Source organism: Argiope bruennichi, chromosome 9 (assembly GCF_947563725.1).
Source record: "Argiope bruennichi chromosome 9, qqArgBrue1.1, whole genome shotgun sequence".
In the NCBI taxonomy this organism is placed as follows: domain Eukaryota; kingdom Metazoa; phylum Arthropoda; class Arachnida; order Araneae; family Araneidae; genus Argiope; species Argiope bruennichi.
In genome coordinates this window covers 46,289,504-46,361,592 of record NC_079159.1, presented here as the reverse complement: position 1 = coordinate 46,361,592, position 72,089 = coordinate 46,289,504, and positions in this window count along the sequence as shown.

Genomic DNA, 72,089 nt, shown 5'->3' with positions numbered 1-72,089 from the left:
CAGAGTATAAATCTCAAGCATTTACACTCGGAAGGAAATGAAAGTTTAGTATAGAATAAATCATTCTTCAATTGAAATCATTTTTTGATCAAATATAATTTACTTCAAAAAATGTTCTTTTATGAAAATGGACTTGATTTTAGAAGGCTACAAAATGCTTTCTTTGTTATATCCTTAGCAAATTTATTAAGTAATGAAAAAAATGATGAAAAGAATATAAATTTCATGAAAAAAATATAAATGTGATGCTTTTTTTTTATATATATCCTATAATTTCAATTGGTTTCAAGTAATTTATATCTCATTCAGTAAAGAAGACAGTTGGAATCCAAGGAGATGTTCGCCTTTTCTCAAAATTAGTTACAAACTTTTAAATGTAAATAATTTCCTGGCTGATCAAAAAAGCCACAATAAACATATTAAAATATTTGCTTTAGTAAGCAAAGAAGGTGATAGTTACAAAAGGAAGTGCATGCAGTCATGCCTGTTAGAGGCCATATACAACAGTTCTCGACTTTATTTTTTGTGGTATAAATATACAAAAGTATTTTTTAATAACTTTGAAAAATTGTATTTCATAACAATTTCAAGGAACAAAAATTCTTGTTTTCTTGGAAATCCATTATGTTAACAATTAGAGTTTTTGATTTAATATTTATCCTTTAATATATAAACTTTAATATAATCCTGAAGCAATATTTATTTTCATATTTTTTCTTAAGGATCTCACTGAAAGCATGTTTTACATTTTTAGTTGTTATTTCCTAATATATTACTGAACGAAGCACAATATTAGCAAAATTTTTCCTTTTCTTGCAAAAAGTAGATACCAGTTAATTTTTTTTTTTAAAGAAATTAAAATAGTGAGCAAATACAATGGTTAAAACAATAACATGTATACTGAAATAACAATTAGAAAACGCATGTTTCCAATGAGTTTCTTGAATTAGTAGTCTAACTATAGTATTCGTATATTAATATCATTTCTTAATTATACCAAAAATGCAATGGCGAAATATGTTATTTTGTTATAGTTATTTTATTGTAAGGAAATCAGAACAATATTTTCATTCATTAAGGTAATCAATTTTTTAAAATAGTAACAAGTGAAACTAAGTAATTAGAGGGTAACCTATGTAAAACACAAAATATTTTAAGTATTGTGGTTCGATGCTAACACAGACAGAAGTAATAAAAATAAACACATCTTCTTATATAGAAACAAAAGAAATATGTATCATATTAGTGAGCAAAGTACATCAAGAAAGAACAAAAATTCTTTCTAGATCGAGCATTCAAATTTCTATCTATTTCCATAGTTAAAATCTTTTATTTAAGAGATATATAGAATTTTTAAATGAATTTACATGAATTTTTCCAGGACCATAGTAAAATATTTTAGATTCTTATCATAATTAGCCAAGCCTAAATGTAAATACGTAATTATTTGATTGTATAAAGTTAAAAGAAAATAAAAGAAATGTCGGATTATATATCTAAGTGATGAGCAATAGAAATCATTCAGAATTCTTTATATATTTAACATATTTGATAGAAGTGACTAATTAAAAACACTATCATAAATTATGCATTTTATTCCAAATAATACTTATTTTTAAAGCTCTCTCTGTTTCACTGTTTCAGAAAACAAAGTGAGTAACATAATGCGAAAATGGATGGCCAATTTTTAAATAAAAAAAACAATAATAAAATATATTGTTTTTACACTTTTTTAACCCTTAAGAGCTTTATAGAAATGTAACTACATGAAATACATGAGCGTAATTATGCAATATGTAAAAAAATGTAATTAAATTTTGTTTGCCAATTTTAATTAATTCGAACATCATATTTAAGTAAATGTGAAGATTTGATGTTATTTGGCTCCCTAATTTTTATATTATTCGACAAAGAAACTAGATACGAACAAAGGCAATGATGTTAATTAATGTGTCCATTTTACAAAAAAAAGTATTTGATTTTCTAGGACAAGCGTTCTCAAATATTTAAAGTGCTTTTCAAAGTAGTTTTTATCCCAATTTTTTCACATTTTATCTTCTTCAAAAAAGTATTTGAAAATCTCAATTTTTTCTGCATAAAAGGTTTGAAGTATTTTATTTTATTTCTAACTCTAATTTTTCTTTCTGAACTGAAGATGTATCAAATCTTCAATATCCAAAATCTCAGAAAAATAAACTAATAAAGTCAAAATTGACTCACTAAACAATAGAAAAATACTGTTGTCGTATTTTAGTAAACATATTCATTTATTATTCGTATTTTTTTATTTATGCATCGTCATTTCTTTTGTGTATTTTTATTTGGTTGATTTAAATTTTTGTACAATTTTAATTACCTTCACTTTCATAAACAAATATTTGAATCTGATTTCCTAAATGTGAGTAGAACATTTATAATTCCTGAATTACCTTCCTCAAATAAAAAAACATGCTTAAATGCATATTTAAATCTGAATTATTTACTTGAATCATTTATTTTTATTTATGTACGCATTCATTTATTATTATTATTTTTTATTATTATTTTTTTTATTATTATTATATTTATTATTTATCTTCAAATTATTTTCAAAATTATTTTTATAATCCTCTATATTCGTATTTTTGTTTCTTACTTCATTTATGCCTCATTTATTTCTTATTTACTTTTTACTTTATTTCTTTCTGATTTACTCTTAATTTATTTATATCTTATTTACTTTTGGTTTTATTTATTTCTTATTTTTTTAATATTTATTGTACTTTCTTTTTTATTAATTATTTTTACTCTGTTTTATTTAGGAAGGGAGATGACGATTTAGTAGAATTTTTCGAATATAGGATTTATATGTTTCTTGCAGTTTTAGTGGCATTTTTAGCAAAGAGTCTTGTGTAAATTCTTTACAACTTAGTATCAGCAAAATAATAATAATAATAAATGTTTCGTATAGTTATTCATTATTATTTTGTAGAAATAATTATATATATGTACGCGACATTCAATTTTAATTTAAAACTGTAAATAATGAAAATCTATCTACATGTAATGGAACTTCAATACTAATATTATAAATGGAAGATTTCAAGCATATAAAATAAAAAAAAAATTCTGCTATTTTTTTATTAATAATCAAGTGTATTTTTATAAACATTCATATAGCAGATATTTGATAGAAATATTTTTAATTTCAAGTGTTTCAAGTCGTTTCAGGTAGAAAAAGAAATACAGTGTGGAATTTCAAATACTTTTTTAAATGAATTGCAGAGAATGATGCAAAAATCTGAAATATTTAATTCAGCATGAGGCCATTATAAAAAGCTTACTATTCATGTGATTGTGCTAGCAACTTCTTATGTACTAGCAATTTCTCAAAATATAAAACCAACTTGACTCATGAATTTTCTGAATGAAGCAGTAAGCCTAAATCATTATTTAGGAAGGGAGACGATGACTTAGTAGAATTTTTATAATATTGGATTTATTCGAAGTTTACTGTAGTTTTAGTGGTAATTTTAGCAAAGAGTCTTGTGCAAATTCTTTACTACTTAGTATCAGTAAGATAATAATAATAATAATGCGTTCCTCAGAAATTTAGCAAAAGGCCATTATAAAATGCTTACTATTCATGTGCTTGTGATAGCAACTTCTCATGTGTTTGCAGCTTCTCAAAATATGAAATAAACTTGGCTCATGAATTTCTTAATGAAGCAATGAACTTTAATCATTGCATGTATAATGACACAGAATCATTATATGTAATTTAAATCTGGAGGGTATGATATCATATAGTTGGTATCCTATTTAATGTAAGATTCAGAGAATATTTCACATGAATTGGTATTACATCATAAAGGAAAATATATTAAATTAAATGCCTAAATTGGAGTTTGTGATGAAATTAAATGGAATTATATTTTATACACATTTATAATTTAACTACTTTGCCTTGTTCTCAATTTTATTTGTTTCTGATTTTTAACAATATTAAAGATTTAATTAAATTTTCATTTCATAAACTAAACACATATTAGATCGTTCTCGAAAACTCCTAAACCTTAGAAAATACATATTTACTTTTGTATTAGTAATTTGCAATTAATTTGAAACAAGATAGCAATTTAGGTTGATAGTCAGAGATATTATTGAAACATTTTGGAAATGTTCAATTTTCATTTCGGAAAAAAATAGATAGAACTTTACAAAGAAAAGTAATCGCTCAGAAATTTAAATTTAATAGAAACGTATGAACACATATAAATGAAATATTCAATTTTATGAAAAATATTTAAACTAGATATGCTTTTCAGAAGAGGCATTGAGATCATATCAAATCAAGTAAATTCCATGCCAAAAAACTGAAATGTTGGAACAGACTGTAAATATAATTTTCTGTCTGAAATAAGTATAAAAATTTCAAGCCGAAATCGTTTTTAATGTATGTCAGTTAGGAAAAAAAAAATGAGTAAAAAATTATGCTTTAGAGAGTTAAGAATGAGGAAAGAATGAGAAAATATGCACAATGAATAGAGTCTGGAGGAATGATAATTCTTGAGTGAGTTTCTACTTCTTGCAAGCAATTATTTAAAATAAATATCCATTGATAAGTAAAGAGTTTATTATATACAAACCTGATTTCTTATGCCAATATATAAATCAAACAACTATATACTAACAGTGAAATTTTGTTTTGATAACCAGTTTCATATGGAAAGAAAGTATGTATTCTATTATATTATTTTGTAAATTCTAGTTTCTTCCTAAGAATATTCTTTCAGTTTATGGTTTCACTTGAATAATGCAATATTAATTTCCTAAGTTTCTTCAACTAAGTCACTGAAAACATACCTTATCATTTAACATATATTATTTTCTAAACAAGACATTGACCCATTTTATTAATTTCCAGTAATCATTAAACTTTTGTTAAATAATAACAATGTGCTAAAGTGAAAAAAGACATTTAAAAAAAATTAGGAATCAAATATGATAAAAATACCTTGAATTTTTTCCCACTTTATTAATTTCAATATTTATATATTTTGTAAGAAATAATTAGACATATGAGTTAGTTTTTGTAAGTGTTTTTCTAATTGTAAAAAAAAATTATATTTTTAGAAAAATTTCTGATAATTAAATAAATGCTTTAATTCCAGTAAAAATAACTAGCATTTATAATGAAATTTAGCGGGAAGGGTTATTCTTTTCTCATAAGGGAAAGAACAAATGAAAATAAGAAATATAAAATTATATTTGATTTGGTTTTGGAAGCTATTTAACATATTTTTGAAAAGACTTCAGATTACATGTATGATACAAAATATAAATATGCAAAGAGTATTCAGGGAAAGGACTTTCATGAAGAAAATTTGCCTATCCATAGATATATGAAATAAATATATGCGAAACAAATATACAATAATTTGTTACTTTACTACTGACATGGATGTTATAATCAAGAATGGTAATAGCGGTTTTACACTAAGTAACAAACCTTCATAAATGCTCTTATGAATTTATAATTGAATTGATCCAAAACAAATTTGTTTAAGGTGGAAGAAAGCAATTTATTTATGTACTCAAAATATTTCTTCCTTCAACCTGAAAAATGTTTTATCAATGTTGAAGATGAGTAGATAATATTCAATGAACATTTCTGAAAGTGTTGACTGGTTTTAGCTGCAATATTGAAGAAAAAAAAAGTGTATATATATATATATATATATATGGATGAATAATTTCACTGTTAACACGATATATATATATATATATATATATATATACAATTTTAGAAAATAATTTCACTGTTAACACGAAATTGTATTTTTCAACATTTCTCTGGACTGTTTTCACACCATAAGAAGCCTAAAATAAGTTATAAGGATATAATGACATTCTTAAAAGCAAGTTTGTGTCTTATTTTGAGCCTTACCAGAAGGTTTCTAAGAGCGAAACATTGTATTGAAGATGTTATTTATTTGCTAAGAGTATAATACTACCACGTTAAATTAAACGTTAGCTAAGTGATATTTCTTGTTTCACGAGAAATGAATACAGCTGCAGCCCACACATTTCTCCAGGGATATCTTCCAAAATTTAAATAGTTACAACAATGTTGCATCCTGCACAATACAGAGTTTGATTTCAAGAATTTTCTGGTCAAAATGTGCTCTAAAATATTGTGGATGAATAATTTACTGATGAATTCAACATTGTACAGTAAATTTCATAAATCATGCTAAAAATCTACCCGTTGCATCTCTGACCTCGCATATAACCTCGTCCATTATAACCTTATTTTCTTATTTCTAATGTAATATATGAGGAGGATTCTGACATTAATTTGTTCCTCAGTGTTTCATGCTTATATTGATAATTAGTAAAAATTGTGTATGAAAAAGGAAAAAAAAATCAGCAATCAAAACCCTTTAGCTTTGAAATGTGTCTTCAAACACATTTCATATCTTAATTTAATGTTTTCATCCATACATTTTATAAACAAAAAAAAATTTATTAAATTAACAACAACAAAAAAAGTAAAAACAAAAAAATTTACTAAATTCATTGAAATTATATAATTGAATAAGAAGAAATAGCTTTATTTCTATGCTTAAGAAATAGAAGAAAACCAAACAAAGAATTTTTCATATTATGAAGGAAACATTAAGCAAACATGAAGCGCCATAGTAATATTGAAGAATATTTTTGAAGATTATGCATTAAAACGTTTTTAAATAATTCTTAAAGTTCTGGATAATGTCGTTAAACTATTTCTATTGCCCCAAGCTACAATTTATTTTATAATTTGAGGCACTAAATAGCAGACCCATTTAAAAACTGACATTTGTATTTTAAAGTGAGGTAAAAATATTATTCTTCCCAATAATAGTTTCAAAATTTATAACCAAAATTTACCTAAATATTCTTTATAATTTAATTATTTGAAACTCTTAAGCCAATTCTAGAGAAAGTTCACTCAATCTTGCAGTTTTCCAACTTCGAAAGATATGCAAGAAACAACAACAACATACATACAAACACTAATTCTCCATCAGCATTTGTTGATATTTATTTAAAAATAATAATTAATTCACTGCATGAAGAAGAAATGAATTGTTAATTTATGAATATTGTATGCAAATATATTCTCATAGAAAGATTTATTTTCCAATGAAAGCACAAATTAATATGATACCATTAATTTTCAAAGAAATCTTTGAAAAAATTTAGAGCGGTTCGATATTTTATCCATAATTATTTATGTAAGAATGTAGATATTCAATTATAAAAATAATTCTATTCATCTCTACATTCGCTTCTTAAATATAGTATTTTTTTAGATATTTTAGAATTAAACAAACTATGAAAATGTAAATAATGTATCTTTCTACATTCTTATAGAAACAATTTCGGCGAGACATTATTTACAGTTTCACAGTTTGTTTAATTCTATAATAACTTCAAAAATACACAATTATTAGAATTATTTCTACAGTGCGCGAAAAAAGTATAAGGACAACATGTAATTGCATGAAAATATGCTTTATTTCCATTTCATCTAAATTAACTTTTTATATTTCTTACTTCTGCTGCATAATTTTGTGATAACACTTATACCACATAAAAAACATAATTTAGCTTCAAAATATTGATTTTACAAAATTTAACATTAAAGGAAATACGGAAAAAATTATAAGGACATGTTGTAAAATACTTAAAAAAATGTTTCAATAATCAAGAAAACTATCTTTTTTTTCAATCACTTGAATAAGCCGAGAGGTCTTAGATCCTGAAAGATCTTTTAAAATGTCCAGATATATTTTTTCCCAAGCTTCTTTGATAGCGACGACAAGATCTTGTGTACATTGATACTGTGTGCCGTTTTTATAAACTTCTCGGGCTAGAAGTCCCCATAAGTTTTCGATTAGATTAAGATCGGGACTTCTCGCCGGCCAATCAAGTAAATTTACAGAATTAGTTCCAAACCAGAGTTTAGCACTCGTAGAAACGTGTATCGAAGCATTATCCTGCTGAAAAATATAGTCCCCTGAAGTAATTAGTGGCACTACAGGTAACAAACTTTCTCCTAACATATCAACATACCTGTCCGAATTCATTTTACGGTTGATAAATACAAATGGAGTGGTTCCATTTGCCGCAAAAGCGCCCCATACCATAACCGAGCCACCACCATATTGACGTCTGCAAAACACTTCCTTGGTCTTTCGCAGATCATACCAAAAATAACGAAACCCATCCGGTCCATCAAGATTGAGCTTTTTTTCGTCCGAAAAAATTACATCAACCCACTTTTGACCAAGAGAAATGTATTTTTTGGCAAAGTAAACTCTTCTTTTCTTATGATGATTTGTAAGAGGGGGGCGTGACACTAATTTCCCATAAGAAACTTAAGAATGTTTACTCAAAACATTTTGAACAGTCCTTGTTGAGCATGGTAAAGTCAAATTTTGTCTAACTTCATTTGCGGTTTCTCTTTTCTCGCAAGCTCTCCTTACAATCATTCTTTTTTTGTCGACGAGTGAGAATTTCTGATCTCCCAGTTCGTTTTTTCATACCATCCATCCCAGGATTTTTTAGAAAATTATAAACCACCGTTTTAGATCTCTTGATTATTTTTGAAATTTCCCATCCACTTAATCCACATTCTCGAAAAGCAACAATTTTTTCTTTTTCAGAGTCAGGAAGTTGAGTTCCTTTGGACGTCATTTAAAAAATCACACTGAAAGTCGCCGAGTGGGAAATTCTTTTCGCAAATGAATCTTTTAACTCGGAATTGTCATTTTATGCTTTCAAATATGCAAATTTTTAAATAATTACTGGAGAAAAAGCATTGTCCTTATATTTTTTTCCGTTTTCATTTAGGTTTAAAAATTAAAATTTAAATTTTAGCAGATTTAAATTTCAAAATTTTAATTACTTTACGCATAAAATATTTTAGTTTTACTTCTATTTTTGCTGCAAAAATTTGCATACGATTCTGTAAACAAGGCTTCTAGATTTGGCGATTTTTCGCGTGTCCTTATAATTTTTTCGGGCACTGTATTGTTGAATATTCAAAAACAAGAACTTTAATAATATTCCTCTTTGAAATGTATTCATGTATTACACATTACAGAAAACATGTATCTTTATTTAAAGAAAATGAAACATTCATATATATATATATATATATATATATATATATATATATATATATATATATATATATCTTAGAGTATACGACTTAGAGAATACGATGAATAAAAAAATAAAAAGTTATGAAATTTATAAATTGTAAAAGTGACAAAAATTCAATTTTATAAATCGTATCATAGACCGAATACATACAGTACTATCATATGTAAACAGTAATCATGGCCAGAACAACTAATATAGGGAGAACTTCTGGCTGTTTTTTTAAGTAGCATTACTCAATTGATGAAAAAATCTTTATGAATCTTTACAGACACCGAAGATCTTGTTTTGGAAGGTATATGGATTTCTGACAGAAACTTCAGTTTCTTTCTGTCAATCAGTGTTTATTTCAAGTGTTTTAAGATATATCAGACTTGATATATAATCATTGAGTGATCATTTCCATCAACATATTAACTTTTCACATCAAAGCATATATACAGGCACCTTTAAGACAGAAATTGATAGCTTCTATACAAACTGAATAATAGTTCTTTTTATGCACTCATTTTCAGAAAATCGTGCAAATTGAAACGATAATTACAAGATGAACTTCTTTTAAAATAATCATTCCATAAAGGCTATTCTGTATTGTAATCAAGCTTTCATGATTGCAATATGATGTAGAAAGAAAAGAAATTTGAATCTCAGAAAATTTAAAGGAATTAATGGTGCACGCAATTTAATTTACTACTTTATATGGAATGCAGTTTTGCGATGAATAGTAACGAATAATCTTATTAAATCGTACTGAAATAAATTCTACTTAATAAGCACACAATCTCGTTATCTTTTTAGAACAAGTATATTTATATGATGTTTTTACAATGCTATTCAATATTTTCGGAATTGAACAATACTATAAAAATTGTGTAAGAATATTCCTGAGGAGTTTGTCCTACTCATATACTAGCTTATTATTTCAAATACTAGCTATTTTGAAACCAGTACGTTTTAAAAATGAAATATCAGATTATTAAAAAAATACTAAGAATTGAGGTCCTTTATTAAGTGAAATATTTTGGTGTAAGAGGCCCTGTTTTAATTATTCGCTTTTTTATACTTAAACATTTAATATCAAACCTGTACAATGATTAAAAAATAAACCTTACGTATCAATGTAATTTCTTTAATTTAATTTGGTCGGGCTTCGTATTAATATAAGTTTAAAGGTCTGATGTATAATCCACCATAATTTTTTAAACCACTTTCTGTTGTAAAATTAAACAATGTTCATCTCTTCCAAAAAGAAAACGTTATTAATTACCATGATAATATTACAAAACTAAAATCTGAAAAAAGGTATTCTTTTCGCTTAAATATTTAATGCTTTTTCAAAGCTTGCAGTTTTACTAAGTTTTTTTAATCGTCTTGTTCCTTAAGAAAGGTGCTCAAACTTCACATTTTTTTGGAAAAAGTCTGAGTTTGCTTATTTTTTTGGTAATCATCCATTTTGTTTTAAAAATGTTAGAAGAGTTAAGTAAAAGTAAACGAAGGTAAAAGATTAATTCGCTAACATTTATGTTCACCCAGTGGAAACTTTAATTTACTGAAAGTTTTGCTTAGTATTTTTTTTCTAAAATTTTAAATAATTTAATAAAATATATTGTGTTTGTGTTGTTTTTATATCAAAGGATGGATTCCTCTTTGTTTTCTTACTTTCTGTATTTCTTCTCTTTGATAAATGGATGCACATACATATCTGGCTTGCAATAATAAGTTACATTGGAACATGCAATGTACTTAAATTGAGATATCTGAAATTGCGACTGCTATCTACTTTGATTTGATTGCATTTCAATATTATTTAATAGAATTTAATGTATTTTATTAATAAATTTATTTAATAATTTTACTAGAACTCATCCTCTAAATTGACTCATCTTACAAAATGTACCCTGAAAGCAATCCTTTTTGTAATTGTTCAATTTATCTTTTTCATTGAATTAATGCTTTTTCTAATACTCATTCAATTTTTAAATGAATAAATTCATGTTACTCTGGTTATTTTCCAATATTCTTTTTTTCTAACAAAATTCGTCATTTTTTAAATATAAAATAACGAAAGAAAATAAAATTTTTTTGCTGTTTTCTAATATTTGAAAGCTAAATTTTGTAATAGCTTTATTAAACATTGAAAAAAAAGACTATGATTATTTTCAAGAAACAGATGTGTCTTATACATTTAAATTTGTAATATTTATGTTACTCAAGATTTTTATTTTGAAGTTGCATTTTCCAGCGATATCTGTTAGCGAATTTTGATTTCGAATGTCAAATGATTATTATGTTTTTCATAATAGTTTTTTTCATATTTTCTTATGCATATGAATGCATCTCTGCGAATACATGATACATTTATTTATTTTGCTTTGAGTAGCGAACGTTTGCCTATAAGAAGGATAATTGGATTTTAAGAAATGTCTGAATGCTTAATATCCGACATACTATAATATATTAAATGCATCAAAGTTCTGACTGATTGAATAATAATTAAAATATGAACTTAAATCATCTTAAAATGCATATGGCATGCTAGAAAATATATTTGAAAATTTCTGCTTCAAATTTTTTTATAATAATTGTGTTGCCAAATTTGAATATTTTATTTATAAACTCCTGTTTTTAACTATATCTCATCATGAAATAAAATTGGAATACGTTTTATTTTGTCCTTCCTATTTCAAAAGAATGTAAAAATACAAATAGTCTTTCTTTTTTTTCGTAATTCATCGAATTCACATACATCTTCATTACAGAAGTTATTGTATCTAGAAATAGCATATTTTATCCATCTTTCATATTCATATTTCCATCGTTCATATTCTATCCAGAAATAACGTTGATTTAATTGTCCTATTAAAGCATTGCTAGTACATATTTATCATTTGGTAAGAATTTAATACTAGAAGATTCATCTGATATTGAATTTTAGAAACTAAAAGAGATTCACTAAAAAAAATTATAATATCTATTATGAAATATGTTCATGATTTAAAATACTAAAAAATAAAAATAGAATGCAGAATAAATAGAATATATTCATTGATGCACGAAAACAAAGAAAAAAACATTTTTTAATCAAAATTCTGGAGATAAAATTTAAAACTATAAAAGTATGAGTCGTTGAAAACAACAGACTTAAATTTCGTGAAAGCAGAGCAATACTTAGGTTCTCATTATAAACAACATTACCTTGCGTATTTGATTAAGATTTCAATTTGCTTTTAAAAGTTAGATTAGTGCATTATATTTTTATGTTTTCATATGACTTAGCGATTTTTTATAACCTCATATGTATAAAATTTTATGTAAAATTGTAGTGTCCTATATAAAAAGAATGCAAAACACAAATCGTTTTCCTTTTCATTAGGAAAGAATAAAAAGGAAAAAGTGCAATACAGAATAAATCATTTTTTACTTGAAATCAGAATGATTTGAAAGAATTTCATTTAATTGAATAAAGAATTTTATAATAGTCATGACTGTAGAGGATTTCCTATTAGCAATGCTTATGTGAATTAGAGCAAAATTATACTAGGGTGAAACTTTTTTCAACTACGAAATCAGTGTCTGATATTTAATACTTTTAATCTTTTAATACTTTTATTTCTTAGTCATTCTTTTTTTAAGAAAGCACCGTGACCGAAATGTTCTCGAATCACTAAGACACATAATATCTAGGAGACAGGTAGATTATTAAAAACAATAATTCTGTAAACCAATCATTTTCAGACATTAATATGAAAATACAAGTGTATTGAATGCAGATATTATTATATCAAACTAAATTATTGTGCATATTGAAAATTGAAATAAAAATTGAAACTAATTCATTGTTCCGATTCAAAAGTGAATAGAACTTAGAATATTTTATGCATACTTCTGATTCTTTTATTTGATTTCCATTATTATTACTATTTTGAAGAAGTACATTATTTACAAATACCTTCTGAAATTATTCAGTTTTGATTAAGCAGAGTATTCTGCTTTTGTCGCTACTAATGATATTGTTATTGAGTAAAAAAATATATTTAAAGCAAGACAAATATTATCAATAATACTGAGTCATTTTTTCCTTATTTAAAGTTGAGAAAATATATATAAAAACAACTGTACAAGCATTATTATTTTCTGTTTAACGCCTTTATAAACTTTAAAGGAAATTTTCTGTCTTCTGTTTTTGTTGATCCAAGTATTATTTTTTCCCTAAGACAATTTATTTTATTCAAAAGAATTATTTTTTGTAGATCCTTTTAAACATATGCACTTAGTATAGATTTATGTATGAGAATTAAATTTATTTTTAAAAAACGAGGAAGTTAATATTCTTGTATTTTTTAGCTTTTATTGGAAAACAAATTAAATTAAAATTTTTAAAGAAATTAGGTCTCTGAATCAATCTCTTATTTTTGTTTTGAGTAATTCAATTTATAAAAACTAGTTGATATTATTACAAAAATATTAAAACATAATCTTTTATATATTTTTTAAATCACATTACATAAAAATAAACATTTTCTATTTTCAATATTAAAAATTAAAAAAAAAAATGTTAAATTGACTTTTTTCTATTAAAAAGTAAATTGTTGCTACACATTTTATTATGTAAAAGATCATTGGATTTTTAAATATATCAGTGAGCATTTTTCAGAGCTATTGTAAAATATTTCACTTTCTTTCCTTATTTTAAAACGTACGAATATCTGATTTCAATTTATTTGACCACGTAAAGATAATAAAAAGCAAAAGAACACTCGAATTATATTTAGAAATGGCAAACAATAGAAACCACTCTGTATTCTCTATACATTTCGACTCTGGGATAAAATTAACTAATTAAAGACACTATTGCCAATTAAACTTCTTATTCCTAATAATATTTAATTTTAAAACGAATCTTTCAGAAAAAACTGAATAACATACTACTGAAAAAGGACCGTAATTTTTGGTTAAAAAAAAATCCTCAAGTACTTTTTTATTCATAATTTTTTTATCGCTTAAGTCTATTTTAGGTGAAACTATGTTATGTAAAAAAAATAAATAACTTTGTTTCTCAATTTTAATTAGCTTCGGCATCATATAATGCAAATGTAAAGTTTTTATGTTATTAACCTGCGATTACTTTTTATACCGTTTCCCGTTATGAGACTAAATACGAAAAAAAGGTAATGATGCTAATTATTGTGTTCGTTTCACAAAAAGGAACTTTTTTTTATTTTTTCTAGAAAAGCGTTTTCAAATATTTAAATTGTTTTTCAAACGGTTCTTTTGGTACTTATTTCACATTTTATCTTCTCTAAGAAGTGCTTAACTGTCTCGGGTTTTCAAGTAAAAAAAAAAAAAAAAATGCGATATTACATTTTATTTTTAACTGTAACTTATCTTTTCGTATTGATGATGTTTCAAACTTTCAATTTCAGAAAGTGAAAAGAAACTAATGGATTAATTCAATAATCATCAAGCTTAAAACAAAGTTGTCTGAGTTTTGTGTATTTTTATTCAGTTGATTCCTATTTTTGTAGAATTTTAATCTTATTATTTAATAAATAGTTCAATCGTGACTGCAATTTGTCTAAAACATTTTTGATTCCTGGATTATCATATGTAGAAAGATATTTAAAACAAAGATATTAATGTTTAATTTTAGAATATACTAAAATATATTGTAATAATACATCGGGATATTTAGAAAAATATATTTTAACACTTTACATTGCCAGACGACTTTAGATTTTTCTGTGAATAATGCCTGCATATTTTTTTTAAGTATTTTCAATAGATTTGAATTTTATAATAATAAACAAATAACCATAATTGCATTCGAAGGAATTTATTTTATAATTAATATTTTCATCATTTAAAAAATGAAAAATATCCTATCGCTTTTATTATTATGCAAGCTTATTTTTTACACAAATATAAATTATTTACTAGCTTTATTTACTTTATTTGTTTATTCATTAGGTATTTTTATTCATTTACCTTTCTTTGTTTTTTATCTAAATTTTGTTTATTATTTGATTTATTTCTATTGCTGAACTTTATTACTTTTTAAAAGTATTTATTACCTTCTGCTGCATTTATATTTCTACTTTATTTATTTAGTATTTGCTTTATTTATTTATTATTTACTTTCTACTTTATTTCTTTCTTATTTATATACTGTTTTGTTTATTTCTTATGTACTTTTTGCTTTATATTTTTCTTATTTTTTGTTATATTCATTTATTTATTACTGTATTTATACCTATTCATGCTTTTCCTTACATTGTTAAATTCACTGCTTAACATTTCTTTTAAATACATTGTTCCATATTTGCTAAGAATATGAATATATGTACTTTCATGGCATTGCGCTTCTATGTTGATAAATTTTTGTTTTCCCAAACAGTCCTGTCCCCTCTATACAGCTCGGGTTATTTTCGGAGTTTTTTTTTAAATGAATGTACTAATCTTGAATTTAATCGAATAAGGAATAAACAAAAATCTATCTCGTTTTTTCTCTTTCAAATAATGATTGGACTAAACTTTAATATAAGTTGCTTAATGTTACAAAATATGGTACACTATCTTGAGAAAAAGGATTTATTAGTTGAACTCCCGGAATGCAGAACATACACGACTCTCCATGGCCGAATGGTCATAGCACTCATCTCATAAGCCAGCGATTGGGAGTTCGAATCCAGCTAGAGACAATGCGATTCACAGTTTGTGTGATTATTCAATTGCTTGAATTATGTTTCCCTTTATTTCATTTTCCAGAAGATTCTGGACATTTCTTTGATTCCCTGTGTTCTGGACTTTTCTTACTGTCACCAGAAAAGTATACTGGGACTTTCCCAGCTAGTATAAAAGCAGAAGATTTGTCAGTCACTGTGTTCTCAGTTCAGAGTTGAGTTAATAAACTGGTTTTGCTCTACTTCTTGTATGTGTCATTGCTTTCCACACTAAAGTAGCTACGTGACATTCTTTTTTTTTTAATGCATCTATCAATGAGACGGACTGAAGTGTTTTAGTTCTTAATACCAACAAGACAATAAATTGAATATTTTCTTAGAATTGTTGTTCTTCACTAGCTTTATGCAAAAAACACCATTTCTCTAAATATTTATCTCATTAAATTTTTATTTAAGTTTTTTAATAATGAATATATGTCTGTACGAAAAGAGCAAAGCAACAAATGTTTAATAAACGAAATCAACAAATGTTTAAGAATATCTACTAATAATAAAGATCAATGAATGTGTCGGTGATTTACATGCCAGACCATTTGACCTACAGTTACCAAATATGCTACATATATTCCTTGGAGGTTGATAATGTGCATGCGGAATAGTTATTTTGAAATTTTAATTAATTAATGATTGATCAGAAATTTGGAGTTTCCTTGGGAGAAGCTCCAAAAATATTATTGCAAAAAAAATGAATTTTACACTGTTTCAAAATTTAAGCAATTGTCTTTTCATCAATATCAATTTCATAACCATGATTCATCAATATCAATTTCATAAATTGAATTTGGTACTTGTTTTGTTTCTATCTATGTTTTTGTTTGCCTCCTCGGCAACAGTAGATTGCTTTATGGCCTCGAAATTCAAATCGTTGCTTTATCAAATATTTAATTGTAATTTTATCTTGTTATTGAAATCGAAAGAAGAAGGATTCTGCTTAACATCATTTTGAAAAATAAATGATAAATGACGCGAAATTTAGGAGAACGATGTAGCACATTTGAGCTTCTAAAGTGTTTAATGATGTCATGAGATTGGTTTTTGATGGAAAGAAACATTAACAGAATATGAGTAAGGCATTAAAATAAACATCGCTTTAAATCCTGATAATATTGCAGAAGCATGAACATGAAAATATATCTCAACGGTTTGAATGGAATTAAACGTAAAAATATTCTCGACCATTCAGGTGGTAACTAAAAGTGACGTAGTATTTTAAATACAACAGTCTAAACATATAAAACTCAGCATCTAATGTGTAATATATCTTAATTTTTTCAAAAAAAATAATACTCATGTCAATGACATTTTTATAACATTTCTTCAGGATATCAAATAAAGTGTAACATTTTTTTTTTTTCAAAATAGTTTGTATTATTTACAGATAAATTAAAAAATATATTGAGTTTTTAGATACCGAATATAATATTGAGTTTTTAGATACCGAATTAAATTTTTAAAAAAGGTATTGAACGAAGCACTAATTAGGAATATTATATGGGAAGAGAGTAGAATTTTCAATTTGCGCAGAAGCAATAAAAATTGCTTACGTTTCAAGCATCTAAGAGACTCATTCTCAGATATTGAATCCAAAGCGCATTTAGAATTATTTAATTAAAGCAGGCTCATTTAATATTTTTGTATTTATGATCTAACAGATATCGGTAGTCATTTTATCTGCAATCAAGAAAGAGACATAAAATCTGGAGGATATATCAACATATTGCTGGTACCCTAATAAATAAAGTATTCAGTAGAAATTTCGTAGAAACGCATTAGTTTCCATAAAGAAGAAAAAATTATGGAATTAAATGAATGAATTAGATTCTGTAATGAAATTGAATCAAATTTTTTAATAAGCTTTTATTTATATTTAACTTTTTATCTTGTTAATCATATTATAGTAATATAATTCTTGATAAAATGCAATTTATATGTAAATATTAATTTCAGATTTTGGGCACAATTAAGTATTTAACTAAATTATTATTAAATAAACTGAAAGGAAAATTTTATCTATTCCGAAACTGTGCATCATGAAATTAGTACCATACTCTTTAGGTAGTAATTCATAATCAATTTTTAAGTGGATATCATTTATGAATTATCGTTAAATGCACTTTATTGCAAATGAGATGCATTATTACGCATTGTGGAAATTTCAAGAAAATGAGTATTTCGATTTGTACACATAAAAACTACCATAAAATACATTTAAATAAAAAATAAGTACATTTTTGATTAAAATTTTCAATGTTATGAAAAGTATTTATACTGGGCGTTCTTGTTTAGAAAAAATAATGAAAGCAATAAAATCATTTCGAGTTGAAATAAATTCCAGACAATGAAAATAAACAACTGGGATAGAATAGAAATATTACTTTTTGTCTGAAATAAGTTGGAAATCTCAAGGCTAAGCCTTTTCTGGTGCACGCCTAAACACATTTAAAAAAGAGTGGAAACTTTAGAGAGCAAAGAATGGCGACATTAGAAAAAAGAAATCTCAATGAACAGAGTCCGGAGGGCGGTGAATGTTTGGATTAGTTTCGACTTTCTTCGCACAAACTTTATATGAAAGAACTATTTTATTAAAATAAAAGAAGTTTATTGTCACCAGACTTGAATCTTTTATGCCGATGTCTATATATTAGCATCTATGGAACTTTATTTTTATAGCCAGTTTCACATAAAAAAAGGAAACTTTCATTTTGAAAAAATGTTTTATAAATTCTCGTTTCTTCTTTAGGATGTTCTTTTGGCCTATTATTTTACCGAGAACAATCAATATTAGTTTTCATTTGTTTGTTCTGACAATTCACTCAAGACATATTCTCATTTGTTGCAATAACATTTATTATTTTTAAGCATAACCTTAGCCCATATTATTAGTTTCTTGTAATAAGTGAATAATAATAAATTAACAATATGTTGAAGTGAACAAAATCGTTTTTTAAGTCGTGGAATCCATTGTTGATAAAAGAAACAAGCATCTGTTTCTTGAGATGGGCCGCGGTGGCCCGGTGGTAAGGTCTCGGCTTCGGAACCGGAGGGTTTCAGGTTCGTGACCCGATTCCACCGAAGAACCGTCGTGTAAGGGGGTCTGTTGCACGTTAAATCCGTCATGCCAAACGTCCTCCCGTTGGTGTGGTGTAGAGAGGGGGGTGCCAGCTCAGGTGTCGTCCTCGTCATCTGACCGCGGTTCAAAATGACGAGGTCCGTCCCAAAATAGCCCTAGTGTTGCTTCAAACGGGACGTTAATATAACCAAACCAAACCAAACTGTTTCTTGAAATAAAAATTATTATAAATTGAATAAGTTTAACAGCCGAGTAAATGTTTATAATTCTTTATTAATATTGAAAATAGGGTTTATTTATGCAGTTAATAAACAAATTCAGGTTGGAAACATTCAAGTTAGTAAAAAAAAAATGCTTTATATTCTGAATAATAATTAGATTGTTTATTGAAATTTGTTTTAGAAGTGTTATTTTTGTCGAATATGGGAATATTAAAAAAATATCTAGAACAAGAAATATACAAATATATTTGATTTGGTTTTGGAAACTGTTCAACATATTTTTTCTAAAAGTTGAAAGGTTTTCTTCCGTACCAACATGTACGAGACGAAAATTAAATAGGCAAAAAATATAGAAGGGGAGTAGACATCCAGATATAAATATTCAGTATTTATATAAATCATATATAGTTATACGAAACAAGTGTACAACAACATTTCATTGTGATAAACACATGCATGTTATAACAAGGAAGGATAATGACGCATATACTTTGAATTACCAAAATTTTGCAAACGCAAATATATAATTTTAATTGATTCGCTTCAAATTAAATTTATTTGATGAGCAAACTAGATAAATTTATATATTTAAATATATCTTCATAATTAAAATGCAAATTATTCAACTTTGAGAAATTAATTTTCAATTGGTTACTCAGCTGTTTCTTGCAACTGATACTGAAGTTGTACAGGCGTAACTAATGTTGAAAATATATAACAATCACTGAAAATAAATATTTTATTGAATATTGGTACAAGAAATATTATGATACACTAAACAATAAATAGAGAAAAAAAACTCTAATTCATGTATTGTACTCCGAAAGTAAATTTTGAATTAGGATAAAACTTTAACATCATCGTCTCGAAATAAATAAATAAATAAAAAACAGAACAGTTGGATGGTCAAATTTTGCCCAATTCATCTCAATGCCATCTGGAGTATTATTACAGATATTGATGATACATAGATAAACTTGTTTGAGTAGTACAAGGTAATTTTTAGGGGAAACAAAGCATTTTAAGAGTAAAATGTTTTGTCAGTTGTCATAGAATGGTTCAAATCAAATGAAAAATTTAAACTAATATTAGAAAATGTCTAGTTGTGCAATTCGTGAAAATTTTACTGAGAATAATCTATATTGAATCTTGTTTGAAAAACTGTTACCTGATAATCAGATTTTTATAACTTTCCTCAGGACATTTATTTCATATTTTAAATCCAAAAATAAGTAGTTTAGATATTATGATATTCTAAAAAGGAAAATTTTTCCCATTTTTGAAATCTACTCTAAGCATTCTAAGAATAAAATATACATGGATAAGCAAGTTTATGGAAAACTCTTTAACTCCCATATACTTGCCACAAGTAAAATCACTATCAAATTAGATTGCAAATGAGAAATATGTCTTTGTTTGCAAGAAATTGAATCATTTACAAAACACAACATTCCCAAATGGTATCTTACAGAAATTGGATAATGTCGCAGCTTTGCCTTCATAAATAGTGTAAGTGCCGAAATTTTTTGAACAAAATAAGTTTAGTTATCTTATTATTGAATTAGATCTTTACGATATCACAAAGTAAATGCACCAAATCATGTATTGGAACCTCTCGCTGTATCTCCTACTTTCTATGTTGCAATCTTTACTCCCTTATTCTTCATTTAAAATATGTAGATTTTATAACGTTAATACGATGTGCAGAACTTTATGTTCTATATCATGTAGTTGGCTCAAATACTAGGTAACAATTAAAACATTTTCGTGCCTCCTCCCATATGGCATTCGAGATATATTCTCAAATGTATGCACTATCTCTGAATGTTTTTTAAAGATTAATAGAAAAACTCAATAAAACCAAAAATAAATTATTCAATGTTTATCAATTGATACAAATTGTTTTTATTTCTATACTTTAAATGTAAAATAGAAACAAATAATGTATAATTACACAGAAAAGATCTGGCAATGATGAAACACGATTGCAAAAGCGAAAAATATTCTTAAAAATCATTAAAACAAATAAAATAATAGAAAAATAAAAAAAATAAAAACTGAATTAGTATTTTTTTTTTTAATTTTAAGACGATTCAAAAATAATTTTTCTTGCGAGAAATTTACAAAAGTTACTGTCAAAATCAGCTAAAATTCTATTTTAATTTTAATTACTTAAAATATTCATTAAAATTTCAATATTTCTTGGAGATGCAGATCCGCCCCCTAGCAACGTATATGTGTGCCTAATTTACAAACTCGGTGTTTAGAGGTCAGCCCTACTGCGCGATAACAGTTAAGTGCATATTCTTCTTCAGATAACATAGATGAATGTGCAAAGCAATATATTTGATTAAGAGAGGAAATGTTTATGAAGGAATTATGTATGTGAACACATTCACCCAGAAACACCTATTTTCTAAAGGATGAGCAAACTTACATGTTGCCAATAACTGTTTAAAGAAACATATCCAAAATTTTGTGATGTTCGATATTTCATCTGTAACTGTTTCTTTAAGAATGTAGAGCAAAATATTATTTAAATTGGTAGAATTTATATTAATTCTATCTGATTCCACATTATATCCAAAAATGAAATCTACAAATGGTAAGCTTCGGTATGTCCACATTATATTCAAAAATGAAATATATGTAGAAAGGACCACTTCATCTATGCTTCGTATCGATAATGGTTCAGAAGCAAGAAATCTATGAAAGTTTCCTTTTGAAGAATCATTCATATTACTATTAATTGTTAAATAAACCAATACGTGTTATCACTAAATTTAAAGAAATAAATACAAAATTTAATATATATTTCGTCTATAAATATTTATATAAGAATATTAATTACAGAATTTGCATTAATTCTGTCTGCATCCACATTATATACAAGACAAAAATCAATCTACAAACATATGGTATGCTTCGGATAGATGACGGTTCAGAAGCAAGAAATATATGAATATTTCCTTTTGAGGAGAATTCCATATTTCAGAAAACATGTCTCATTTCGAATTGAAAATGATGCGTGAAATCATATATATTAAGGTACCCCTCTCTAAGCAGTAATATTAAAACCAGGAAATATAAAGCTATGCAAAAGGAGTAGAGAAGTTTAAATTTATTTTTCCCCAAAAATATTTTATTTTTGCTGATAAAGAAATCGATTATGTCTAGAAAAAGAGCGTTTCGATTTAATATAAAATTTATTATAATACCTTGCTGACGGTGTATTTTTCAATTGATGGTGCTGTTCTGTAAATGACGTATTTTCCATTAACATGCATTACTTCAGGAAAGAAAATGTTTCCGTAAAATATCATAAGTTATAAGGAGAATTAGAAATTTCATGCTTTAATTAAAAAGAAAGTAAGTAGAAAGAGAATTTCGACAGAAATTTAATATTCAGTTATCAGCCGGTATGCCGGTCAGCTCAACAGCTGAAGTTTTCAATAGCGACATTTCGAGAAACTATGTAGAAATAAAAGTATTTTAGGTTTGAAAAATTTAATATTTACAAAACATAATTAATAAATTTATAATATTAAAAGAATTTCAATTTTTAAGAATATTTTTTAATTTTATTTCATTTTTTTATTTATTTGTTTTGCATAAAGTTACGTAAATTTGCAAATTAAAAAAAAATCCTTTGCAAAAATAAATAACATAAAAGTTTTGATTCTTTTTTTTTTCTCTAAAAATATTGTGTTAGAAATATTTTGGAGTTATTCAAAAATAAAAAAAACGTAAAATAAAGCAAAAATAAATTAATAATAATAGAAATATATGTTCACCATGTTAAATCAAAAGCTGATTCAAAATAAGCAGAGATCAGATTTTGAAATTATAAAAAATTAATCAAATGAACGAATCTAATTTAAAAATATTAATTAATAAAAGAATATTAGCTTTCTGAATTTATAATTTTTTGTAGTATATTGTTACTAAAAATGAAGGATAATGTGTGTTTATGTATGTTTGTGTCTCTGTCTATAAATAAGTATTTGCGATATATATATATATATATATATATATATATTCCACTTGTGTCTGTGTATATATATATATATATATATATATATTCCACTTGTGCGTGTATATATATATATATATATATATATATATATATATATATATATTCCACTTGTGCGTGTATATATATATATGCAATATATATATATCGCCAATATTTATTTACAGACATCCAAAGTTGTAGAGATGAAAACCCTAACTGATATACACATTTCGATACAAAAGAAATAATAATAAAATAAAAATAAGGGAAAATTAACACAAGTCCAATAGGAAATGAAAAAGGTAAGTAATAATGAAAAGGAATTATCAAGTGAAGTGATTTTTTCCACTTTATTTGATGAATTATAGTTGCCAGTTGGGGTTAAAAATTATTGGGTTCGAAGAAGATAGCGATTAAAAAATAAGTTTTAAATGAAAAATGTAAACACTTTTAAATTAAAAAGTGGCTAAAGCGATATTAAAAGAAAAAAAATATTTAAATGAATGTTACCTCGAAGAAAAAGAATTATTTCAGTATTTAAGACTTGAATGTGCCTTACTGCAGAATGGTTTTAAAAGAGAAAGAATAATCTTTTACCTTGCCAAAATTTATGTTTAAAGAGTATGTTTGCAATTTCGTCAGTCCTATAATTTTGAGATTTTTTTCAAAGTTTTTCCATTAAATTATTGTTTTAAAACAGTATTTGGGATTTATATGCTCCTTGCTTTGCAGATCCGGTCTAAAATTAAATATGTTTATTCCTATTCTAGTACTTCGTGGCAGCAAATTCCCATTGCCAGCAATTACTTGAATAAGACAAACTTGTTACCTTGTGCCGCAAAAGTAACAGAAACTTTATTTACACGTATTTCCATTTATTCAATTAGGTTCCAATTGTTTATCCGTCTGAGTGATACGGTTGCATATTATAGTTTCTTTCGGGCAATGTTATCAGAAAAGAATTATCTAGGGATACTCTCTCTGTGAAAGAAAACAGTCCTCTTTACATAAACCGATTGACAGTTGTAATTAAATCAATTGAATGGACGGAGGTAACTAATAATTTATTTTCTTACAGGACTCTTATATTCTTATTTCTGAAATGAGCTACTATTTATTTTTTAACATTCAAATCAATCATCTGCAGGATTAATTGGTTCATAAACTTTGCAGAGTTTTAGAGTTAATCTAGTTTTCCCAGACTAATATATTATAGATATTTGGTAGGAAAGCTCAGTTTTATTTTGTCCATCTATGTTAATTCCCAGTGTAAGATATTACATTATCATTTCGTCATGCACAAGGATGAAATAAAAGTAGAAATTTTAACAGTCTAGTGGGGAATCTTTCATATTTTTTTTTAAATATTCCTCTATCTATAAGAAATTTAGCAGATTAAGAAAAGAAAAAATCAAAACTTTATCGGATTTTTAGAGTATCCTCACTCAGAAATAATTTTAATAAACAGTGAAAAATTATAATAATTTTTTATGAATAATAAGGATTTTAAATACACTGATATCCAAAATAAATGTCAGAAACTCATAACTGCGAAAACTGGTGAAAATATTTTGTTCAATGCAACAAGATTTGGCACAAAAAGTATTACTCTGTATGAAAGCTTATAAATATTCAACAATATAGAAAAGACCTGAATTGATAGTTAAGGTAAGGTTATATAAAAACCTTTCAAATCACGATAATTGGAAAGTTTTCTCTAATTTGGAGTATGATCACCCTACATTGCTTTACAAGCGTCACATTGAGCAAGCATCATGCTGTTAAAGAAAATTTTGGGAAATGCTTAAAGAAATAAATCTAAATTTTAAATCTGATTTTAAGGCTAAAAAGTCTTAACAAAAGATGGCACCTTGTACTGGCTCTTGTATATACAATTTCAAACATGTTCTGTATTTTTAAGATTTTGAGAATTTGCGGGCCAGTCATATGGCGAATATACTCTTCTTCTTGAAAATTATCAATAATATACTATAATAAACAGTATAACATTAAAAAAACACAATACACCCTATTGGACTTGACATTATCATCCACAAAAAAAAAAGGAATCTAGGCTTGCAGTATCCGGAAAAACAAAAAAGGAGAAAAAAAGAAGAAGAAAAGCTTGACACCACCTTCAAGGATCACATTAATAGAGCGCTGTGCATTGAAAAAAAAAAGTCTGACGCAATCTTCATGGATCACATCTCTAGGGCTCTGTGCATTGAATCTACCCGCATCACAAACGCGCAATAGTGTATAGCTGTCCATCATGATGCCACTCCAGAGAAAGATTTCAATGCTACCAAAATAGAAAACATAATAAACGCCGTCAAGGCCCACCACGGCTATTCCTGGTTGACAAATAAAGTATCACAAAATGAAAAACAGAGCAATTGTAAATTTCGCCAAGAAAGTTCTACACGCTACTTATAAAATTTGCAATTAGCATTAACTAATCTTTCCATTTCAAGTCTTAATTTACTTAGAAAATAAATGAGAAACGAAGAAAGTTAATGATGTAAGTAGAGGTTAACAAATTTAAAGCAAACTTTTCTGAAAATTGTGAGTTATGGTCATTGGTTTTAGGATCGATTAGTGCCAAATAATTATAAATGATCTATTAACTATATTTAAGCATGTGCCAAATAACTATAAATAATCTATAGTTATTTGGTAAATTATAAAACTATCTTAAATGTACATTTTATAAACTATCTTAAATATATATTTATAATACTTTTATTTGCTTGAATTTTAAAAATTTGTTGGGAATTATTATTTTTCAACTTTGTCTTTTATCTTCTGACTTTAAATGTTAGAAATGCGGAAATATGAAACTTGCTCAAGAGAAGTATTTATTGTACCTAATGTATTTACTTACTGTTTTGATCAGTACTCCATGTTTTACTTACTACAAAAATCAATTTATTTGCAAATAATGTATGGATGCAAAATTCTATTTTTGAAACATTCTATTTTTGAAACATAAAATTCTATTTTAATCATACTATAAATACCTTAATATAAGCTTCCTAAGGACACAATATATAAAAGCATGCCTCTGTTAGAGTGATATTTTATAAATTAGCTTGATCTGCAAATATTATTTAAAACTAAGCTTAAATTAATTTGGCAATCTCTGTTTATATTTGTCAATAAATTTATTCAAAGAAAAATGTGAACGAAATTCTCGATTCAAAAGAAAGTATATAGGGATTTTTTTTTAATGAGGCTTAGTTAAAAAAAACATTTTGGCTTAAATACATTTAAAATTTATGTACTCAAAGATTATTTAAATCCAAACTTAAGAAAAGATTAATCATTTTTTAACATTTTTTTCCTAAATTTAGTTACTATATATTTATAATACTGCTCTTCTACAAAAACGGTTTGAAATTGAACATGTTGAAAAAGCATGTATGTCTAGTTTTGTATTTTTGTTACTATTATTTATTAAAAAGGAAAAAAAAATGTATTTTTTAAAATTGTTATGAGCTATAATTTCCTTTCTAAAAATTTCTAAAATTACATTTTTTTTTTTTTAAATTAAGGCATTCGAGAACTTAAAGAAGTATTCCATATTCAAATGAAATTCCTCTCTTTCCTTCCTTTGATCATGTAGCAAAGAGAAGACTTTTTGATTTATATTAATCTGTAATTGTTAAAATAAAAGTATGACGCAAGGACAACTAAAATTGGATATTTTAACTCACTAATTCCCTAAATTTATTAGCTCAAAAATATCGTGCTTCGGGATATTGAAATATATTGTAGAATTTATTTATCACTTGCTGTTTTGGATAAATGACCAAACTGCAATTGAACAATTATTTCAATTGCAGCACTATTTTTTCAAACATCTTTTGTTCAAAGAAAAATAAGATAGAAAAGGATAAAAAAAAATGATTGTGATTTATTTCAATAAAATAATTCCATGAAAATGATGTCATTTTAGTCGCTTCTTTCTTTTTGCTTTAGTTAATATATTAAGCATTTAATATTACAAAGGAGCAAATGCTTGAAAAAATACATAAGCGTTTTTCCTTAATTGCATTAGTTCAAACATTATTTGAATAAGTATTTTAATGTATATATGAAGACTTGTTGTAAATACCTTACTTGGTGTTTTATGCCTCTGCTTGTTATGAAATTAAATACCATTGTAGATTTCAAAAACTTTATTTCAGAATAAAAAAAAAATATTCATTACTTTTAAACAGTACAGTTTTAATAATTTTTTTAATTCTTGCCCCATTAGAAAAGTACTTGAGTCTCTTACTTAAAACTCTATGGTTAATTATTTTTTTGTAGTCTTTCTTTTATTATAAAAAAGTTTGATGAGTTTTATAAAAGTTAACAAAACTCATAGATTATCTGACTGCATTCATTAAATAGACATTTTATTTTTTTAAAGTTTTCCTTAATTTTATGCAAAATCTTAATTTAACCTAGATTTTTGCTATTTTTTATATAGTGTTGCAGAATATTTTGTATTTCTTGATTCTTAATAATTTTTCTTTTGTAAAAATCCAATTAATAAAACATATTTTATTTTGGCATTAATACATGTAGATGAAACATTCGGTGTTCTTGAATACCGCCATTAATTTCGATTTATTTGAAATTAATGGTAATATTATAATTTTTGTTTGATAAATTCATACATTTTTTTTAAAACCAAAAAATATTTTTTATCTCTTTATTTCACATAATGCATCAAATTTATTTCTTTTGAAATATGTTATTTGAAATCAAATTTAATGTTATGCTTGAATATTTTCTTATATTTGAATTTATAGAATTAGTACTTTCAAAAACTGAACTTGCTGTTATTTAGTACTTGTTATTATTCATTATTAATGATAAAATTATACTTGGTATTATTTAATATCGTTCTTTATAAAAATACTATTTTTGAACATATAATATAGAGAAAAATATCAAAAATTATTTACCTTTAAAAAAATCCCCTTTTGAAAGATAGTAAACCTTTTTAAAAGGCTATTTTAAAATTATGTTTTAATCTTTTTTAAAAACCAAACTTTATGAATAGTGTCCAAATTAAAATGCAATTAGCTTATAAAGGAGACTCATCATCCTTTGAAATGTGTTGTTTCTATGGTGCTCAGGAATTTGCAAAAATATTTATTTTTTTAAGTTAGTTTTCTTCAAACATTTTCATTCAGAATTTCAAATGATAAAGATTACAATATTTTTCTTCTTATTATTTTCAAATCTCCCTATACACACAGGTGCAATTCTGTGAATAAATAATATATGCAATCACTTTTTTTTAACTTTTGAGTTTTGAAAATCTGTTTGTAATATAAATAGTAAAATGACACTAAACCAGGTTTTGTATTGAAGTTGCGATATTGGATATTTTATATATTTGGTATTTCGAATGTTTAAAAGAAAAAATATAAACGAAAAACCAGTCTCGTTCGTCTTAAAATGCATATAGTATATAAAATTCTGTTCGCCCTTGCTCATTTTATTTTTTCGAGAATTTGAAACCAGACTATTTATTATAATAAACATGTTTCTGATGCTCAATACTTTTTTTTCCTTTTTTCAAACCTAATGCATTTTCAGAAAAATTAAAACATCTCTTATTTAAGTTTCCTCTTCATACTTAAAACTTTCCTAAAATAAAAAATAAAAAATTATAAATATTATTCATCAGATCATTTAAGTTATTCTCATGGAAGAGTTATTATTAAATAATTCTGAAGTGTATTATTAAATAAATCTGAAGTGTATTATTAAATAAATCTGAAGTGTATTATTAAATAAATCTGAAGTGTATTATTAAATAAATCTGAATGACATTCTATCAGCAATAATATTAGCCAATTTCATCTGCAATAGTCTTTGAATCTGGATAAGGAGAATACACTTTTTGAATTATGTACAAGTGCAGTGCCTGCAACGTATATTATCCAATATTAATATTTCCAGATATCAGTTACCATTTATTTACTGAGATTCCTTTAGTTTAGATTCAATGCGAGAGATATTAACCGATAATTAATTTTATGAAAATTTGATGCTATTCTATGAAATATGTATTAACTTTAAAAATATAATAAAGAATGAGTACTATAAATTTATAATAGTGAATTACGATATATATTAATAGTAAGAAGGGGTACAGAGCAAATTCTTAAAATTAATAAAACTGAAACAATACAATGAACGCCTTTGTTTATGCAATGAAATATATAAAATTATATTTTTCAGCACAAAGCTTGAGATATTGGTAAAAGCAGATATTACTATAGAAAAAAACACAAGCACAGTGAATTAAAAATATCAAAATAAAGGAAATATGCATTTACTAAACCAAAAACATTATAGATCTGATGAAAATATCATTTTTTAGAAGAAGAAAATTCCTTTTAATACATATGATCGCATAATGTTTAATATATTAACTAAATTTTTGACACAAAATATGTTCGGTATTCTGGTTAAGTATTTGAAAATGTGTTATTAAAATTATTTTATTAATAGTTTTGATTTTGATTTTTTTACATCCATTATTTTATTTTTATTTCACTCTTTTGATTCATCTTCTTTTAAATATTACTTAAAATTTAATGTCCCTATTATCTTGTAATATCTTTTAGTATAAGATTTACGATAGAGAAATTTTAATAAAAATGAAAACCAAATTTAAAAAAAAAAAATATTTCCTTCTAAATCCCTTGCTATTTCGAACTGTAATCGAATCATTCATACATCCAAACTTCTATATAACAAATTCATCAAAATTGTTTACATTCTACTGGCTTTCTAATATCACCAGGTACGTATTTTTTGTATATATAATAAATTTGGACATAAATAGGGTAAGTATAAATTCTAAGCATTCGAAAAGAAATGAAAGCGTTATATAAAAAAATTATTCGCATTAAAACATACAATACGTATTCTGTAATAAATTTTACTGAAAGTTTTCAACAAATTTAAAAAAAGAATGTTATTTTTTAAATCAATATTATTAGAAGAAGCGCGTTAATATAAATATTTTATGCTTTTTAAATAATACGCCCAATTGTATAAACTACAAGTAGCTTTATGCTAATTATTGCAAATCAGTGTTATTTTTTTTTAAATGTGTCAATGGAAGGAATACGTGAACTATGCATTATATTTAATAATTGTACACTAAATTAAATAAAATGTTTTACATTTCTTAGAAACATATATATATTAGGTAATTACATATGTTGAAAAAAAAATTCGTGACCTTTTATATCAAAACATTAAAAAAAAATGTGTTAAATATGATCTCTTTAATTGACGAATGCAGTTTTATAAAGGCCGCTTTTTAAAGTCCAATTTCCCCAATTACTCTATCATTTAAATATATTTTAAGCAAAAACATAAATATATATTTTGATGATGGGGACGGCTAGAACAAGGAGGAATTTGACTTTTTTCAAAACTAAATAGAAGCTCTTGGGCCCAAATAGTTTTTGAATATCCTCAAAAATTGTAAAAAAAAAGAATGAAAGTTTTAGATTAGTAGTCAAAGAATAGTTACAGCATGAAAAAAGAAACGCCTAGAGCCAAGATGAAACTGAAGGTTTGGAAGTTTGTATATATTTTCGACTCTTTATTAATCTAGGTGTAAAAACTCAAAACAGGATATTTGAATAACTACAAAAGTTTGCTTTTATAAACGGTTTTATATAAAAAATTCTCGTGTTTTCCCAAATATATTGAACCATAAATTCAAGTTTCTTTTTAATATTTCCTTCCATAAATATTCATACTGACTTGAAATAAAATTTATTTTTATATGTTTGTTCAAGTAATTCAATGAAAACATATTTCTGAATTTTTATTGTTAATTTAGTGTATCATAAAATATAATGTACAATGATGACACATTATTTTAGTTCCTACTAGGAAATGAATAACGTTTATTCTTCTAAAGAAATTTAAACATTACAAAAACAATAAAATACAGAGTGAATATCTAGCTTCAGGCAAAAGGTTTGAGAAAAAAAATTAATAGGTTTTCAATGAATTGTTTGAATTTATTGAGCTGAATATATATAGGTAAAATATACATTAAATTTCGGTTAAGAACAAAATTGAAAATCATGAAGTGATACATTTATGTCATTTCTTCTATAATTTAAGCTTGGTATAAGAATTTTGAAATGTATGCTTCAACATTACAACCTGAAATAATAGTTATTATATATTTTTTTCCTTTAATAGTAAAGCTGTGTAATGCCTTTTCAAAATCTAGTTATATTTTTAATAATAATGTCTTAATATAGAAGCAATCAGATCGATATAAAATAGTATTTATTAATGGTTGAAGGAAAATATAGGTGACACATTCAGTTGTCGAAGATACTTGATTGTAAAAATGCAAAGTAAAAGAGAAAATTAAATCTAAAAGTGCCATTTCAGAAACTAATGTGCATAATTAAATTAAAAGAAAAGCTTTTAACTTTTCTTCCTCAATGCAGAAAAAAAACGAAAACATGTGCGATATTTTCTTGATTATGCAAACTATTACAACAAGAAATCCTATCTGGCAGATTTGTGTTGAAATTAAACTAAATAATTACAAGAAAAGTAATAGTATTTTTATGTGCGTGTTGGCACGTACATATAGGTGGCATATAAGGGATTTTTTAAAATTTAATTTTGATGGGAAAAAGCACTTGTTTTCAGTCACATTTATTTAATATGAGTTAGCTATTGAGTTGCATTTATTTAATATGAGATCTTAACATCTTTAAGTTTGAAAGAAAAAGGAAAGTAAATTTTTGAAATCAATAAAGTATTTTTTTTTAATTAACTTATTTTTTGCCCTCAAAAGACAGTGGCATGCCATAGTCTAAAAATTATATACATTTTACGTTTATTGAATGTGTATTATCAACAACAGTATGTAGTGGATAATATTATGATATGGTTATATGATCGATATTCAAGAATTGCATCTGATTTTCACAGTTACAAAAATTTTATATATTTTAAGACCTCTTGTGATACATTTCATTGAAAGAAACATACACATTATGATTTAGTAAAAATTATTTTATTTTTTCAGTTACTTGGCATTTATAAAATTACTCTTAAAATTATTGTTTAGGAAAATTATCAAAAGAAACCGTAAAATAATCTGCATTATACAAGTAATTATTTCACCTTTTTCTTAATATGGAAATTTTAACGTTTATAAATTATATCAAACTTAAAAAGAAGTAACTGATTTTGGTAATTTTTTTTTAAAAAAATCGTTTTTTTTTTATTTCAAGCTACATTAATAATTGAAAATAATAGAAGCATTTTCATTTCTTTAAAAATTATTATAATATATTGCATTAATTAGATGTCTTCCAACAAGAAGAGGCCAATTAGTTAACTAAAATTATTGGATCTCGAAACTAATTATTAAATTATAATTGGCTTTCTAGAGAAAAAAAAATCATGATATTTGAAAATTCCTTTATATTTCGAATAAGTCATTATCATATTATTTTATCCATATTAATAAATTTTATTTTACCTCATCAATGTAATAGGAACATTTTACTCCTTCACTTTTATATTATACAATTAAATACTCTGCAATAATACACTTTGTTGCAAAAGAATTTCACAACAGTACGAAAAAATTCTCTACAGCATGGTCTTTTTTTTATATTTTACACTGCTTCATTATTAGAAATATATTGTGTAACATTGCAATTTTACAATATTCTGCAATAATAATGGGATATTTGATAAGAATCTTTATCAAGCAATACATACAAATTTTTTTAAAAAATCAGTGTTTTGCTCATTTTATATGTATTTACGACCCTTTTCTCATTAACTGGAAAAAGTATTTATGAGTTTTTATTCCTTGTAATCTCATGTTCAAATTAATTTTTCAACAAAAAATATTTATATATCGATTAGCTTATCAATAAATAAATGAAACATGGACAGTTCCAAAATATATTTTAGCTAGAAAAGTAGGAAAGAAAGAAAAGAAAAGGAAGAAAGAAAATCTGGATAATAATTGTTTAAAATTAAATTTATTATAAATATAATTAATACTTGAAAAATAAAAAAAATTAAGTAGAGTAATCGCTTGAATTTGCCACAATTCTTTCAAATATTCTCTGATTCAGTCAGAAGCTAGCAGTGCTACTAACGACATCTATCAAAACGGAAAGGAATTATATTTATACAACAAATATCATTGATCGTATACTCCAAATTAAAGAAAAAAAAAATACTGAAATTGGTGATATTTATTTGGAGATCAAAAATATGAGAGCTAGAAATATTAAAAAACACATAGTTTAAAAAATTAGTGTTGCGTTTACATATATATTTTCTAATATAAGTTACACCCTTTTTTGGAATTCTATTATGTAAAAACTAATAAAATTTCATTCCACAAAATACTGACAATAATACTGATTCCACAATAATACTGACATTAAATAATTGATATCTTTATAAATTTATAAAATTATAATTAATTAATGAGTTTAATATTCTTCTTTTATTTACATTAAAAAATCGAAATGAAAAAAATAAGAAGGATGCAATAAAAGTGCAATGTTCTAAAACTTTTATAAAAATTCGTGACCTCAACTCATAAAAAGTGCCATGAAAGAATATAAAAGAAAAGAACTATAAAAAAAGAATGGAATCACCAGTAAAATAATCCATGAAAACATAATAATATTTTATTTTGCGTTTCTACTGAAGTGATATTTGCTTTAATTAGAAGTAATTTTAGAAATTAAATCTTTTAATTTGCTTTTTTTTATTTCTAATATTCTTTGGGTAAATACGTTAATTATTTTAAATCCAATCTTCCATTTTCAAAAATAACATTGTAATTTGATTTAAATTTTTGATATAAATATGTAGAATTAAATACTTATTAAACGCTTTTAATTGCAATAAAATGTGATTTGTACTCAAAATATATTGTTACGTTTATTTGAAGAAATTAAGCAATTGTAACTGTTTATGTAATTATAAAAATTTCTTGAAACAGGATTTCGGAATTTACTGATATCGTCCTCTGGTGAAAGTATTTTCTATATTTTTATTCATATCTTTATTATAGATATAAATATTAAATTATAAAGCATAATTGTAATAATTTGTTGTTATACTTCGAAAAAAAAATTAAATTGATAAAAAAAATGAATTAGCATTATAATTGTACTTAATGTGTTCATATTTAAAATAATAGTAACGGAGCTAAACGATGATTTCATTTGAAATATAATGTCTGCATTATTTCATGCATTATGTTAAACCAAATTATGTTAAATTAAATTTTATATTAATATAGTTTTATATATTAATTTTATATTATTTTATTTTAATTATTAAATTTTATATTATGTTAAATTAAATTTTATATGTTCAAAAACAAATTCCATAGGCATAAAAGATATATTAATAACGTTATTAATGACCTTTAACAAAAGGTTAGCACATGATTTTTTTTTCAGAATTAAGTTTTTATTTTCATTTTTTTTAAATGTTACGCACGATTATATTTCATTACAAGTTACCCATGTCTATGCGAATGAAAAATTAAAAGAATAGCAGCCTGAGCCATGATTTTTAAGCAATATAGTTGATCAATAATGATACCAAAATAAAAACTAAGTGATCCTTCTGTCACTAAGAGATAATTCTAATGTTGAATTCTTTCGAATTTACCATATTTGTTCTGTTTTGGAGAAATATCGTAATAATTTTGGACCGATTACCTCAAAACTTTGGAAGAAAAATTTGACCAGAAATTTCTATTTAAAACTTCTATGACATATCGGTAGGAAACTATTAGAGAATTAAAAGCCAATTTATTGAGTATCATGCCCATCTAATTCACATTAAAATCACTTTTGAACTATTTCTATATTTGAAGAGCTTTTATCTTGATATTATTTTGGTAGTTAGCGCAGAAAAACATAAATAGATAAAGGAATGGAAAATTAAATACATTAGAATATTTGATACTGTATCATATATTGGAATCCGTTTGTAAGAGATTATATATATTAACCATCTGTTAACTTGCATATTCATGCATAAGAGAGAACAATAACTTATAATAGAGTCAGTTATATTATAGAGTCAATAACATAGATTTGTTTCAAATTGTGGTTCTTATCAGTGGTAAGTTGCCTGAAATATAGGCATTGGGATGTTCCCCATAACAATACTCTTTTTTCTTCGCATGGAATAAATAACGAACGGCTTCAGAAAGTTGAGGACATTTATTTATGCGTTGTTTTAAAATAAGAAATTATCAAGAATTATTTTTCTTACTAAGAAATTACCACTAAATAATTATATTTCATGTGCTCCCATTCTTTAAAAAATAATAATTTTTGCAATAAAGGAGGAAAATATTTTACGATGGTATGAACAAAACATAACATATTATTAGACTTGAAAGGGCAATATTAGGAAAGAAATAAAATTGAATAATTATAAAAATAATTATTAATCCCGTGGGTGAGAAAGCCTTCCAAATTTATATATACAATGCAAAGAATAGACACAAAACTTCCATTACAACAGTATTTAGCATTAACTATCCTATTACATTTTAACTCTTTTATAAATTTAACTTTCATTCGTATTATATTTTGATTACATACTATATATACTAACATGGAAATTTAACCAATATCTATAAACTTCCCAAATTAATATATACAATGTGGGGTAAAGATATGGAAATCTCATTACCGCAGTATATAGCATTATTCATCCAACGAAATTTTAACTTTATTATTAATGAAAATTTCGTTCATATTATGTCTTGATTACATACTACATATACAACCCATATTATGTCTTGATTACATACTACATATACAACCCATATTATGTCTTGATTACATACTACATATACAACCCATATTATGTCTTGATTACATACTACATATACAACCATGGCAATTTCATCAGCAACCAACCACTTACAAAGAAAAAGGTACTGTAGAATAGATCTAGATCGAATCTGAGAGAGAAAAAAAATGAATAAACTCTTTTAGAAAAAAAAGATTTCCTAGACCGCCCCAGAGACGCAGGTTAAATGAAATTCCCCTGATACAGGCGTTAAAGACGTATCTTTAAGATCTTCATGGCACTAAGAATCTTTTTTAAACGAAATTTACAGGATAAGAAACCTTAAAGGGCTTATATGCCTTGAAGCCTGGTTCCGTGAATCGAAATAATAAAAATAAACCGACATATATCTTTGTAACGAGTTTAGAGGCGAATTCGCAAACAAAAGAATGTAATAAAATCTAGGTTTTACGGAGCGTTAACTTTAAGTTTAGCTATCAGCGCTAAAACGAAGTACTTAATTGAATGGAGGTGTTCAGAATATTTAGACAAATGTGTAAAACGTGCCAAAAAGTTCTATTGTACGTGTTTTAAAGAACACAATAATTTCCCGGGAACTCAGCTTATATGTTGCTAACATTGGCCACAGTATATGAATGACTGACTTTAGTATTATTTATAAGTAATACAAAAGATAGATATGCCATGCATTTATCATAAGGTGCAAAATCGCTGATTCAGCAATAACAAAAACCGCAGAAAGCTATATAATAAAAGAGAGTTTTTGACGTGCAGAGATTTCGATTTATAGTCGATATGGCTAGACGGGCGTTACATTTATTGAGTTTGAATATGAAAGTGAAGGAAAGAAAAGTTTAATATTACAATTTGTTTTAAAAAACGCTTTTATTCAAATTCTTATATCTAGTATTTTATTATGGCATTGCTTCGTGTTAAATCTCGTTCTTAGAAATGTAAATACTAAAACCCATCTAGTTTTAATAGATGATGAATTACTTAGAAATAAATTAATATCAGTAAGAATACATGGGTGACATATTAATTAAATTAGAATAAATTAGTGTTCTAAAAACTTTTTACCCTTTTTACACTACTACTTACTACTATGAATATTATATAATATATATATATATATATATATATATATATATATATATATATATATATATATATATATATATATATATATATATATATATATATATATATATATATATATATATATATATATATATATATATATATATATATATATATATATATATATATATATATATATATATATATATATATATAATGATTCGAAATAACTGTCTAAATTTTATTTTCAATTTATTTCACTATGGGATGCATAGATAGGAAGGAACCGATGATAAATTGAAGTCAGTTTACATCGCGATACAAGAACAAAGAGGAAATAAATTTTTCCCTTCTGCGATTTTATTATGGGATAGGGATTTCTTTGACAAGTGTAGTCTTAGGAAACAGAATTTTTGGTATCTTTAAAAAAGGCTCTAAGCATTAGGGATTTGTATCCCTTTGCTCGGAGCGTCAGAAATTGCTTTATAGTAGAGTATGCTTTATAGTAGTTGCTTTATAGAAAAGTAATATGTTATTACTTTTCTAGAGCAGGAGTTAAAAATTGAATTAAATGGGAATTGCATAAGGAAATAAAAGAACTCCATAGAATACTGTTATTATGAGATATACAGGGTGTCTCAAAAACATTGACAGCCACTTTTATTCCTTAAATGCTTATCGTAGACATATACTGTAAATTAGAAATTTGCTTAAAAAATAGTGCAAAATGTTATGAAATTGATTAAAATTCTCAGGGGATTAAACTTTAAAAAAATACAAAATTTAAATTTTTATACGGACCCGGTACAAAAAAAAATTTCCAGTGAGTAAAATGCGCCCCATTCTCTAATAAGGTCATGTACAGAATTTCAGAATTTTATCATGAAAATTCTGAAAGATATGTTGAAACAAATTTGGAGAAGGATTAATTACAAATTAAAATGCAAATGTTTGCGCGACGCAGGAATTCATTGTAAGAAAATTAAATATGCTTCATATCTTTAGTTTTCAATACAAATTTTTAAATCTACACTTCCTCAAAAATACTTTAAAATTTTATATCATGAATTGCAGAATATAATTCAAAAATGGCACAGTTAGTGAACTTGTAAAAAATCTTATGTAATCTTTCATTAAAGTAATATTTCTTTATGTAATCTTTCTTTTATTTTATCTTTCGTTTCCGTCATGTAATATTTTCTTTAAGTTATTATTTCTACATACCTTTAATACTTTTGAACCAATAAATAGTAGAATTATTATTTATTTATTCAATCATTACTTTCTTTGTTAATTTGTGTGCGACCCATAAAATACGAAGATCCGACATGATTTTTTCTCTTTGCGAACTCATATCCAGGCATCGAAAAGTGGTTTAAGTCAGCATTTATTCAGTTTCATATCTTTTTTGAGACTTTTTGTGATAAAATGCTCAAATTCCGTACATGGCCTTATTAGAGGATGGGGCGCGTTTTACTCACTGACAATTTTTTTTTTTACTGGGTCAGTATAACAATTTTAATTTTGTATTTTTTTTTTAAGATTTATCCCCTGAAAACTTTAATTGATTTCATTGCAATGTGCATCTTTTTTTACGCAACTTTGTAATTTACAGTATATGTCTACGATCAATATTTCAGGAATAAAAGCCGCGGTCAAGGGTTTCGAGACACCCTGTATATATATATCCCGTTCAGGACCATGATCACTCGTTCCTCCCTTCGCGGCCCACGTTATCGTATATGTGATGAGCCTTTCCCTCTCCAGGAGCCAACGATCACGTATTTTTGATTTCAATTTGGAAAGTTTTTTTTTTTTTTTTTTTAAATGTTTAAATGGCAATAGATGGCGGTTGAAGTCCACTAAGTATATCTCACAGTATGTTAACCTTCACTATACGCTTTCGATTCTGAGCTTTTTTTATTTTTTAATATATTACTTTTATATTTTTTTTAATATATTTAATATATTATAACATGTGCGCATTTGTACATGTTTGGCCCTTGTGAAAGGATTTGGCATTTAAAGGGCCACTATTAATTTGCTATGGGATTTTGTTTATATTTTGATTGAATGGGGGAAGGGATGGAATGCTTATTGGTTTATGTATGATGAATTGATTTACCTTTTGCATCTCGGAATAGTTACATAGTATTTATATGTTTTTCATCAGTTCTATTATGCCTGCTCATTGCGAAAATAATGAAACACTTACCAGTGTAATTGTTTGACATTTGACTATCATATGCGGGAAGGAATTGATTTCTGTTCTGCATTTCTAGATTTGATAGATTTACTGGTATAAACAAACGTTCTCTAAAAGTGCACGTGTGGTTTAAAAGGACTCGTTCATTCTTGTTTATTGCTTTGATTTTTTTTTTCGTTAGAAGAATATGGGAAAGTGCGAACATTTGACTATTGCTGGGTGTGAGAGTGAAATGTTAAAGGATATTTATATTTGTTTCCTTAGAAAAGTTAAAATTGAGTGTTTTGCTTATTTCATTAATTTGTATTAATGTTATATATATATATATATATATATATATATATATATATATATATATATATATATATATATATATATATATATATATATATATATATATATATGTAGTTTTCTAGAACATTGTATTATTTCATATCTGAAGAAGAGAGACGTGGCTTTATTTCTTAGTTTATTTAAGAAATCAATAAAATCAAGAAGGCATTCAGTTTATATAGTAACTGAATAGGTACACTTCTGTAGTTGCTCATTCAACCCTATTCAAATTGTAATTCTTAATGATTTTCTAATAGTTATTTCCTAAGCCGTTAAGGGTAATCATATTTTTTGAAATGAAAAATGGTTTAAATAATTTAATTTTGTTCTGTTTGAGTTAATAAATGGACTTCGGAAAAACTTGCGTAGGGATTTTTTTTTTATTCAGTCGTCTGTTCTACTAGGTGATATTTAGAAAACTATGCTTCATATCAAGCGATTTAAGAAACTAGTATGTCACTCGTTTGCTGATATATAAATACATTATTACTACAATCACTAAAATTATTTTCAAAAGAAAATTGATTGATTTTCTTGTCTAAGAGCTTAACAACAAAAATTATGTTCATGGTGATTATAATTAAAACTGTCCTATCAAAAGGCTGTAAAAAGAGGTCATATTGACCTGAAATTCATTTGAGTATCTTTGAAGCAAATGGAATTTATTTAGAAGAAGAAGAAAAAGTTCTAAAGAAAGCTACAAAATATATCAAAGATGATGCTGTACTTATCACAAGATTCTACTTGAAAAAATTGCTGTTGAGGCCTTCTTTGTTCTATTTTATAAGGCAGCGGGACAAAGTGGTGCTTCTGAAGACAAGAATAGTTGGCTTTTATCTGTTCCTAGTCCAAAACCACTGAAAAAGCAGAAACTAATGAAATCCTCAAGATAAGAACATCGACTATGACTTGCATAAGAATGTCCAATATGATGTCCTTCGTTTTTTCTTGCAAAATGAATGCACAAAACAGTATGATACAAAACAGACTGGAGTGTTTCAGTAGTGATTTTGTGAATATGTAGCGTACTCAGAATCATTTTTTGTAATTCTAAGGCTAGAAATCTAGTATTTGTTTAGGTTATTGTGGTGTTCAAGCTGCTGGGAAATGGTGAGTGACAATTCCATTATTTCTAAAATGCAGATTCAACAGTAACTTCAAAGGCAGTGGAAATGGGTGGGGATTCATTTTACATACAATTTGAGCTGTCCTTTCATCTACGGAATGGCAGTTCTAGAATAAGAAAATTACAAATTAGAGATTCATAAATATTCCAATGACTATTTAGCTTTAGCATCCAGATGACTAATCTTCTTGAAAAGGAAAGGTCCAATTATAAATATTGCCATAAATCTGTGCCACATAATTACTTTTGAGAATAAAGAGACTATAGATTCTCTATTGCCAATTTTCTGAAAATGTGAGTATTGAAAGAACCTTGAAAACAGACTTCATCATTTATTGAAATAGGCTTCAACTGTCTACAAAATGTTAAATGGACATGGAGTTTAATTTATAATATTTCTTCAAAAAATTGTGATATATATTGATAAATGAGTAGTCGTAACATATTTCTGTCTTTCACATTAAAAACTGCGTCCGCTTATGTCCAAATTATGAAACTGAATAATATTAATGAATTAATAAGAAACAAGGGAACTTGGATGAATTTAAAATGTATTCTCAGAATTAGGCAATTATCAAATTAATGGCGATGAATCTAAGGAGATGATGGAGTTGTCATTGTAAATGATGATACTTTTATAACCGTAGAATAAGTTCAATCAAGATAGAAATGAAAGACACTAGCCAAATATGAAATGCAGTTCGCGCTTTGTCCTTCAGTTTCAACAAAGCGTTGAAATTCATTAAGAATTGCACTGAATTGAGTTCCTCCATTCTTTAATGTTTATAAAAAATATTTTAATGTAATATTCTCACCTTCTCCTAAACTACTTTTGCATATTTAATGCTTTTAAAAAACTAAAATGATGAAAAATGGCGATGAATTTACAAGGAAAATTATATTGGTAATGCAAATCAATTTGAATTTCAAACTGTTGAAAGTTTAGAGGTTTGGCGTATATCCTGGATACAAGCGACGAATATTCCTGACTCAAAAAAATATATTTTATATACAAAGTTAGCAAAAAATAAGTTACCAACTTCAGGGGGCTTTAAAATGCGTTCTATCGATTCAAATGAGATAAAATATAAGCTAAAGATTATCGAGATGATACCCTTTACATTTATTAAATAAAAAATTAGCACAAATTCACCGTTAGGTGGCGTTGTAATGCGCATAAAGCCATTTAATATGGTTTATAATTGTTAAATAAAGAAAAATTAAAAAAAAAATAATAAAAAAATTAAATATGTCTTCTTTTATTTTTCAACAATATGCTCTAATCGGAGAATATTTTCTATAGATGACCGGAGTGAGTCTGCTGGAATATTAAGAGTATGGAGCCGAATGCTGTCCTTCAGATCTGGCAGAGATGATGGCCTTTCACGATAATATTGTACTTCAAAGATCCTCACAATACAAGGGGTGTTATTCGCCTAGCGAGGAGGCCATGCTATTGGGAAAATGACTGCTGAAAATTCGCGCATCTGTGAAATGATGTATTAACAATCGCTTTATATGATGATCAGTATGATGTGGTGCACCATCCTGCATGAGAATGATCTCTTGAAGGCATCCACGATGTAAAAGAGTTGGCATTACAAAATCCCTCAGCATATCATGGTACCGTTGTCCTATTACAAAACAGGTTTGGATTCCATTTGAAGTTATCTCTTCAAAGAAATACTGTCCAATGATAAAGGTAGCTGTAAAACCACATCATATTGTCACGTTTTCAGGATGCACGGGTTGTTCCTGGATAACGTAAGGAGTTTCCTCTACCCAAATTCGACAGTTGTGGGTGTTTATTTGCCCATTGCGCTAAAAGTGAGCCTCATAACTCCACAGAATGTTCCAAGGCCAAATTGTTCCAAACACCATTCGAGCAAGGAACTAAAGTGAAAAGGTTTTATGGACCTCTTTAGTACTCGTCCTGTAACAGGTGCACAAATTTGATTTTCTATGGATAAAAATGCAAAATCAGCCGTACGATTTTTCGTACAGTTGAATACAGCATATCCAGAACACGAGAAATAATCGGCAAACACACTATTATGCGACGATTGACTGCTGGCTTCATCTAGCGCGTTCGTAACATTTTCGACGCTGGAAGACGGGATTATTTTCGTACTCTACCTAGGAGAATGCCAAGTTACCTAGTTTTTTTTTCTAATTTCTGCATCATCTTGGGTAGGGCACCTGGAGACTTTGAACCTCTTCATATCTGCTTCATACGACGAAATTCCTTTAGAGCTGCAACGGAGTTTTGTTGGTTCTGGTAGAACAATTTCACCAGTAGCGCTTTTTCTTGCAACGTATGCATGACGAACAGAGAAGAAACTAAAGTTCGTGCAGAATCCGACTTCTTTTTATCCGAAGAAAAATGGTAATAGACATGCGCGTTAGCATGCAAATTATATTTCACATTTTCAATATATGCAAATAAACGTCATTTGTGTTACAGGTGTTAATGTGGTTGTGTTGTGTTATTGATGAATTATTGTACTATTTTTTTTTAAATTAATAAATGTAAAGCGCATCATCTGAATAATATGTAGTTCAAATTTTATCTTATTTAGACCAATAGAATGCATTTTAGAACCCTCTGAAGTGGGTAACTTACCATTAATCCATTTTTTTATCATTTTAAAATATTTCAAGAATTTAATTATTGTTTAACTCGTCCTGGCATAGGGATAGCGCGTCTTCCCCGTGACCTGGGTATCCTGGGTTCTAGTCCCCATTCGTGTGTGGCTGTTTTTTATCTGCTCTATCTGTGAGATGTGTGAATGTGCCCCCCCCCCGTAAAAAGACGTACACTAGGCCCTAGCTGGCGCTACTAAAACAAAAGATGCTCCCTTGGCTTAAAATCACAGATTTCGTCAACGAGCTTGTCCTTGGCAAGTGCCATTATAAACAACAACAACGAATCATCCAACTTCCGGAATTTCCGTAACAATATAAGATACAATGATAAAATTTTAGTCCGATCCGAGATTATTTCTGTTTAATTCTCAATATTTGAAAAAAAAATGCATATCCTATAAAAATATTAAACAAAACACATTCTAAACTGTCCAATTTAGAATGTGTTTGTTCAGTATTTTCAAAATATATAATTCATTTATTAGAAATAGAAAATTATTTTATATGTCTGGCATAATTCTCGCCACATAAAAGTTGTTTCAGATGTCTTGAAGGTTTTATGACTTTTATTTATAATAAAAAATCGTTAGGTACGATTAAATAACGATTAGGTATAACAATTAAAAATATCGCTCTATATTCATACTTTTCTAAATAAATTTCATTTTACATTCTAAGGAATAATTATAAATGCATTTTATGATTGTATTCACGCACTACAGATTTCAGCACTTCAAATTAACACAATGGAAAAAGAGATTTCCATGAAATATCCTATTTTATTTTATAATACATCAACTGATACAGTTTATTACATGTTTAATTTATCAATAATGGCGTGATTAAATGTATAAACTAATATTTTTTTTATTTAGTCAAAAATGTTTGAAAAATGTCAAAGTCAATTATATTAAAAATACTGCTTTTAAATATCAATTGCTTTTAAAGAGGGGAAAAAATGCCTTCCTTTTTTTATAAAAAAATAAATGTTTAATTTGCATTTTATCCCCTGCTCCAAGACAAAACGTGATATCGCAATTCGTATACTTGCAAGGGAACGAAATAAAAAAAAATATTTAAATATCTCTATTTCTGAATATAAACATGCTTTAGTAAATAAAATAAGTTATAATAAAAGTTTATAAAGTTTGCAATAGATGCTTTAGTTATTGAATATTATATTGCTCATTTCACAATTTTTACTTAACGCTATTTAAAATTTTAATAAAAGATATATTTTAAAATTTTTTCCTATATTTTATATGAGAGATCGCTATGTTATAAATATTCTAAATTATTAGCGAATAATAATCAATTTCCAATCTTTATATATGTATTATATTATTGAAAAAATCTGTGAAGCAAGAATTTTTCAATCTTGCTTTATTGAAAACTTAACAACCTAATGGCTTGTGCCAGCACGAAAATGTAATCAACCGAGACCCCATTATCTTTTCAAGTACAATCTGTGACTCTATAAATAACAATTCTTCCACCATAGTTAACGTGAAACTTATCTGAAAACTTGACCCGGGATATTCAGAAGTAATTTCAACATACCACGCTAATTCTCAGTTAGTCAGACAGACATTTACCATTTTGCTGTTTATTTAACTAGCTTAATATTTCTCTAGTGTTTTCATAATCACTATTAAAATTCATTCAGTATTTAACATCATAGGGCGTTTTGAAGGCCTCCGGGAAAATATTTAATTGTAAACCTAATATTTCAGTTCAAATAATAATGATATATTTATTTATAGAATTTTTGAGAATAGTTATAGGTAGTGTTCAAGAAGTAATTTTAAAAAAGGCATTACTTCTAAGTTACGTTTTTTATTACTCTTATAAATTCTTAAGTTAAGTATTGAGAAGTTATTTAAAGATAGCAAATATATTATTGTTATAATCTCCTATATGACGTTAACAGAAACTATTGTAACCATCAAAAAACTCAAACTCAAAATGTCGACGAATCTCCGCGTTTTAGTCTTCCCTGGCTTGGATAAACATGTTTTTGGTATTATGTCAAACATAATTTAGCATCGCACTGAGCTAGACTGATTAAATTTAGTATGTGGCCTTTGCACCAAATTTTATCCATCTATTGTTTGATGTATCAAATGGTGATCAAGAACCATTCAGTGTAAATATATCTGCCCGATAGTCTAAATATGCATTAATATGAGAAATATAAACCAATGAAAGCGAGATAGATAAAATTTGGTATACAAATTTAATGTCCATAATGTAGATATTTGTAGAATTTAGAACCAAATCGGTCAAAGGGCTGACTTTCTATCGGTATGTAATTTCACAGGCATACAAATGAGATAAATTAAAAACACAAGCATTTAAATGTATGAAATGGGACATGAACTTTTATAGAGAGAGCTGCCATTTCTTGTCAAATTTTGTTTTTGGGTATATATTATTTAATTCCAACGATTTATCATCAAAAATCCGCCAAGGATTTGTTATCAAAAATCCGCCAAGGATTTATCACCAAAACCTCGCCAAGGATTTATTACCAAAACCACGTAAAAGATTACACAATAACTACCGAGAAAATTCACTCCGGTGATAATTTTATACGGGTAGAGAAAAATTTATTAGAGAACATGCGGGAAAGTTTTTGGGAATCATTTCCAGAGGTTTCACAATTACTTGGTAGAGTATATGCTCTTTTGCTGTTAAGGGGTTGCCAGATTATCCTGGTAGGTGTTGCTCTAAAGAGTAATGAACTATACTTATCATATTTCTTAGAAAAATCATCAAATAGATATGGTACAAGTTAGTAAAGTAATAGAAAAGAAATGAAAATGAAAACCTTTTCTTTTTTATGTTTAGATAATTAATTTTCTCAACACGAAAAATATAAATACTAATAAAAATGAGTAATTTAAAAAAAAAAAAAAAAAAAAAAAAAAAACTTTTGTCAAAGCTTTAGGACTCCAAAAGCAATGAATATAATATATATATATATATATATATATATATATATATATATATATATATATATATATATATATGTAATGATATTTTAACTCTAATTTCAATTTAATTAATTTTCAAGATTTTATCTTAATTTAGCCCATAGTAACTTCATTCTAAAATATTCTCTTATTTCGTGATCCAATTCCACTGTCTCTACTTAATTAATTTAAGAGAAGCTTTGTTAAATTGTTGAATCAGCTAAAATCTAACTTTCCCACACTACGCGTGAAGAGATAACATACCGCTGATTAAGCAAATTCTTTTTTAAATTCTCCCTGTGTTTCCCCTACCTTGTCCACCCGTATAACGAAAATCCCTATCGAAATCTCATAATACATTAGCACAGTAAAGAAGTACTTTCCCTATCAAAATCATAGGTTATATAAGACCAGGGATAAAATGTCCAAGAGTTTTATCCCTCATTCCGTTTCTGTGTCGCTCTGTGTGCTCATCGCTTGTACATATGCTACATATGCTTGCTTCTTCAAAATGAAATAAAACGACGTCACGAAATCAAAAGTATCTTCATTGTCTTCAAACTGCATCATGCTTCACAACACATAATATTATATATATATATATATATATATATATATATATATATATATATATATATATATATATATATATATATATATATATATATATATATATATATATATATATATATATAAGCGACAACTTATGATTCCCAACATATTATGTAACTCCAAATGTTTTATAAATATTTGAAAGGTAACATTTCAAAAATTTTCACATTTCTCTTCATTGTGCTATGCTTCTCTCTAATTTCTTGACATCCCAAGTTTGAAGCGGAAGAGATTAAACTTCAAAAAATGCAATAACTTACATTATTAATTGAAATTGAAATTGTATGTGGACTGAATGCTTTTTATACGTTTCATAATATCACAAGACAGTTTTATTTTAACCTTACATCAGAAATTCAGTAAACAATAACAAGATAAAGCCCCTAGAAAAAAAGTTTGATAATATCTTAAATAGGTCCAATTACAATTCAAAACACGGGGAGTAGAATTCCAAATAACATTACTTCATTACATGATTTCATCAATGATTTTTTTAAAAAATAATTTCTTTCTTACAATTTTGACACGTTTGCTGTAATTACCAAACAATCTGAAAAATTTTAAAGCTATTTTAAAGTTAAAATATAGATGGATTTTCGTGCTTTTAGTTAAAGTAAAATAAGAAATTTACGTGAATAAAATATTAGTATCACTGATGAAATTGATTTAAATTTCATAGAAATAGTGAAACGCATTACTGTGAAATGTACTTATGTTTGAAAGAAAAAAATTTGCATGATACATTTAAAAGAAATAACTATTAAAATTAGAAAATACAATTGCAATTCAACAAATCATTAATCATTATCATAATATGTTTTACAAATTTTATGATTGTGAAAAAAATTATTTCATCACTATACTATTTTTTGGAAATTATTGGGCAAAATCTTAAAACGTTTGCATAGTCTTTAAATAATTAATGCCTTTCAAAAATTTCTCCTACCATTTAAAATATGTATGTAACAACTTTAAAATACTACCTTTTTTCTCTATATCGAAAAGTAATCTAACATAACAGAGATCAGTCTTTTGAGAACAAAGTTCAAATAATTGCTTTGATTAGTGAAAATTCTACGGAGTAAACATTAAATGATTTTTTATTGACAAATGAAAATTATTAGTATATTTTGCAAAATAACCATTCTCTGCCCTGATAACTTAAGAAAGTTTCTTATCCGTAAATAATTAAAACTTTCAAAAGAAGGCTAGAGAGAGAGAGTAAAATGCAAAATTATTTTTACTTAAATAGAAATTGAATATAAAGTTGCAATATCATCAAAAAACGATTTAAGTTTCCGTAATCATTAAGAGTTGTCGGTCTTTGTTGCTGAAAATATTTTTATTAATTACACTTAAAGCAAATTTTCCGAATTTAGGATTTTTCCCGCCTTTTATGTACATTCCTTGACAGGACTTTTTAATATAACATCGATTAGAATCATTGCCTCTCCTGGAAAAAACATTCTGTGTAGAGCATTGATCAGAACACTACAATTCCTTGAAAATCATTTTTTACAGGGAGAAGGTATTTTAAATCTTCTGCAGAGATTAAAGCGACTTATTTAACAATGTAAGATCTTTCTGAAAATAGATACAGTAAACAATTAAATATTATTACACTAATTTGTTTGAAAAGCTTTTACTGTTTTTATCAGCAAAATAGTGGAGGTATTTTATGAGTTCCACCATAAAAATACAATATAACTTCCATTATCATTACCGATTACAATTTGAACAAGACGAAATCAAAACTTTAGTATGTTTCAGATCTAAAAATTGGACCTAATAACAAAGACCAGAACGTTGCACCTTTTCTCCGTCATCTCATTATTATTAATAAAAAAAAAAAAAAACTATACTAAAATAAAAGAAATTTAATATACCGGGTGTCCCATAAATTTGTAAATACTTTAAAAATTCATAAAAATTGAAGGACTGGGTATATTTGAATGCGGCTTGCGAAACTATTATTCTCATGAAGGGGGACTTTTTTTGATACAGAAAAAAAATAATTCAAAAATTTGTCAATAGAGGGCGCTGCACACAAGCAAATCAATGGAAATATGCAAATTAAAGTCCTATGAAAGGCAGAGAGAACGATTGGCACATCATTTTTAAAGGTTTGCATAAGGTTTGTATTAAGATGTTGACACTGGTGGATAAAGCACTATTGGTAAAGTTGTTTTATGTCAGCAACGAATCGGAAAGTTTAGGACCCCGAAAAGATTGAAGAAAGGTTCAGGTACGATCACTCCTGCTGGACTTGTTTCCCTAGTACGCCGTTTCGAAGAAACTGGAAGTTTCTGTCATCGGCCACGCAGTGGTGCACCTCGTTTAACAACAGTCCGTACCCCCGATGTCTCTTCGCAAATGGACACGCTAAGGGAACAGTCTACAGGGGCAGTCAGTAGCGCACGAGAAGTGGCACGAAAAACTGGTATACCAAAGACTTCGGTGTACCGTATCCTTCATGGTGTATTGCAATTGTACCCATACAAATTGCAATCGCTACATCAGCTCTTACCAAATGATACAGCTAAGAGATTGGAATTCTCAAATTGGGCTTTGGAGAAAATTGAAGATGATCCGCGATGGCTGCTTAAAATATTGTGGACAGATGAGGCTCATTTTGCTTTGCATGGAGAAGTTAATACCCATAACTGTAGAATTTGAGTACATGAGAATCCACATGCTTACACTGGGAAGCCTCTGCATTCACCACGGGTTACTCTTTGGTGTGGTTTCACTGCATCGATTATTGTAGGCCCTTTTTTCTTTGAAAAGCCCTGTAAAAAAGCAGGATGGAAGACATGTTCAGTTAATGGAACAAGTTACTTGGAAATGTTACAGAAGGAAGTGATACCGTCCTTATTGGAACACGATGTCCTTGACACAGTGACATTCATGCAAGACGGGGCACCTCCTCACATCGACACCGAAATGAAGGCATTTTTGAGAAGAGCTTTTACTGAAGAACGGATAATCAGCCCTCACTTTACACATGAATGGCCCCCACGCTCACCAGATTTAACACCCCTTGATTTTGGGGTTACCTTAAGTCTCGGGTGTACCGCCATAGGCCAATTTCGTTAGTGCAGCTAAAGAAAGCCATTCGCCACAAAATCTCAAGCATTCTTTCGGATATGCTGTATGATGCAGTTACCAGTGTTGTCTCCCGCTTCCAAACTGTTATTTGAGGTGATGGCGGACACATAGAACAAGTACTGTAGTACTGGTGTGATACGCATGTAAACAATTGCTTACATGCAAATAAAGGTATTTTTCCGGTAGAATTGTATATTTTGCTTGTGTTTAGCGCCCTCTATCGAGAAATTTTTGAACTCTTTTTTTTTGTATGAAAAAAAAAATCCCCCTTCATGAGAATAACAGTTTCGCAAACCGCATTAAAATATACTCATCCCTTCACTTTATATGAATTTTTTAAGTATTTACAAATTTAGGGGACATCCGGTATATAATTAAATGAATTGGTAATATAATTCATGACTTATACTAAGAATTATATTTACAATAAATACATTAAATTAATGACCATCGCGTTTTTAGCAAATAAAGTATCAATGTATTTTAAATAAAATTTGACTAACCAATTAAAAATAATGCCGCATTTTAGCTAATGTAACTGCTTTGAAATTCTTTTCTTTTACAACGATAGCAGAAAAAAAAATGCAAGAACGTCTTCATCAATTAAGTAAATTTTAATAGACTTCCTTACTTCATGGTTTTAATTTCATTATCTTGCAATATAATATTAAAGTAAACAATAAAAATTAAATTTTTAATAACTAACTACAATATCTTTTTTGCTTGCCACTGATGCTCCCAAAAGATTTTAAGATTTTTTGTGAATAATATTTGATGACAATTTCATTTTAAAAATTTTTGTCAACGAAACGGGATCCTCAGTTATGTTCTGTTGTACACATTTTTTTCAAACTTATTTTCTCTCATAGTTGGTGAGTTCATAAGTCTGTGAAAGAAGATATCTGTAATTGAGAAATAATTATTTTTCTTTCGGTTAGAGAGTTAGCTATTGAAATATGATGGATTTTCTTATTGCAATGTTTTCTTTCTCTAACGCAAAGTTTTTTTTTTTTTTTTTTTTTTTTTTGAAAATTTTGGGCTGTGTAGTTAAAGAAATTTCAAAATTAATGCTTGAATAGCTTTTCGCAAAGGCTTTTTACTTTAATGATGTTATTTTTATTTTGTAAAACTTATTGAACGGTCTTAAAATGTTTGGTTTTTTTTTTATATATTGTGTTTTATAAAAGTGTTAAGTTTTCTCAAATAATTCACGTGGTATGATATGTTTGTATTTTTTAATTTAATTCCAAATAAAATCCTAAAACTTTGTAGTATGAAATAAAATTTCTTATGGCATTTTTGTCCGAGATGTAATTTTATTTTTAATGAAACTGTCCCACATTGCGTTAAAAATAAAAATTAGAAGCGCAAAATACTTTTTCCCTTTTATATTCATGAAGAAACGCTCATAATTATATTGTATGTGCATTAATTTTTTCAATTTATAACCCAACTTTATTTTTCATGTTTTTTGTAAACGAATTAAAATCTTAATAATTTAAGTATTAATGATTTAAGTAATAAGTCTTGATAATTTATCTGATCTCATATTTTCTTGTTATGAATATTTACACACTAAATTTTCTAAGCAATAATTCCATATGTATATTTAGTTATGATAGAAAGTTCTAATTATCCATGTCTTAATCATCCAATATAAATAAAATTGACTTAATTGCGCTTATAGTCTAATATTTTGCATTTTCATATAAATTATAAAAATTATTCATTATATAATAAATATATATTTTGATATTGATTACCGACTTTAATTGTGCTGCAAAAATTATTTTGAAGTGGGTATTCTTTTATAGAAAATATTATTTGGAAAATAATTTATTATCATATCGATGACAGCATATTACGAAAAAAAACTTTTTATTTTTTCCCCTGTATATAGTTACAGTAATAGTTAAATTTTACTCATTATATTATCATATCTCCTGTCTCGAATCTGTAAAAATGTATATAAAAGATATATAAATTAAAACCACGCAATCTTATTAAAACACTTAGACAAGGCTTGTAAAGATTGAAGTATAGAATTAAGAATAACGGGTATTAACTCTGAAAATTTGCTTCTATTTCCCACAAACTTGTGATTGGAACTCATATTAATCTCTCTCATTTCTATTCAATGCCTTTTTAATACAATAAATATGTGAATTGTGAATTTTAAAACTGTGATTATTAAAGTTACGCGATGAAAATTTTGAGATGAAAACATATTAAGGTAATCAATAATCTCACAAGTTCTTACAAACAATAACTTTTTCACATGATTGCTCGTATGTAATATTTATGGACATGCAATTTCTTTGTTTCCACATTATTGTCTAATATACAAGTGAAATATCAAATATGTTACTTTTATTTAATAACGATCTCTTTTAGTAAAGTACCATTTCTTACAATCAAATATTTTACCGTAAATATATGGCGTTGGTAGCCATGCATATTTTTTCTTATACGTCTGATACAATTTCCAATCATTTAACTGCTCTCAAATTCCTAGTTTCGTCTTAAGCAACTAATGCTATTTCAAAAAGTCAAAACATTATATTCCCTGCAATGTTTTTTTTTTTTTTAGATTCTTATAGATCAGCAAAATTCAGAAACTTTCCTGTATATTCTTGCATTGTTTCTGTTAAGTAGTTTTTCGTGTTACAGAAAAACTTTTGTGATGGAAACATTTCGGCTCTGTTTTGATATCGAAATATGTCATTCATATTTTTCTCTTTCTTTTAAATGAAATCTTGACATTCCATTTCTGCTTCAAAATCTTTTGAAACCAAATTTGTTAGAAAATTCGAATTTTCAAGAAATTGTTTTTTTTTCCATTTATTTAATGAGCTGAACTTGAAAAGAATGTATATTTATTGGATCATAATATGATATTAAAAACATTATATGTGTAAAAATTAAAAGGATATATTTTTTTCATAAAAGCAATAATTTATGAGATTTAATTTTGCATGGAGATGTACTACCTTGGATTGGTTGCAATTCAGTAGCTTACACAGTATAGTATAATTATAGAAAAGTCTAATTTTCATAATAATTTGTTTCCTAATTTTCTTAATTTTTATAATAACATATTCCGAAATTTCTTAAAAATAAAATTTTAATATTAGGATTAATTTTCTTCAGGAGGAAATAAAATTGGTAAAGAGTGAATAATAATTATACCTTATATATTGCATTGGTTGAAAAATAACTAAGTTTCAATTAATGTAAACACATTTTGCTAATACCCAAGCAAATATTTTTTAATAATATGAGTACTGAAAGAGAATCTTTTAGCATAGAAATTGAATGTGTATTACAGAAAAAGATTTATATTTTATACAATATTTCAAAGTATTATTGGATTAAAATTTTCTGTAAAATCTTTCAAAATTCATATTTAATTTCAATTCAAACTGGATTTAAGTGACGCAAATAATATTTTACTTTTCTTCATTCAAAATGTATTTCTGAAAGAATATGGGAGTTTTTTACAGCTCTTTCGCCTATAAATATATGAAAGTAAGGAAATTCTATATGAATTAGAAAAAAATATTCTTTACACTCCAACTTTTAAATTTAAAAAAATCAATGTTTCTTTCCAAATCTGACTTATAATTATATACACTTATAACTATTTCAATAGCTACGTAGAATTTAAGCAAGTCAAAATGAATAATTTTCCTAAACATTTCTTATAAGTTTTAATTTTTAACAAAAAACTGCTTTCGCTTCACTTTATATAATATTTTTCTGAAAATTATTTAAATTTTAGAGGTAGCTTGATAAATATAACATTTAATTTACAAATTCCAAACTCAATTTTTACATTGATATTATTTATTTATTATTCTATTTGAAACAGTGAATTAATTAATGTGAATTATTTATCAATAAATATATATAATAAAAAACATATTTATATTATTTGAATGGGTATTTGAAGTAATTACAATAATAGACATTTGAAATATTTAAAATAAATAATTATTTTACTGATTTGAATTAGTTGAAAATAAATAATTTATTACACTATTTGATAATTATTTGCGCCAATTACACTATTTGTAAACCACAAACTGATCTACTGGAAAGCATACAGAAAGTCTGAATGACAAGACCGTCGCAACAGCAACACTTGCGGGAACTGTGGTTGAGTCCAGAAGGCCCTTACCGGCCACAGTACAACCCTCCTCTAAGGAAGTATTACCATCGATGAGAGGAGCCAGACCACAACCCTTTTTTGTGAACTCAGAAAGGCGACGAGAATCAACCACAATGCCGGAAGCTTCTCATCTTCAGGTGCCTCCCTTGAGATAAGATATTATGTTAAAAAATCATTTAATTATTATGAATATGAAGACAACTGGTTTATTATTTTTGTTAGAGTGACCACACTTAAATGAACTGCATTTTCCATCTCTTCCTTATAACAGCAATCTTACTTCTGGGAACCAACCCATTAAAGCATCCATATTAGGATCCACATTAGTTGATTTTTAGTACATGGGCTTTACTCATCAGATGAAGGAATTTCCTAATTTTGTTCTGATTTCTCTTCTACATTCTTCTAAAACCTCAGTTATTCGTATATTCAAAAGTTGTTTAATTAATATTCAACAAGACTTTAAAGACTATAAAAAATGTGCATTGTAAAAATATATAATTTAATTTTAAAATTAATCATAAAAATTAATATATATATATATATATATATATATATATATATATATATATATATATATATATATATATCTTATAAAACCATATATCAATATATTCATTATGTTATTTTTATGTGTCCTTACTTATTCCTTTTTATGTTCCCTAATGTATTTATGTATTTTATGTTTCATTACAAAAACAAAATATGTGGAATTGCTTACGACTAATCTACCAGATTTTTATAAAACTATGAAATCTATTTTCTAGAAATGTTTAAATTCTTTGTCAAAATAAATATTTAAGTTAAAGCAATCATATATATATATATATATATATATATATATATATATATATATATATATATATATATATATATATATATATATATATATATATATATATATATATATATATATATATATATATATATATATATTTCCTTCTTTTTAAAATACAGTTGACTAGAAAAAGTTAGCTTTCTTTCCAAAAAAATCCTTAATTTATCCCTTAACTTATGAATGTACCTTTAAAATTTATCTTTGCCTCTTTTACAAGAAACCTGCCGTAAGAGCTGTCTAATAGAATAAATTGGATGAAACGCAGTAGTAGTAAATCTGGTAGCTGAAACATTTCTTATCTTTTCAACAGCCCATCAAACAGCTACAGCTCATCAAATCCTTCCAGATCCTAACCAGTCGAAACAAACAACGACTTTAACTTTGAACTTAAACGGAAATAAGCAAAATAAAGCTGAGGAATTTTTTCTCCTTTGGATTTTTTTTCTTTCTTTGGGTATTTCCTTCCTTCGTTTGATCCAAATGTAGACAAAAAGAGTTGAAAAATACCTAGGAATTTCGAGTAACAGACACGGCAATGCATTCAAATTTCCTGCGTAAAATCCGTAGCTCAATTACAGGCCATGAACAACCATTTAAAACTCAAACAAGGAAGTTTGATGCGACAGTGGTGATCTTTTCGTTTTAAGGGGCTAAATACAAATTATTTGAAGTTGATTATAGATTTTGAATCAGTTATTATAATCATACGAGTGATTTACAAAATGTCTCTCAAGGTTTATTTAATTATTCAGTGTAAGACTTTTGTAATTAAAATAATTTAATTATTTAGTGTAAGATTTCTGTAATTAAATATTTTAATTATTCAGTATAAGACTTTTGTAATTAAAATAATTTAATTATTAGTGCGTGACTTCTGTATTTAAAATAATTTAATTATTCAGTGTAATATTTCTATTATTTTTAATAATCTTATTATATTTTTGTAACTTTCTTATTAGGCAATTTTTTTAAAACAAGTAATTACAAATTGCCTTGCTTTATAGCGGGATACAACAGGCATATTCATTTTATAAGAGGCGAACATTTTTTGTAAACTTAGAAACTTGACTTATATATTTTTTTCTTTAAACGTTTAAAAGTATATGAATCTCTATTCGCTCGAATTTTTTGATATGCAAATGAATGTGTAAGACGTGAAAATTTATGGTATACTGATAGAAATTGCTGTTCTAAAATTATGTCCAAATATACAAAATAAACAGAGTGTCCCTTATTTGAAACAACGTACAACAATTTACAAGCTTTTTTGTGCCGACCTGGTAAAAAAATCCATTCAGTCTTTGAGCTATCTAAATGTAATATCTAGCATTATTTTATAATATAACTTTTCTGCATCCTTGAAATCAATAAATCTCAAAAATTAAATTAAGAGACTGAAATCAGTAACCCTAACTACTTACGTTTTATGAATATTGTTAAAATCCTATGTAACAAAGGAAAATAAATAAATAAATGATAAAACTTTTAAAGAATTTAAAGAAACTTTTCACCAATTAATTTCTTCTTTCATTCCGTCTTCCTCAAATAGCAATTCGTAATAATGGTTATTCTTAGTTAAGTTTTCGATTTTAACACATTATTTTAATCGATTATTTACTAGAAGTAGTTCCGTAATGCCCTTGGTGGTTGTATGCTTTGAAATTCACCGAAGTTTTATGGCCACGATGTTCGAGTTATGGGCTAGCCCTTGAGAAATCGAATGGCATTTCGTATTTCATTGCCGATTATTGTTTTTATTGTTTTCGAAACCCAGGTAAGATTTGGCAGACGAAAAATTCCAAGAAATGTTTCTTCTAAAAGAAATTGTATGAGAGCTATCTCGTAGCATTTCTATTCGTGATACTCTGGTTTTATGGCCTTAAGCTATTTTAAATTCATATTTTACACAAAAGCTTGGCTTTCAAAGTTTCAGGAGAATATTTTAATGTTTGCAATCCTTCTTAAATATATTTCAAATGAAAAATGTAAGTGATTCCTGCCATTCTTATTATGAAAAGCACTATTTGGAATAACAAAAAAAAAATTATTTGTATTCAGGAATATTTTATATTTTGCACAAAATTCTAAACTGAAAAAAGAAGAGGGAAGTTATCTTTCAGAATTCTTTGAAAATTTTACTTTTTTTACATCCAAAAATATTTTCATGTTTAAACAATTGAAAGCAATAGTATAACGTTTATTATATTATATCTGTTAATTTTTTTTGTATTATAAATTAATTTCATTCAATGTATTTTTAAAATATTTTATTTTTTTCTTTATATTTTAAATTCATTTAAGATTTAAAAAAAAAACATCTAAACACAGGCAAGAAAACATACAGCAACCGAAAACGCATGCAAAAAAAGAAAAAAAAACATAAATTTTTAATGTGTATAGACATGAGAAAACACCGTTTCGGTGATAATATTAATGAAATAAATAAAATTAGTGCCATAATAATAAGATACAAAAATGCATTTAATCCATTTGCTTATGAAGTGAAATTAAAGAAAAATGTCGATGGCCTTGAGATAACTAAATAAAAAAAATGTCATTGCTTCAGTTAAAAAAAGATCATGTGTATATTACTTTTTATATTCTGTGCTTGATGAAGCAATAAAAAACAATTCATAACAACAAATTTTCCATCATATATACTTATCAACAAATATTTCCTTATGGTGTAAAAATTAAATTTGCTTTTGATGATTTAATACGAGTAAATATTTGCTCTCATGTTTTTAGACTGAAGGAAAGAAGATATGAATAAGACACTGTTCAACAAAAATTAGAGTGAATTGAAACGCATATAAAAATTTGCTATGAAAGAGATAAAAGTGGAACAAAGCATTTTTTTGGGAAATAATCTGAAAACCCTTCATTTTTTCCCCGCCCTTAGTCAATTTTTTTTTATTGACTTTCTTTCAAAACAAACATTTTTCCTCATTTATTATTAAAGAATAATACAAATTAAAGAATAAATTATTATTATTCTTTTAGAAGAAGAATAGGTATTGCACCCGCAGTGGAAAATTCTATTCACCTTTCATAAAGTTATCCTGAAATAGAACTTGGGAGAACAATGATTTTAATCAGAATGTTAAAGAACAAAAATCAATAGTTGGTATGTCAGTTTATACTTTTACCTTCGATTTCATTTTTTAAATTCAAAACACTGTATAAATTCATACTAACAAAGAACTTCAGGTTGTCTTCATGTTTATAAACTTAAGAACGATAAAATACTCAAATTTGGCATATTTGCGTCTGCGATAGTTATTAGTATTGTGAAAAAGTATTTTTTTTAAATGAGTGCTGTGAAATGAACATTTTTTTTAAAATTCCAAATAGTCATATTTTTTTCATTAATCTTCTTTATTAACTATTAACAACTTATATCTTAATTTGAATAAATCTCTGAATTCTGTTCAGCCTATGACTAAGGATAATTTTCTTGGAAAATTATTTAAATGTTTTATAGCCAATATGCTTTTCAAAAGATTATGTTTAACATAAATCACTGGAAATATACATATATACTCGTTTATTTCTAAATAATTCCTCACAAAATGTATTTTTTTCACTCATTCTGTATGTTTTAATGAAAACTCACTTGCTAGTTTCTTTTTCAAATATTACCTTGCCTTTCTGAAGGAAATTATTCATGCTTTTTACTTATATGTTAGTTCAGTGAGCATAATTTTTCCTCATGGGAACCCCTTCTGATTATAAATTTCTATCTGCTTCCTTAGACCTATAAGCATTCTGAGAAGGCATTTTTCTTTTCTTCTCTTCTTCCGACTTTTCATAAGATCTTGCTCTATACGTTGCTGTTCATAGATTAAGTCTGAAAGTCTGGTAACTAGTATCTTTGCAAATAGCAGCAGAGGTATATAGTTAACCTACGTATAAATGTTATGTTATTTTTATATATATAAATAAATATATAAGGAAAATTCTGAGCTTAAAATTTTCAAATTTTTGTGTGTGTCAGTTAAAGCCTTAGATTGTATAGAAAATAAATAAATAATAAATATTCGGAAACAAAATCATCTTTGGTTATTTATTTCAACATTCGCAATGACATGAGCCCTTATCCAAGAGATGTTAATAATTTCAATAATGTCTTGTGGATTTATATATATGAATTTAATGCATTATTCCAGCTCTATATAAGTAATTTACTAAGTCTAATAAATTTAAAATTTCTTTAAAGAAACTTCTGTAAAGCACAGAGTTATTTCTCAATGGATACTTCATCAATTCAAACGATCCCATTTAGCAGATAAAATGCACTTATTTAGTATTCATAGTAACATTTTTGCACAAAATTTTTTAAAAAGGCAATTATATGAGGTTAAATTTATTAAAAGCATTGTATACTTGAACAGGTATATAATTTTCAAATGAGCAATCTTTTTTATGTACAAGCTTCAGTGCATTCATCTTTCAATAGGCATCTGTATTTTAAGAAAGTATGAAACTATTTCTGCTATATAATGTTTCAGAAAATTATTTAGAACTAACTGATTGAATTAAATCTCTACATTTCTATAATTATGCTGGCAACTTATCCTAATAAAATATTTCTGAATTGATCAAGTATTTTTTGCTCTTGAAAAACATAAAGAATAAATTCTTAAATTATTTATTTTGTCATGAATTTCTGTTTAAAATTATCTTCCTCTTATTAATAGTTAATTGTATAAGTAATTTTCTTTTTTTGTAATGATTTTATATATATGGAATATATCCTTACTTTTAAAAGAAATTCCAAAATGATAATTATAATAAATTTAAAAAGTTGTTACATTTTTCTTTTTTAAATAAAATTTCAAATCTATTTGTTTTTAAAAATAGAGTTTCTGAATCTAAAACATATGCAATTGTACACATGGTTGTCGAAGTTTCCACGTTGCCTTTTTTTCAGTTTTACCATGCAATTTTATTTCAAGTTTTACAGATGCTTTCGTGCTCAATGTTGTCAAAGTTCTTAGAATTGTAAGGATATGCAGAATTCTAATGTTGTGTTTGATTATAAAATCTCCATTCTCTTTCTTCATGCAATTAGTTTTTTTTTTTTTTTTTTTTTTTTTTTTTTTTAACGAAACATCAGAGTTTTATTGGAAGGGAATCCTGAGTTCCATACGATACTTTAGTCAGAAAAAATAGCTGAAAGATATTACCCATAACTTCGAACTGTATTATTCTCCTCATGATGGCATTGAAAAAGGAAATATACTCATTAGTGCTTTGTACAACACTGGAAGAGAAAATAAAATATAATAAAAGCAGATACCGGTTTTAATAAAGCATGGTATGAATAGAATGTTTACGCTATTCCTTTCAAGATATTTCTAGTCATTGAAGATGCAATTTGACACTTGTTTTGCACATTCTGCCAAGTGCAAGCATGGCAAGAACATAGTTTGAAGACACTGATCTGACGATGGAAGTTAATTAGCAAATCGCTAAGCAACCTATGCCTTACTAGGAGATTCAAAAACAACTTAAACAGTATAATTACTCATGGATGCAATTAAATTCATGGAGCAAAGTAAATGTATGCAAATGTTAGCCTGTGTTGAACATCTTTGTGAGAGAGCTCTCAAAACTATATCTGTATTTATACTGAAACAACATACAAAAGCATTTGTAGAAAACGGCAGTGATATGTATAGTAAAGCCGTAACAAAGACATTTTTCTGCTTTACCTGGATTAAAAGGATGCTTATTGTATTAAAATAAAAAATAGAAAAGTGACTTACAAGTTTTTTCGCAGTTTTGATAATGAATATCGATTCATGATTATGTCGTCCAAATTAATTTAATCCATGATTAAGTTCAAAATGTCTTATCATTAGTTAGGATCAGTGTAATTTATAATAAGAATAAAAAGTGTATTTACAGTACTGCAAATTTTAGATAAAAAGAATTAACCGATCTTTTTGCTTTAACTGACGCGTTGATTTTATGAGAAAAAGAATTAGAAAAGTTCATTTACACATAAAGATAACTTAAATAGGACGATTAAAATCACTCAGGTTTAACGTTTGTCTATTTGGCAGAATCATGGACATGAAGTTTTATTTAAACAATTTACCTGAAATTAAATATGACAGAATATTCTCAGCGAACTAGCTGGTAGCAAATCTTTAGTAAATTTTTTATTCATTTATATTTTTACATGTTGTTTAGAGAATGCGGGTAATTAGACAGCTGAAAGAATGGAAATAAATAATATATTACGCTATTCTTAATATCTTACATATTTTGTTATCTTGTTACCACTGCGAATAATTAAACTTTTAACGTTTAGAATAAATTATACATAATAAATAAACTCGATTATAAAAAGTAAAAAAAAAAACCATTATTTTAAGACCGTAATTTTTTTAAGGTACTACAAAGAATTCTTCCTTATCATTTTCCAAATATTTTTTGTGAATATTTTAATTTTTTCAGAGTACTTCAAGGTGTTTCAATTTTAATAAACGCGGTCAGCGAAATGATGATCTCTTGTTCAGCACGATCATGTTTTTAATGGTTTTACATTAGTGAAGTTTAGTTTATCAATACGTCAGAAAGAAAACTGGCGATAAAAACGTTTCTTTACATAATACGTAATAAATGCAAAATTTGCTAATGTTGACATTTATTTCATGAAGTTTAAATTTCTCCCACCTCCTCCCATGATTTCTTTAATATAAATAAATTAATCCTAAATCTTAGCATTTTCCAAAATTTCATCATGGGAATAAAAATATGTTTCATAATTTTTCTACTGTTTTTTTTAAATATATAATCTACTAAAAAAATTAACTCTGTTTTCTTCTCAAATTATTCAGTTTTATTTTTATTTTTCATACATGAGTGTATTATTCTGGCAACTGCGAAATAAGAAACCAGATTTTTTTTTTCCTTGACAAAAAACATTTCTCTTTAAATTTCTGAAAACTTTTCCTCTAAATTCTTGAAGAATATAATTAATAGTTTTCCTTTGATATTCCCATTTTTTTTTAAAAAACATGATAATATCATGTTTTGGCATATAAAATAAATATAGTCAGCACAAATCTGAATCGAAATTCGATTCTCGGTTGTGTAAATTCGATATAAATTTAATTTATTTCAATTTATTGGTCCTAAGATTATTAAATGTGCAGTTTACATCTAAAAAGTTAAGTGCTGCTTTTGTATAGATATATAAGAAAAACAGTTTCTACTTATAACAATTTTTGAAAATATTTACTTCTCTATAAAACTTTCTTTTACTTTGGGGGAAGTTGCAACCATACATGCATCACTGTTCAAAATTATTTTTTATGCTTTTATTCTTTTATTAACTAAAATACATAATGCATTTTATAATTACTATTAATTAGTATAATGGTAATAATTGATATCGAGTAGTTTAGAGTAAAATAACGATAACATTTCTTATCAACATAAAATCAGAATTGCAGTTTACCCAACAAATTGATAGTTTGCTTCTTATTGCATATTTATACTCTGATTTTTGAAAATTAAATATTGAATACAATTTTCTTCAACATTCGGAATCCTAAAATCCCTAATTTTTCTTAGGAATGTATCGATATAGTTTTAAATAAACAAACCTTGCTTTAGCAAGGTTTATGAATCACATCGATAAATATTGTTCCTCCAAAATTTTACTGTTATAGAAACTGTAGTTTTCGCATAAAATAATGCGGGGTATAAGATTAGACATATAGATTTTTAAATTTGGTATACGATAAAATTTCGATACAAATCTACAACTCATTTATCAAAAAGTTTTCTACTATATTGCAAAATATTGTTCAAGATTATATAATTTTGTATGGCATTTCATAATATTATGGGTTATTTCGAATACCAAGCGATGTCACAAAATGCATTTATTGCTTACTAGTATCTTAATGTTATAATTAGTAATTATTTTAAAATACGGTAATTATTTATATGAATAACGTACACAAAATAACATATTTTTGATTCTATCAGTCATAACTAAGAAGACAGAGAACATTACATTTATATCTTGCATGACGATAATCAAAAATAAATTTTGTAGAAATGAGGAATATATTTGTGTAATTAATCTCACTAAATGACAAAAAGACGTAATGAAAGATGAGAGTGAATTAAACGTAATTAATATTACTCCTTAAATAGACTCATTAATAGACGTTTTTTAATTCTATAAAAATAGACTTGAAAATGATGATTTTTTAATTTTGATATTTCCTAAGAAATATTTTTAAAAAACCATTTTCCATCCATGATATTATTTTAGTATTTAAGAAGCAAAACGTTTTCCACATTCAAATCATTTGGAGTGTCTTAGATTTTTAGTATTCGCATTTTTAAAAGTAATTAATAAACATACATACAATAAAAAAAACTTTTAATAAGAATTTTTTCAGGCATTTTTTTTTAATTTAGAAAATATATTATCTCGAATAATTTATGTTTTTATGCAATATAAATTCTTAACATTATGGAATGAGTTAATCGCTATTTCGATTAAAAAAGAAGACTTTCAAAAAATAGATGTCCCAATGACTAAACTTGTAAAAAAATATAATAAACTTTTAGAAAAATGAAAGAAAGAAATGGACGTGCCTTAAAAGCCTAAAATAAAGTATTTTATTTAAGGCTTTAAACGTAACTTTGGATTGTTTGTTCAAATATTCCTGTCGTCAAAGTATAATAATCTTACTTTGTGAAGACCACAATGAGTCAATAATCGAAAGGCAGAGAAATTTTTAAGAGTCCACGTTATATATTTTAAATTCCATTTATCTTCTCAATCTTCTATTTAAAAAGGAAATTGCTAATAATCCAAACATGAAGTGATAATAAACCAATAATTTGAATCCAATGGAAAAAAAATGAATTACATTCAACGTTTTGTTTTGCCACCATTGTATGAACTACTATGCAAAGCTTCTGCTCTTTAGCGTCTATTCGATTTGTTCTAAAATAAAAATATGTATCACAAAATAATGGATAAACACTAAGGTCCGTGATGATAAATAAAAAATTAAATTCTTTTTTATCTATGGCATTGATCAATATTGATTTCAAAAGAAAATCGGTAACATACATCTATTAGGCATAATTTCATAGATTATAGCATACAGTAGTCCGACAATAGTAAATCGATTTATAAATTATTGCAGATTTTCTCTAATAGATGTAAAATTGGAGTTGCAAATTAAATTTCAAAGGTATAAGAGTAAAAAAAATATGAATAATAAATAACAGTGTGAGTGAACAATATTTAACGAACGTTGTATGTAGTAATAATGACATGGCTTTAGTAATGTTTTACATTTAAAATTTTACATTTTCAAGAAAAAAAAGTTCAGCAAATTTTTATTTTAATAACTAGGATCTTTTATGAAAATCTTTTTTTATTCACATATTTCGTAATTATACAAATCAAAAATTCTTTATCCATAGTAATTAGCAAGTATCACATTTCATTACTACGCAATATAGCCTTAGTAGCTTGCTTCATAAAAATATAAAATGACATTTGCAATCGATCAAATTGCTTTCTAAACACCAAGACAGGTAATTTTTTATTACATCCTTCTTTGCAATAACTTTACAATTCAACAAATGGATATATTTTAATTTTTTTAACCATATTTTTTCATTTTACACATTTTTATAGAATATAAATGACATAGAGTATTTGATTATCAGAAGATTGAACACATATTTGTTCAAGATTTTCGTACATTATTTAAGTACATGTGCAAAAACATTATCGAAATCCGAATTTTTCCTTATTTGTTTGGAAACCTTTAATAGTATTAATTAAAAAAAAAATGTTTGATGTCTACACATGAGTAGAAAAGAAGTTAAATTGAGGTTTTCCTATTTGTCTGCCACACGTTCCTATTTGGCACCAACTATAATAAATTAATTGTGTGATAAAATAATTTGCTATAATAAATCTAAAAAAAGCTAAATAATTTGCTTGTTTCCCACATGAGTGGAAAACAAGCAAATGACTTTCACAGGAAGAATTATTTTAAGATGGAAATGAGTCTTATTGAATATATCATCCGTAGTTTTATAGGTGACAAAAAGGAATAAAATGTCATTTCTATAATTTTTGGACAACGAAAAATGTTGCTTATATTAGCAAAAAGCACATAAAAAGGACATTTACAAAAATATATATATTCCAATAATCTTCAAAGGTAGCATACATGTTAATTGATTTGTTTTATAAAACAATTACCTAATAATCATATTTATTTTACTAAATCTTAAACGGAATAATTAATCACCTTATTTTGAATAAAACTATTCATATGCCATAAGAATAATTGTTAGATATTCATATCCCTTACTGGAAAAATAAAATGTCATATAGTTCCTATGCCATAAATAAATGTTGTTATTAAAATAAACAATACAAAATGCATAGGATATATTTATTTTACAAATCGTTATTAGCAACACAGAGCATAGATAAAAAAAACATTTCTTAAATCAAACTAAATCATGATTTATAAAATCCTCTCTTCAGAAAAACAGAAAAATTCCGATAAGTGTCATGTAAATAATGTCTCCCCAAGAAAAAAAATTTATCTAAATAGCATTCCTGACTTTTGTACGTATTTTATCAGATAATGAAAAACATTTTTACTTTATCAGATTATTTGAGATGAGCTACTTGTTAAGAAAATGAAATTTTCTTCCTATCGAGTTTATTTTTTACACTCACTTCTGCATAATTATCTCTTTGCTACAAGGTGTCGAATGTTTTCAGCTTATCTAGTTTTAGATGCTTAGTAACTGTTTCCATTTAATGCAATAAAAGAACAACTTTGACAAAAAATACAAAAATATGTGAAGGCAGATAAGTTAGATTGAAAAGTTACATTTTGGTTTTAACAATTATTAGCATTGTTTTTTTTTAATTATCGAAACAAATTAATTAATCCGTTTTATCTAATGCCCTTTGATACTTTTTGCATTTCCACACAACAGAAAATGTGATATACATGATTTGCATAGATAAAAAGTGTATGTATATATTTAAGTGATTACAACTATTCCTTTCATCATTCTGAAAGGAATTTCCGCCTTTTCTTTGGTAAGAGAATGAGGTAAGAAAAATAAAAATCATTCGAAACATATACTTTAGCTAATTTTCTTAACTCTTGAAATATTCAGAAAATAAAAAAAAATGCTTTAGACAAGAAAAGAAAGTTTTAAAGTTTTAAAGTTTCAAGCCTCAGATAAACTAATTCTTATGCACAAAATTTACGAAATATTATAGTTTTATGATAAAAAGTTATTTTGCGTTTCAAAATACAAAAAAAAAAAAAAAAAAAAAAAAAACGACTCAGTTCTAAATATTTCTTTTTACAATGAGTCGCAAACAATAAAACAAATTATCTTCAAATAGTCGCCTTTATTTTGAATATTATTACTGAATCTCACCATGAAACGAATGTAAACAATTATTTTTTTCAAAAATCTCTATTTCTAAACTTTTGAAAATCTTCTTATATTTGATATATTAGCATCGTGTAAACGAATTGTTGTTGTGAAATTTGTTAAACTATGTGACTGACTATATTCGTGGGTATTTTTAAAATACTTTAAAATACAAATACTCTTGAATCTTTATATAAATTAGATAGTAAAATCCCATTTAAGATAATAGCACACTAATTATTTATAAAAGTTTTGAAAATAGAAATAACCATATATTTATTTCTCTCTGTCTCTCTCTTTATATACATATATATGGGAAAAAGAGGCCAAAGCAAATAACTTCTTGTTGGAATGTTTACCAAATAATTTGTTCAAACTTTTAAAAATAACTTAAGAAATATGAGATACTTATAAGAAATATGTTTCTAAACTAGAAACTAAGCTGCATTTAATGCATTTCCAAAATATTGATGTTTCCTAAATATTCATAATGTTCCCCATTATTTTTCTTTTTGTGAAGACTTAAATTAACAGTGAAATAATTCTATAGGAATAGACTGATTTTCTTGTATTTTAGGAACAGCAGAAATTATTGAGAATTTAATATAATAAATGCGAATAAAAATGTATAATATAATTTAATTTATAAGAGTTTTTGCAATTCAAAATTTAAAAAAAAATAGCTTTTAGATGTGTGACATATCCTTGAAAAATGTGTTATACAAACATAAATAGTGAATGTTATTTCCGAAATGTGAAAACAATATCCAGATGATTTTATAATGAAAGTTGCTCTGAAATATATTGAAATAAAGAATGATATTTTCACCAAAATTCGGCTTTTAGAGATAAGCCGTCTTTTATGCAATGCAGAAAATTCTATTTTTGCTCTTACTACTTATGAGAACAAGGAATATGAGTTAGTCTTTAGGCGGATTTTTCTTTGACCAGGGCACCTAGAATGCTTGACTTTTCGCTTTAAAATTCTACATGTTGACTAATAATAAAAACTACTTTATGTGTCTACATATTTGCTCACGCTCTGCAGGTAGACTGTTGCAACAGTAACTACCACATTTTGCACAAAAATTATACTTTGAGATGCGAAAATAGTTATTTAATGAACATGATTTTAATTTTTTAATTTTTAATTTACTAAACCCTTACTAGAACTTTTAATGATTTTATTTTGAGTACAATTCAAAAAATATAACGGGGGAAATAAATGGAATAGAAAACGTGTATAACTTAAAAGTTCAAATCTTCCCGGTGTCCTGGCATAGGGATACCGCGTCTATCCCGTGACCCGGCCGTCCCATGTTCGAGTTCCGATTCGGGCATGGTTATTCTTCTTCTGCACTCTAGCTGTGAGGTGTGTGAATGTGTCCCCCTGTAAAAAGGGGTTGTGCAAGCGAATGTGACGCATGAAGTAGCTAAGTCATACTCTTGGCCTTTGTTCGCGGTACCGAAAAAACAGGAGACGCTCAGTCGGCTTAAATCCCAGACAGATAACTATCAGCGGTCTTGTAAAGTGCAAAAATCCCAACCGCACTTCAAATCCCTTTTTTTATTTTCAATGATATTAATTTCACTGCAGTGCAATTTTTTTTAACAATTTTAATATATTATGAAGAACTTTAGCACTGTGTTTAACTGTTGTAATGCAGTTTAATCAATTTTGTTCTTTGCTACGCATATTTTACTCTTGTTTATTATTACATTTTAGATCCCTAAGGCTTGGAAATTCAGTTTATTTGTTGTCTATGGAGAAGATTATTTTGTAAAGCACTATTTTAATAAAAGTTTTAAATGCTATTAAAAATTTTAAAGCATTTATACTTAAGGGAGTAAATAATGATAGACTATTTTTTTTAAATCTGTTCATTTTTCGTTAAATAATTGGCTTTTAGAATATATAATATTCCCATTTAAGTTTACAATTTTAATGTCTTGTTATGCCAGGTTTCAGTTTTTAGTACAGTAAGAAAACCATATTTCTTAGAAGAATATAATGATAATCCATAAAATGGGTCGCATATTTGGCAATAGAAAAAAAAAAAAAAATGAATTATTTTTTTCTTTAGTTGTTAAATAGCATGCTTCGATTCGACAAGGATTCCTGTTGCTCTCCATTTCTTATCTAAAGAAAGTACAAAATATGCAATTAAACTCTCTCATAACCTTTTTCCGCTATCCGATGATGGCACCTATTCACAACAATGTCACCAGTTGAAGTTTGTTATTTCGTCCAGCATAACTAAGTTAATTATACAATCATGTTCCTGATCAGATATTTTTTTAGAGTACTTTTTTCATTGTAAATTTTCTTAATATTTTGGGAAAAAACCATGATCAAGATCAATATATATTCCCTTAATGAATTTTTATTTCTAAATAGTAATCATGCAAGTTAGATTAATCAAAATATTGGTAAGAATATATATATATGTCACAAAAAAATTAATTTAAAAATGTTGTAGTCTTTTAATTAAATGAGAGCCTTAGTATATGATTAAGGCTAAACGTTAGAATAAATCATATTTCTAAAACATGTATAATTATGAAAAAGAAAACCTATTATTAACTTAAGGTCATATTTCTCGTTTCTAATGACACTGCAACAATTTCGCCCTTACTGTTTGGCAAATATTTTTCTTAATGGCTTTTAATTTTACAGCCAGTATCAAAAGGCGTGTCGATTTTAATAACAGTGATCATCGAAATGGGGAACTCAATTATGGCTTGTGAAAACATTTCTTTTACATGAAGATATTTTAAAGCTTCTTCATCAGAAGAGTAAAGTTTATTAATTTCTCAGGGAGAAAATTAAAAAGCTTGGAATTTTTCTAAATTGCTTTTTTTGAGAAATAACAATGGAAATTTGCTGCGTTTGCTAAAAGAGCTTTATTAACCCTTGAAGTTTGTTTCTTGAGTTTACAGCCTTTTTTCTAATATAATGCAAATGAAGGAATTTAAAATGTATATGCAAGAATTGTGTGGTATCAAAACTTTTCTGTTTCTCTTTATTCTAACTTACTTACAAAACTTTTATATTTCTCTTCTTTCTAAACTTATCTATTTCCATTTATTTAACATAAAAAAATTAAAACAATATTTCAATGCGAGAAAAATTATTTTTCAAAATTTAGATTTCTTTTTCTATATATTTCCATAAATAAAAATTGCTTTCTCTACTATTCTATATTAAGAAAATTAAGTAAATCTTTAAAAATCTTAGTTTCTTCTTTTTTTCCTCCAATATTGTTGCATTATTTACGAAAATGGTTGAGAAATCCTTTTGAACTAATTCTATATGTAAACTAGTAATTATAACTGTTATTTTCAAATATTTTTTATTTGTTTTCTGAAGTTTAAAATTTTCTTGGCATATTAATTAAATTGGGAATTAATATGCCAATAACATAAACATAAACATATGCCATAATATAACATAAACATTTTTAGAGTTTATGTTATAACAATCATTTTGAAAAAAAAAATTTCAGATTGCACTCTTTTGAAAAAAAAAATGAAATATATGGCATGGAATTTTAAAAGTTGTCATTAAACACATTTTTGATATCATTTGCTGAAATGCATAGTATGATCTTTATCTATTAATTATATAAATAAATTTCTGTGTTTATATTTTGAAAAAAAATATTTTTCATATATTTACAAGATGAAAAAAACACCTATTTAATTAATTTGAACATCCACTGATCAATTATAAATTCAATATAATGTTTTATTTTCTCTGTTGTTCTCTAACTTTCTGTATCTATAAACAAAATGTTCATCTTGATTTTTGTTATTAACTAGCTTTCTACTTTGTTTATAACATGTTTTTACTAACACGCTTTCTATTATGCATGTTTGTCTGTTTTGTGCAAATTTTGCATTTGATTTAAAATTAACTTCTTGATGAGCTGGAGACTTGAAACTTTAAATATATTTTCAGAATTGGAAGACTTTGCTATTTATCTCGCTTTATTTTCTGTCGGTGTGTTTGCAGTTTAGTAAAATTTTGCAACAGATTAATATATTTTGTTCATGATAGATGCAAAGTTATAAGCTCATCAGATAATTAGTTTAAAATGAATTGTAAATTCGTATATGCAAAACTAAAAAACAAAAAATATATATTTGTTTAAATAAAAAATTATACACGACGTTTTCAAAACGAACCGAAAAGTATAAAATAATGATGGTACGTACCTGCTTAGGGAGGGGTTGAACAGTTGTTGAGAATACAGCTATTTCAGATATCGCATTTGTGTCCTTTACCTCAGGTGAGAGCAATCTATTCTTGCTACGATGGCCGGGCATCCTTCAGTAGGCCGAGAGGAATTCCAGTTTGGTTTCTTTTTAATTTCATGAGTAGAGTGGTAAAATAAAGTCAACTTTGTCTTGCATTATTTCATACTTTGCAGCAGCTTTTAATGATGCTAAGTGCAACTGGTGCATTTAATTATTGAGATTGATGTGCATAACAAGAGCGTGTATAGCTTTCCTTCATCTTATATGCCTGCATATTTTCTATGGGCCACATAACCAAGGGCCAGTAAAAGATTGTTTCATAAATAGCAACGCACGAAAAAAGTTTTACACCTTTGTAAAATTAAAAAGAAAATATTGCTTTGTTTATCGTATAATTTCTTTTTAAATTATAGTTCAGCATGATCTCAAAAACCAATTTTACTTATGCAGGGAAATTTAAACCATTTTTAATATTAAATAAAATTTCTAATGACATAATTTTCTTCCGTCTTCAAAACCCAAAGAAAAAATAACCTATTTATTACCTGTGAGCTATTAGAAAAAATTATCAATAAGACAATTTCATAATTAATGGGGCTCTATGGCTTAATGGTATATGGCTATTTAATTAGCTATATTAATGTACACAGTAAATAAAGCATGTGCAATGCTATTGAATCCATACGAGTACAATATTTGTCTTAACTTATCACTAAACATATTACTTTCAGAAAATTGTATTTATCAAGTTATGCTTAAGATATTTATTTGAAATTCAATACAATCAATATTCTAAGAGAAAGGCCAATAGCTTATCTTCTTGTTTCGAAATAAATAATATATTATGGAATTATTTAAAAGACGAACTGCTAATTTGAATATAAAGTAATGTTTGACTTTATGTTATTATTAAGAGGTTTATCATTCAGGATATTCTATTTTGTTTTCCATGAAATAGGAAAATATGAATATTTCAAACAAAAAATTAGATTGTGATATTCATATGCTTTAAAAATTTATATATACTACTGATATGGCATTATTTGTGTTATATAGATATAACGAAATAAAATCTTGCGGATGTAATTACAACTCTATAACTCAGCTACTATTTAAAATTGATATTTTCAATTTCCAAT